This window comes from Elgaria multicarinata, chromosome 15, assembly GCF_023053635.1.
Source record: "Elgaria multicarinata webbii isolate HBS135686 ecotype San Diego chromosome 15, rElgMul1.1.pri, whole genome shotgun sequence".
Lineage (NCBI taxonomy): Eukaryota > Metazoa > Chordata > Lepidosauria > Squamata > Anguidae > Elgaria > Elgaria multicarinata.
The window spans coordinates 23,293,593-23,354,540 of NC_086185.1; the positions used below are offsets into that span (position 1 = coordinate 23,293,593).

Sequence of the window (60,948 nt, forward strand, 5' to 3'; positions counted from 1 at the left end):
CTACTGGCAGGGATGGTACTGCAAGTGAAGCCGTTGAAGCTACTAGTACGGAAGGTACTGGTGAGTGAAGCCATTGAAGCTACTGGCAAGGCAAGTACTGGCAAGTGAAGCCATTGAAGCTACTGGCAGCTGAAGTACTGGCAGGTAAAGCCATTGAAGCTACTGACAGCAAAGGTACTGGCAAGTGAAGCTGTTGAAGCTACTGGCAGGGAAGGTACTGGCAAGTGAAGCCATCGAAGCTACTGGCAAGGCAAGTACTTGCAAGTGAAGCCATTGAAGCTACTAGCAGCTTAAGTACTGGCAGGTAAAGCCTTTGAAGCTACTGACAGCGAAGGTACTGGCAAATGAAGCCATTGAAGCTACTGGTAGGGAAGGTACTGGCAGGTGAAGCCGTTGAAGCTACTGGCAGGGTTGGTACTGGCAAGTGAAGCCGTTGAAGCTACCTACAAGGAAAGTACTGGCAAGTGAAGCCGTTGAAGCTACTGGCAGGGATGGTACTGGCAAGTGAAGCCATTGAAGCTACTGGTAGGGAAGGTACTGGCGAGTGAAGCCGTTGAAGCTACTGGCAAGGCAAGTACTGGGAAGTGAAGCCGTTGAAGCTACCTACAAGGAAAGTACTGGCAAGTGAAGCCGTTGAAGCTACTGGTAGGGAAGGTACTGGCGAGTGAAGCCGTTGAAGCTACTGGCAAGGCAAGTACTGGGAAGTGAAGCCGTTGAAGCTACCTACAAGGAAAGTACTGGCAAATAAAGCCGTTGAAGCTACTGGCAGGGATGGTACTGGCAAGTGAAACTGTTGAAGCTACTGGCAGGTAAGGTACTTGCAAGTGAGGCCATTGAAGCTACTGGCATGGCTAGTAGTGGCAGGCCAAGCAAGGGGAGCTGTTGGCAGGTCATCATGGTGCTAAGTTTCCTAATTTTATATTTAAAAATGATGGCAATGAATGGATTTTTTGTAAACGGGGAGAGGAGTGGTTGAGGGGGGGAATTAAACATCAGGGGATGAACCGATGTGCTTCAAGCTTGGCATGCCTTAAGTCCTACATACGGACTAGAATTTTGCCAAGTTCCATGTCTTTCCATTTAAAAACGACAGCGTATTTGATTTTATTTTTTAAAAAAACACAAACGTTTTAAAAAAGCTCCTAAAAATAACGGATACAACCAATGTGCTTCAAACATTACCTACATAAAGCCCTACTTGTACTATGATACTGCCATATAAAGTAAACATCAGGGTATGAACCGATGTGCTTCAAACTTTGCCTACCTAAAGCCCTACTTGTGCTTTTATACTGACAAATTTCATGTCTTTACCTTAAAAAGTAATGGACGTTAATGGATTTCTTGCAAATTCCATCATGTAGTCCTTGAAAAAAATGTCTTAATTTCCAAATTGATCTGAATCGATTCGGAGTACTGGCAGGTAAAGCCATTGAAGCTACTGACAGCAAAGGTACTGGCAAGTGAAGCTGTTGAAGCTACTGGCAGGGATGGTACTGGCAAGTGAAGCCGTTGAAGCTACTGGCAGGGATAGTAACGGCAAGTGAAGCCATCGAAGCTACTGGCAGGGATGGTACTGCAAGTGAAGCCGTTGAAGCTACTGGTAAGGAAGGTGCTGGTGAGTGAAGCCGTTGAAGTTACTTGCAAGGCAAGTACTGGCAAGTGAAGCCATCGAAGCTACTGGCAAGGCAAGTACTGGCAAGTGAAGCCATTGAAGCTACTGGCAGCTTAAGTACTGGCAGGTAAAGCCATTGAAGCTACTGACAGCGAAGGTACTGGCAAGTGAAGCCATTGAAGCTACTGGCAGGGATGGTACTGTCAAGTGAAGCCGTTGAAGCTACTGGCAGGGATGGTACTGGCAAGTGAAGCCGTAGAAGCTTCTGGCAAGGCAGGTACTGGCAAGTGAAGCTGGTGAAGCTACTGGCACCTGAAGTACTGGCAGGTGAAGCCGTTGAAGCTACTGGCAGGGATGGTACTGGCAGGTGAAGCCGTTGAAGCTACTGGCAGTGATGGTACTGCAAGTGAAGCCGTTGAAGCTACTGGTAGGTCAGGTACTGGCGAGTGAAGCCATTGAAGCTACTGGCAAGACAAGTACTGGCAAGTGAAGCCATTGAAGCTACTGGCAGCTGAAGTACTGGCAGGTAAAGCCATTGAAGCTACTGATAGCAAAGGTACTGGCAAATGAAGCGATTGAAGCTTCTGGTAGGGAAGGTACTGGCAGGTGAAGCCGTTGAAGCTACTGGCAAGGCAGGTACTGGCAAGTGAAGCCGTTGAAGCTACCTACAAGGCAAGTACTGGCAAGTGAAGCCATCGAAGCTACTGGCAAGGCAAGTACTGGCAAGTGAAGCCATTGAAGCTACTGGCAGTTTAAGTACTGGCAGGTAAAGCCATTGAAGCTACTGACAGCGAAGGTACTGGCAAATGAAGCCATTGAAGCTACTGGTAGGGAAGGTACTGGCAGTTGAAGCCGTTGAAGCTACTGGCAGGGTTGGTACTGGCAAGAGAAGCCGTTGAAGCTATTGGCAGGGATGGTACTGCAAGTGAAGCCATTGAAGCTACTGGTAGGGAAGGTACTGGCGAGTGAAGCCGCTGACGCTACTGGCAAGGCAAGTACTGGCAAGTGAAGCCGTTGAAGCTACCTACAAGGAAAGTACTGGCAAGTGAAGCCGTTGAAGCTACTGGCAGGGATGGTACTGGCAAGTGAAGCAGTTGAAGCTACTGGCAGGGATGGTACTGGCAAGTGAAGCTGTTGAAGCTACTGGCAGGGAAGGTACTGGCAAGTGAAGCCGTTGAAGCTACTGGCAGGGATGGTACTGCAAGTGAAGCCGTTGAAGCTACTGGTACGGAAGGTACTGGTGAGTGAAGCCATTGAAGCTACTGGCAAGGCAAGTACTGGCAAGTGAAGCCATTGAAGCTACTGGCATTTGAAGTACTGGCAGGTAAAGCCATTGAAGCTACTGACAGCAAAGGTACTGGCAAATGAAGCGATTGAAGCTACTGCCAGGAATGGTACTGGCAAGTGAAGCTGTTGAAGCTACTGGCAGGGAAGGTACTGGCAAGTGAAGCCGTTGAAGCTACTGGCAGGGATGGTACTGCAAGTGAAGCCGTTGAAGCTACTGGTACGGAAGGTACTGGTGAGTGAAGCCATTGAAGCTACTGGCAAGGCAAGTACTGGCAAGTGAAGCCATTGAAGCTACTGGCAGCTGAAGTACTGGCAGGTAAAGCCATTGAAGCTACTGACAGCAAAGGTACTGGCAAGTGAAGCTGTTGAAGCTACTGGCAGGGAAGGTACTGGCAAATGAAGCCATTGAAGCTACTGGTAGGGATGGTACTGGCAGGTGAAGCCGTTGAAGCTACTGGCAGGGTTGGTACTGGCAAGAGAAGCCGTTGAAGCTATTGGCAGGGATGGTACTGCAAGTGAAGCCATTGAAGCTACTGGTAGGGAAGGTACTGGCGAGTGAAGCCGCTGACGCTACTGGTAGGGAAGGTACTGGCGAGTGAAGCCGCTGACGCTACTGGCAAGGCAAGTACTGGCAAGTGAAGCCGTTGAAGCTACCTACAAGGAAAGTACTGGCAAGTGAAGCCGTTGAAGCTACTGGCAGGGATGGTACTGGCAAGTGAAGCAGTTGAAGCTACTGGCAGGGATGGTACTGGCAAGTGAAGCTGTTGAAGCTACTGGCAGGGAAGGTACTGGCAAGTGAAGCCGTTGAAGCTACTGGCAGGGATGGTACTGCAAGTGAAGCCGTTGAAGCTACTGGTACGGAAGGTACTGGTGAGTGAAGCCATTGAAGCTACTGGCAAGGCAAGTACTGGCAAGTGAAGCCATTGAAGCTACTGGCATTTGAAGTACTGGCAGGTAAAGCCATTGAAGCTACTGACAGCAAAGGTACTGGCAAATGAAGCGATTGAAGCTACTGCCAGGAATGGTACTGGCAAGTGAAGCTGTTGAAGCTACTGGCAGGGAAGGTACTGGCAAGTGAAGCCGTTGAAGCTACTGGCAGGGATGGTACTGCAAGTGAAGCCGTTGAAGCTACTGGTACGGAAGGTACTGGTGAGTGAAGCCATTGAAGCTACTGGCAAGGCAAGTACTGGCAAGTGAAGCCATTGAAGCTACTGGCAGCTGAAGTACTGGCAGGTAAAGCCGTTGAAGCTACCTACAAGGCAAGTACTGGCAAGGACTTTTAGCAGACTTTTAACGGACTTTTAGCAGACTTTTAACGGACTTTTAGCAGACTTTTAGCAGACATTTAAAGGACTTTTAGCAGACTTTCAGCAGACTTTTAAAGGACTTTTAGCAGACTTTTAAAGGACTTTTAGCAGACTTTTAAAGGACTTTTAGCAGACTTTTAAAGGACTTTTAGCAGACTTTTAGCATACTTTTAGCAGGTGAAACCGTTGAAGCTTCTGGCAGGGATGGTACTGGCAAGTGAAGCCGTTGAAGCTACTGGCAGGGATAGTACTGGCAAGTGAAGCCATCGAAGCTACTGGCAGGGATGGTACTGCAAGTGAAGCCGTTGAAGCTACTGGTACGGAAGGTACTGGTGAGTGAAGCCGTTGAAGTTACTTGCAAGGCAAGTACTGGCAAGTGAAGCCATTGAAGCTACTGCAGCTGAAGTACTGGCAGGTTAAGCCATTGAAGCTACTGACAGCGAAGGTACAGGCAAATGAAGCCATTGAAGCTACTGGTAGGGAAGGTACTGGCAAATGAAGCCGTAGAAGCTACTGGCAATGCAAGTACTGGCAAGTAAAGCCATTCAAGCTACTGGCAGCTGAAGTACTGGCAGGTAAATCCATTGAAGCTACTGACAGCGAAGGTATTGGCAAATGAAGGCATTGAAGCTACTGGTAGGGAAGGTACTGGCGAGTGAAGCTGTTGAAGCTACTGGCAAGGCAGGTAATGGCAAGTGAAGCCGTTGAAGCTACTGGCAGGGATGGTACTGGCAAGTGAAGCCGTTGAAGCTACTGGCAGGGATGGTACTGGCAAGTGAAGCCGTTGAAGCTACTGGCAGGGATGGTACTGGCAAGTGAAACCGTAGAAGCTACTGGCAAGGCAGGTACTGGCAAGTGAAGCTGGTGAAGCTACTGGCACCTGAAGTACTGGCAGGTGAAGCCGTTGAAGCAACTGGCAGTGATGGTACTGCAAGTGAAGCCGTTGAAGCTACTGGTAGGTCAGGTACTGGCGAGTGAAGCCATTGAAGCTACTGGCAAGGCAAGTACTGGCAAGTGAAGCCATTGAAGCTACTGGCAGCTGAAGTACTGGCAGGTAAAGCCATTGAAGCTACTGACAGCGAAGGTACTGGGAAATGAAGCCATTGAAGCTACTGGTAGGGAAGGTACTGGCAGGTGAAGCCGTTGAAGCTACTGGCAGGGATGGTACTGGCAAGTTAAGCCGTTGAAGCTACTGGCAGGGATGGTACTGGCAAGTGAAGCCATTGAAGTTACTGGCAGGGATGGTACTGGCAAATGAAGCCATCGAAGCTACTGGCAGGGATGGTACTGCAAGTGCAGCCGTTGAAGCTACTGGTACGGAAGGTACTGGTGAGTGAAGCCGTTGAAGTTACTTGGAAGGCAAGTACTGGCAAGTGAAGCTATCGAAGCTACTGGCAAGGCAAGTACTGGCAAGTGAAGCCATTGAAGCTACTGGCAGCTTAAGTACTGGCAGGTAAAGCCATTGAAGCTACTGACAGCAAAGGTACTGGCAAATGAAGCCATTGAAGCTACTGGTAGGGAAGGTACTGGCAGGTGAAGCCGTTGAAGCTACTGGCAGGGATGGTACTGGCAAGTGAAGCCGTTGAAGCTACTGGCAGTGATGGTACTGGCAAGTGAAGCCGTTGAAGCTACTGGCAGGGATGGTACTGCAAGTGAAGCCGTTGAAGCTACTGGTACGGAAGGTACTGGTGAGTGAAGCCATTGAAGCTACTGGCAAGGCAAGTACTGGCAAGTGAAGCCATTGAAGCTACTGGCAGCTGAAGTACTGGCAGGTAAAGCCATTGAAGCTACTGACAGCGATGGTACTGGCAAATGAAGCCATTGAAGCTACTGGTAGGGAAGGTACTGGCATGTGAAGCCGTTGAAGCTACTGGCAGGGTTGGTACTGGCAAGTGAAGCCGTTGAAGCTATTGGCAGGGATGCTACTGCAAGTGAAGCCGTTGAAGCTACTGGTAGGGAAGGTACTGGCGAGTGAAGCCGTTGAAGCTACCTACAAGGCAAGTACTGGCAAGGACTTTTAAAGGACTTTTAGCAGACTTTTAAAGGACTTTTAGCAGACTTTGAAAGGACTTTTAGCAGACTTTTAGCAGACTTTTAGCAGACTTTTAGTAGACTTTTAAAGGACTTTTAAAGGACTTTTAGCAGACTTTTAAAGGACTTTTTGCAGACTTTTAAAGGACTTTTTGCAGACTTTTAAAGGACTTTCAGCAGACTTTTAAAGGACTTTTACTGGAGTTTTAGCAGACTTTTAGCAAACTTTTAAAGGACTTTTAGCACACTTTTAAATGACTTTTAGCACACTTTTAAAGGACTTTTACCAGGTGAAGCCGTTGAAGCTACTGGCAGGGATGGTACTGGCAAGTGAAGCCGTAGAAGCTACTGGCAAGGCAAGTACTGGCAAATGAAGCCATTGAAGCTACTGGCAGCTGAAGTACTGGCAGGTAAAACCATTGAAGCTACTGACAGCAAAGGTACTGGCAAATGAAGCGATTGAAGCTACTGGTAGGGATGGTACTGGCAAGTGAAGCCGTTGAAGCTATCGGCAGGGATGGTACTGCAATTGAAGCCGTTGAAGCTACTTGTAGGGAAGGTACTGGCGAGTGAAGCCGTTGAAGCTACTGGCAAGGTAGGTACTGGCAAGTGAAGCCGTTGAAGCTACCTACAAGGCAAGTACTTGCAAGTGAAGCCGTTGAAGCTACTGGCAGGAATGGTACTGGCAAGTGAAGCTGTTGAAGCTACTGGAAGGGATGGTACTGGCAAGTGAAGCTGGTGAAGCTACTGGCAGGGATGGTACTGGCAAGTGAAGCCGTAGAAGCTACTGGCAAGGCAGGTACTGGCAAGTGAAGCTGGTGAAGCTACTGGCACCTGAAGTACTGGCAGGTGAAGCCGTTGAAGCTACTGGCAGCTGAAGTACTGGCAGGTGAAGCCGTTGAAGCTACTGGCAGTGATGGTACTGCAAGTGAAGCCGTTGAAGCTACTGGTAGGTCAGGTACTGGCGATTGAAGCCATTGAAGCTACTGGCAAGGCAAGTACTGGCAAGTGAAGCCATTGAAGCTACTGGCAGCTGAAGTACTGGCAGGTAAAGCCATTGAAGCTACTGATAGCAAAGGTACTGGCAAATGAAGCGATTGAAACTACTGGTAGGGAAGGTACTGGCAGGTGAAGCCGTTGAAGCTACTGGCAAGGCAGGTACTGGCAAGTGAAGCCGTTGAAGCTACCTACAAGGCAAGTACTGGCAAGGACTTTTAGCAGACTCTTAAAGGAGTTTTAGCAGACTTTTAAAGGACTTTTAGCAGACTTTTAGCAGACATTTAAAGGACTTTTAGCAGACTTTCAGCAGACTTTTAAAGGACTTTTAGCAGACTTTCAGCAGACTTTTAGCAGACTTTTAAAGGACTTGTAGCAGACTTTTAGCAGACTTTTAGCACACTTTTAAAGGACTTTTAGCAGGTGAAGCCGTTGAAGCTACTGGCAGGGATGGTACTGGCAAGTGAAGCCGTTGAAGCTACCGGCAGGGATAGTACTGGCAAGTGAAGCCATCGAAGCTACTGGCAGGGATGGTACTGCAAGTGAAGCCGTTGAAGCTACTTGTACGGAAGGTACTGGTGAGTGAAGCCGTTGAAGTTACTTGCAAGGCAAGTACTGGCAAGTGAAGCCATCGAAGCTACTGGCAAGGCAAGTACTGGCAAGTGAAGCCATTGAAGCTACTGGCAGTTTAAGTACTGGCAGGTAAAGCCATTGAAGCTACTGACAGGGAAGGTACTGGCAAATGAAGCCATTGAAGCTACTGGTAGGGAAGGTACTGGCAGGTGAAGCCGTTGAAGCTACTGGCAGGGTTGGTACTGGCAAGAGAAGCCGTTGAAGCTATTGGCAGGGATGGTACTGGCAAGTGAAGCTGTTGAAGCTACTGGCAGGGATGGTACTGGCAAGTGAAGCTGTTGAAGCTACTGGCAGGGAAGGTACTGGCAAGTGAAGCCGTTAAAGCTACTGGCAGGGATGGTACTGCAAGTGAAGCCGTTGAAGCTACTGGTACGGAAGGTACTGGTGAGTGAAGCCGTTGAAGTTACTTGCAAGGCAAGTACTGGCAAGTGAAGCCGTTGAAGCTACCTACAAGGCAAGTACTGGCAAGGACTTTTAGCAGACTCTTAAAGGAGTTTTAGCAGACTTTTAAAGGACTTTTAGCAGACTTTTAGCAGACATTTAAAGGACTTTTAGCAGACTTTCAGCAGACTTTTAAAGGACTTTTAGCAGACTTTTAGCAGACTTTTAGCAGACTTTTAAAGGACTTTTAGCACACTTTTAAAGGACTTTTAGAGCACTTTTAAAGGACTTTTAACAGGTGAAGCTGTTGAAGCTACTGGCAGGGATGGTACTGGCAAGTGAAGCCGTTGAAGCTACTGGCAGGGATAGTACTGGCAAGTGAAGCCATCGAAGCTACTGGCAGGGATGGTATTGCAAGTGAAGCCATTGAAGCTACTGGTAGGGAAGGTACTGGCGAGTGAAGCCGTTGACGCTACTGGCAAGGCAAGTACTGGCAAGTGAAGCCGTTGAAGCTACCTACAAGGCAAGTACTGGCAAGTGAAGCCGTTGAAGCTACTGGCATGAATGGTACTGGCAAGTGAAGCTGTTGAAGCTACTGGCAGGGATGGTACTGGCAAGTGAAGCTGTTGAAGCTACTGGCAGGGAAGGTACTAGCAAGTGAAGCCGTTGAAGCTACTGGCAGGGATGGTACTGCAAGTGAAGCCGTTGAAGCTACTGGTACGTAAGGTACTGGTGAGTGAAGCCATTGAAGCTACTGGCAAGGCAAGTACTGGCAAGTGAAGCCATTGTAGCTACTGGCAGGTAAAGCCATTGAAGCTACTGACAGCAAAGGTACTGGCAAATGAAGCGATTGAAGCTACTGCCAGGAATGGTACTGGCAAGTGAAGCTGTTGAAGCTACTGGCAGTGAAGGTACTGGCAAGTGAAGCCTTTGAAGCTACTGGCAGGGATGGTACTGCAAGTGAAGCCGTTGAAGCTACTGGTACGGAAGGTACTGGTGAGTGAATCCATTGAAGCTACTGGCAAGGCAAGTACTGGCAAGTGAAGCCATTGAAGCTACTGGCAGCTGAAGCACTGGCAGGTAAAGCCATTGAAGCTACTGACAGCAAAGGTACTGGCAAGTGAAGCTGTTGAAGCTACTGGCAGGGAAGGTACTGGCAAGTGAAGCCGTTGAAGCTACTGGCAGGGATGGTACTGCAAGTGAAGCCGTTGAAGCTACTGGCAAGGCAGGTACTGGCAAGTGAAGCCGTTGAAGCTACCTACAAGGCAAGTACTGGCAAGGACTTTTAGCAGACTTTTAAAGGACTTTTAGCAGACTTTTAGCAGACATTTAAAGGACTTTTAGCAGACTTTCAGCAGACTTTTAAAGGACTTTTAGCAGACTTTTAAAGGACTTTTAGCAGACTTTTAAAGGACTTTTAGCAGACTTTTAAAGGACTTTTAGCACACTTTTAAAGGACTTTTAGCAGACTTTTAGCATACTTTTAGCAGGTGAAGCCGTTGAAGCTACTGGCAGGGATGGTACTGGCAAGTGAAGCCGTTGAAGCTACTGGCAGGGATAGTACTGGCAAGTGAAGCCATCGAAGCTACTGGCAGGGATGGTACTGCAAGTGAAGCCGTTGAAGCTACAGGTACGGAAGGTACTGGTGAGTGAAGCCGTTGAAGTTACTTGCAAGGCAAGTACTTGAAAGTGAAGCCATCGAAGCTACTGGCAAGGCAAGTACTGGCAAGTGAAGCCATTGAAGCTACTGGCAGTTTAAGTACTGGCAGGTAAAGCCATTGAAGCTAATGACAGCGAAGGTACTGGCAAATGAAGCCATTGAAGCTACTGGCAGGGATGGTACTGGCAAGTGAAGCCGTTGAAGCTACTGGCAGGGATGGTACTGGCAAGTGAAGCCGTAGAAGATACTGGCAAGGCAGGTACTGGCAAGTGAAGCTGGTGAAGCTACTGGCACCTGAAGTACTGGCAGGTGAAGCCGTTGAAGCTACTGGCAGCTGAAGTACTGGCAGGTGAAGCCGTTGAAGCTACTGGCAGTGATGGTACTGCAAGTAAAGCCGTTGAAGCTACTGGTAGATCAGGTACTGGCGAGTGAAGGCATTGAAAAGGCAAGTACTGGCAAGTGAAGCCATTGAAGCTACTGGCAGCTGAAGTACTGGCAGGTAAAGCCATTGAAGCTACTGATAGCAAAGGTACTGGCAAATGAAGCGATTGAAGCTTCTGGTAGGGAAGGTACTGGCAGGTGAAGCCGTTGAAGCTACTGGCAGGGATGGTACTGGCAGGTGAAGCCGTTGAAGCTACTGGCAGTGATGGTACTGCAAGTGAAGCCGTTGAAGCTACTGGTAGGTCAGGTACTGGCGAGTGAAGCCATTGAAGCTACTAGCAAGGCAAGTACTGGCAAGTGAAGCCATTGAAGCTACTGGCAGCTGAAGTACTGGCAGGTAAAGCCATTGAAGCTACTGATAGCAAAGGTACTGGCAAATGAAGCGATTGAAGCTTCTGGTAGGGAAGGTACTGGCAGGTGAAGCCGTTGAAGCTACTGGCAAGGCAGGTACTGGCAAGTGAAGCCGTTGAAGCTACCTACAAGGCAAGTACTGGCAAGGACTTTTAGCAGACTTTTAAAGGAGTTTTAGAAGACTTTTAAAGGACTTTTAGAAGACTTTTAAAGGACTTTTAGCAGACTTTTAGCAGACATTTAAAGGACTTTTAGCAGACTTTCAGCAGACTTTTAAAGGACTTTTAGCAGACTTTTAGCAGACTTTTAAAGGACTTTTAGCAGACTTTTAAAGGACTTTTAGCAGACTTTTAGCAGACTTTTAAAGGACTTTTAGCAGACTTTTAGCAGACTTTTAGCAGACTTTTAGCAGACTTTTAGCAGACTTTTAGCAGACTTTTAAAGGTCTTTTAGCAGACTTTTAAAGGACTTTTAAAGGACTTTTAGCAGGTGAAGCCGTTGAAGCTACTGGCAGGGATGGTACTGGCAAGTGAAGCCATCGAAGCTACTGGCAGGGATGGTACTGCAAGTGAAGCCGTTGAAGCTATTGTTACGGAAGGTACTGGTGAGTGAAGCCGTTGAAGTTACTTGCAAGGCAAGTACTGGCAAGTGAAGCCATCGAAGCTACTGGCAGTGATGGTACTGCAAGTGAAGCCGTTGAAGCTACTGGTAGGTCAGGTACTGGCGAGTGAAGCCATTGAAAAGGCAAGTACTGGCAGTGAAGCTATTGAAGCTACTGGCAGCTGAAGTACTGGCAGGTAAAGCCATTGAAGCTATGTAACAAAGGTACTGGCAGGTAAAGCCATTGAAGCTACTGACAGCGAAGGTACTGGCAAATGATGCCATTGAAGCTACTGGTAGGGAAGGTACTGGCAGGTGAAGCCGTTGAAGCTACTGGCAGGATTGGTACTGGCAAGTGAAGCCGTTGAAGCTATTGGCAGGGATGGTACTGCAAGTGAAGCCATTGAAGCTACTGGTAGGGAAGGTACTGGCGAGTGAAGCCGTTGATGCTACTGGCAAGGCAAGTACTGGCAAGTGAAGCCGTTGAAGCTACCTACAAGGAAAGTACTGGCAAGTGAAGCCGTTGAAACTACTGGCAGGGATGGTACTGGCAAGTGAAGCCGTTGAAGCTACTGGCAGGGATGGTACTGGCAAGTGAAGCTGTTGAAGCTACTGGCAGGGAAGGTACTGGCAAGAGAAGCCGTGGAAGCTACTGGCAGGGATGGTACTGCAAGTGAAGCCGTTGAAGCTACTGGTACGGAAGGTACTGGTGCGTGAAGCCATTGAAGCTACTGGCAAGGCAAGCACTGGCAAGTGAAGCCATAGAAGCTACTGGCAGCTGAAGTACTGGCAGGTAAAGCCATTGAAGCTACTGACAGCAAAGGTACTGGCAAATGAAGCGATTGAAGCTACTGGTAGGGAAGGTACTGGCAGTTGAAGCCGTTGAAGCTTCTGGCAAGGCAGGTACTGGCAAGTGAAGCCGTTGAAGCTACCTACAAGGCAAGTACTGGCAAGGACTTTTAGCAGACTTTTAAAGGACTTTTAGCAGACTTTTAAAGGACTTTTAGCAGACTTTTAAAGGACTTTTAAAGGACTTTTAGCACACTTTTAAAGGACTTTTAGCAGGTGAAGCCGTTGAAGCTACTGGCAGGGATGGTACTGGCAAGTGAAGCCGTTGAAGCTACTGGCAGTGATGGTACTGCAAGTAAAGCCGTTGAAGCTACTGGTAGGTCAGGTACTGGCGAGTGAAGCCATTGAAAAGGCAAGTACTGGCAAGTGAAGCCATTGAAGCTACTGGCAGCTGAAGCACTGGCAGGTAAAGCCATTGAAGCTACTGATAGCAAAGGTACTGGCAAATGAAGCGATTGAAGCTTCTGGTAGGGAAGGTACTGGCAGGTGAAGCCGTTGAAGCTACTGGCAGGGATGGTACTGGCAGGTGAAGCCGTTGAAGCTACTGGCAGTGATGGTACTGCAAGTGAAGCCGTTGAAGCTACTGGTAGGTCAGGTACTGGCGAGTGAAGCCATTGAAGCTACTGGCAAGGCAATTACTGGCAAGTGAAGCCATTGAAGCTACTGGCAGCTGAAGTACTGGCAGGTAAAGCCATTGAAGCTACTGATAGCAAAGGTACTGGCAAATGAAGCGATTGAAGCTTCTGGTAGGGAAGGTACTGGCAGGTGAAGCCGTTGAAGCTACTGGCAAGGCAGGTACTGGCAAGTGAAGCCGTTGAAGCTACCTACAAGGCAAGTACTGGCAAGGACTTTTAGCAGACTTTTAAAGGAGTTTTAGCAGACTTTTAAAGGACTTTTAGCAGACTTTTAGCAGACATTTAAAGGACTTTTAGCAGACTTTCAGCAGACTTTTAAAGGACTTTTAGCAGACTTTTAAAGGACTTTTAGCAGACTTTTAAAGGACTTTTAGCAGACTTTTAGCAGACTTTTAAAGGACTTTTAGCAGACTTTTAGCAGACTTTTAAAGGACTTTTAGCAGACTTTTAGCAGACTTTTAGCATACTTTTAGGAGACTTTTAAAGGACTTTTAGCATACTTTTAGCAGACTTTTAAAGGACTTTTAGCATACTTTTAGCAGACTTTTAAAGGACTTTTAGCAGACTTTTAAAGGACTTTTAAAGGACTTTTAGCAGGTGAAGCCGTTGAAGCTACTGGCAGGGATGGTACTGGCAAGTGAAGCCATCGAAGCTACTGGCAGGGATGGTACTGCAAGTGAAGCCGTTGAAGCTACTGTTACGGAAGGTACTGGTGAGTGAAGCCGTTGAAGTTACTTGCAAGGCAAGTACTGGCAAGTGAAGCCATCGAAGCTACTGGCAGTGATGGTACTGCAAGTGAAGCCGTTGAAGCTACTGGTAGGTCAGGTACTGGCGAGTGAAGCCATTGAAAAGGCAAGTACTGGCAGTGAAGCTATTGAAGCTACTGGCAGCTGAAGTACTGGCAGGTAAAGCCATTGAAGCTACTGATAGCAAAGGTACTGGCAGGTAAAGCCATTGAAGCTACTGACAGCGAAGGTACTGGCAAATGATGCCATTGAAGCTACTGGTAGGGAAGGTACTGGCAGGCGAAGCCGTTGAAGCTACTGGCAGGATTGGTACTGGCAAGTGAAGCCGTTGAAGCTATTGGCAGGGATGGTACTGCAAGTGAAGCCATTGAAGCTACTGGTAGGGAAGGTACTGGCGAGTGAAGCCGTTGACGCTACTGGCAAGGCAAGTACTGGCAAGTGAAGCCGTTGAAGCTACCTACAAGTAAAGTACTGGCAAGTGAAGCCGTTGAAACTACTGGCAGGGATGGTACTGGCAAGTGAAGCCGTTGAAGCTACTGGCAGGGATGGTACTGGCAAGTGAAGCTGTTGAAGCTACTGGCAGGGAAGGTACTGGCAAGAGAAGCCGTGGAAGCTACTGGCAGGGATGGTACTGCAAGTGAAGCCGTTGAAGCTACTGGTACGGAAGGTACTGGTGAGTGAAGCCATTGAAGCTACTGGCAAGGCAAGCACTGGCAAGTGAAGCCATTGAAGCTACTGGCAGCTTAAGTACTGGCAGGTAAAGCCATTGAAGCTACTGACAGCAAAGGTACTGGCAAATGAAGCGATTGAAGCTACTGGTAGGGAAGGTACTGGCAGTTGAAGCCGTTGAAGCTTCTGGCAAGGCAGGTACTGGCAAGTGAAGCCGTTGAAGCTACCTACAAGGCAAGTACTGGCAAGGACTTTTAGCAGACTTTTAAAGGACTTTAAAGGACTTTTAGCAGACTTTTAAAGGACTTTTAAAGGACTTTTAGCACACTTTTAAAGGACTTTTAGCAGGTGAAGCCGTTGAAGCTACTGGCAGGGATGGTACTGGCAAGTGAAGCCGTTGAAGCTACTGGCATGGATAGTACTGGCAAGTGAAGCCATCGAAGCTACTGGCAGGGATGGTACTGCAAGTGAAGCTATTGAAGCTACTGGCAAGGCAAGACTTTTAGCAGACTTTTAAAGGACTTTTAGCAGACTTTTAGCAGACTTTTAGCAGACTTTTAGCAGACTTTTAAAGGACTTTTAGCACACTTTTAAAGGACTTTTAGCAGGTGAAGCCGTTGAAGCTACTGGCAGGGATGGTACTGGCAAGTGAAGCCGTTGAAGCTACTGGCAGGGAAGGTACTGGCAAGAGAAGCCGTGGAAGCTACTGGCAGGGATGGTACTGCAAGTGAAGCCGTTGAAGCTACTGGTACGGAAGGTACTGGTGAGTGAAGCCATTGAAGCTACTGGCAAGGCAAGCACTGGCAAGTGAAGCCATTGAAGCTACTGGCAGCTTAAGTACTGGCAGGTAAAGCCATTGAAGCTACTGACAGCAAAGGTACTGGCAAATGAAGCGATTGAAGCTACTGGTAGGGAAGGTACTGGCAGTTGAAGCCGTTGAAGCTTCTGGCAAGGCAGGTACTGGCAAGTGAAGCCGTTGAAGCTACCTACAAGGCAAGTACTGGCAAGGACTTTTAGCAGACTTTTAAAGGACTTTTAGCAGACTTTTAAAGGACTTTTAGCAGACTTTTAAAGGACTTTTAAAGGACTTTTAGCACACTTTTAAAGGACTTTTAGCAGGTGAAGCCGTTGAAGCTACTGGCAGGGATGGTACTGGCAAGTGAAGCCGTTGAAGCTACTGGCATGGATAGTACTGGCAAGTGAAGCCATCGAAGCTACTGGCAGGGATGGTACTGCAAGTGAAGCTATTGAAGCTACTGGCAAGGCAAGACTTTTAGCAGACTTTTAAAGGACTTTTAGCAGACTTTTAGCAGACTTTTAGCAGACTTTTAGCAGACTTTTAAAGGACTTTTAGCACACTTTTAAAGGACTTTTAGCAGGTGAAGCCGTTGAAGCTACTGGCAGGGATGGTACTGGCAAGTGAAGCCGTTGAAGCTACTGGCAGGGATAGTACTGGCAAGTGAAGCCATCGAAGCTACTGGCAGGGATGGTACTGCAAGTGAAGCCGTTGAAGCTACTGGTACGGAAGATACTGGTGAGTGAAGCCGTTGAAGTTACTTGCAAGGCAAGTACTGGCAAGTGAAGCCATCGAAGCTACTGGCAAGGCAAGTACTGGCAAGTGAAGCCATTGAAGCTACTGGCAGCTTAAGTACTGGCAGGTAAAGCCATTGAAGCTACTGACAGCGAAGGTACTGGTAAATGAAGCCATTGAAGCTACTGGCAGGGATGGTACTGGCAAGTGAAGCCGTTGAAGCTACTGGCAGGGATGGTACTGGCAAGTGAAGCCGTAGAAGCTACTGGCAAGGCAGGTACTGGCAAGTGAAGCTGGTGAAGCTACTGGCACCTGAAGTACTGGCAGGTGAAGCCGTTGAAGCTACTGGCAGCTGAAGTACTGGCAGGTGAAGCTGTTGAAGCTACTGGCAGTGATGGTACTGCAAGTGAAGCCGTTGAAGCTACTGGTAGGTCAGGTACTGGCGAGTGAAGCCATTGAAGCTACTGGCAAGGCAAGTACTGGCAAGTGAAGCCATTGAAGCTACTGGCAGCTGAAGTACTGGCAGGTAAAGCCATTGAAGCTACTGATAGCAAAGGTACTGGCAAATGAAGCGATTGAAGCTACTGGTAGGGAAGGTACTGGCAAGTGCAGCCGTTGAAGCTACCTACAAGGCAAGTACTGGCAAGGACTTTTAGCAGACTTTTAAAGGAGTTTTAGCAGACTTTTAAAGGACTTTTAGCAGAATTTTAGCAGACATTTAAAGGACTTCTAGCAGACTTTCAGCAGACTTTTAAAGGACTTTTAGCAGACTTTTAGCAGACTTTTAGCAGACTTTTAGCAGACTTTTAGCAGACTTTTAGCAGACTTTTAAAGGACTTTTAGCAGACTTTTAAAGGACTTTTAGCAGACTTTTAAAGGACTTTTAGCAGACTTTTAGCAGACTTTTAGCAGACTTTTAGCAGACTTTTAAAGGACTTTTAAAGGACTTTTAAAGGACTTTTAGCTGGTGAAGCCGTTGAAGCTACTGGCAGGGATGGTACTGGCAAGTGAAGCCGTTGAAGCTACTGGCAGGGATAGTAATGGCAAGTGAAGCCATCGAAGCTGCTGGCAGGGATGTTACTGCAAGTGAAGCCGTTGAAGCTACTGGTACGGAAGGTACTGGTGAGTGAAGCCGTTGAAGTTACTTGCAAGGCAAGTACTGGCAAGTGAAGCCATCGAAGCAACTGGCAAGGCAAGTACTGGCAAGTGAAACCATTGAAGCTACTGGCAGTTTAAGTACTGGCAGGTAAAGCCATTGAAGCTACTGACAGCGAAGGTACTGGCAAATGAAGCCATTGAAGCTACTGGTAGGGAAGGTACTGGCAGGTGAAGCCATTGAAGCTACTTGCAGGGATGGTACTGGCAAGTGAAGCCGTTGAAGCTATTGGCAGGGATGGTACTGCAAGTGAAGCCATTGAAGCTACTGGCAGGGATGGTACTGGCAAGTGAAGCTGTTGAAGCTACTGACAGTGAAGGTACTGGCAAATGAAGCCATTGAAGCTACTGGCAGGGATGGTACTGGCAAGTGAAGCCATTGAACCTACTGGCAGGAATGGTACTGGCAAGTGAAGCCGTTGAAGCTACTGGCAGGGATGGTACTGGCAAGTGAAGCCGTAGAAGCTACTGGCAGGGATGGTACTGCAAGTGAAGCCGTTGAAGCTACTGGTACGGAAGGTACTGGTGAGTGAAGCCATTGAAGCTACTGGCAAGGCAAGTACTGGCAAGTGAAGCCATTGAAGCTACTGGCAGCTGAAGTACTGGCAGGTAAAGCCATTGAAGCTACTGACAGCGAAGGTACTGGCAAATGAAGCCATTGAAGCTACTGGTAGGGAAGGTACTGGCAGGTGAAGCCGTTGAAGCTACTGGCAGGGTTGGTACTGGCAAGTGAAGCCGTTGAAGCTATTGGCAGGGATGGTACTGCAAGTGAAGCCATTGAAGCTACTGGTAGGGAAGGTACTGGCGAGTGAAGCCGTTGAAGCTACCTACAAGGCAAGTACTGGCAAGGACTTTTAAAGGACTTTTAGCAGACTTTCAAAGGACTTTTAGAAGACTTTTAAAGGACTTTTAGCAGACTTTTAAAGGACTTTTAGCAGACTTTTAAGGGACTTTTAGCAGACTTTTAGTAGACTTTTAAAGGACTTTTAAAGGACTTTTAGCAGACTTTTAAAGGACTTTTTGCAGACTTTTAAAGGACTTTCAGCAGACTTTTAAAGGACTTTTACTGGAGTTTTAGCAGACTTTTAGCAGACTTTTAAAGGACTTTTAGCACACTTTTAAATGACTTTTAGCACACTTTTAAAGGACTTTTACCAGGTGAAGCCGTTGAAGCAACTGGCAGGGATGGTACTGGCAAGTGAAGCCGTAGAAGCTACTGGCAAGGCAGGTACTGGCAAGTGAAGCCATCGAAGCTACTGGCAGTTTAAGTACTGGCAGGTAAAGCCATTGAAGCTACTGACAGCGAAGGTAATGGCAAATGAAGCTGTTGAAGCTACTGGCAGGGAAGGTACTGGCAAGTGAAGCCGTTGAAGCTACTGGCAGGGATGGTACTGCAAGTGAAGCCGTTGAAGCTACTGGCAAGGCAGGTACTGGCAAGTGAAGCCGTTGAAGCTACCTACAAGGCAAGTACTGGCAAGGACTTTTAGCAGACTTTTAAAGGACTTTTAGCAGACTTTTAAAGGACTTTTAGCAGATTTTAGCAGACATTTAAAGGACTTTTAGCAGACTTTCAGCAGACTTTTAAAGGACTTTTAGCAGACTTTTAAAGGACTTTTAGCAGACTTTTAGCATACTTTTAGCAGGTGAAGCCGTTGAAGCTTCTGGCAGGGATGGTACTGGCAAGTGAAGCCGTTGAAGCTACTGGCAGGGATAGTACTGGCAAGTGAAGCCGTCGAAGCTACTGGCAGGGATGGTACTGCAAGTGAAGCCGTTGAAGCTACTGGTACGGAAGGTACTGGTGAGTGAAGCCGTTGAAGTTACTTGCAAGGCAAGTACTGGCAAGTGAAGCCATTGAAGCTACTGGCAGCTGAAGTACTGGCAGGTTAAGCCATTGAAGCTACTGACAGCGAAGGTACAGGCAAATGAAGCCATTGAAGCTACTGGTAGGGAAGGTACTGGCAAATGAAGCCGTAGAAGCTACTGGCAATGCAAGTACTGGCAAGTAAAGCCATTCAAGCTACTGGCAGCTGAAGTACTGGCAGGTAAATCCATTGAAGCTACTGACAGCGAAGGTACTGGCAAATGAAGGCATTGAAGCTACTGGTAGGGAAGGTACTGGCGAGTGAAGCTGTTGAAGCTACTGGCAAGGCAGGTACTGGCAAGTGAAGCCGTTGAAGCTACTGGCAGGGATGGTACTGGCAAGTGAAGCCGTTGAAGCTACTGGCAGGGATGGTACTGGCAAGTGAAGCCGTTGAAGCTAATGGTAGGGATGGTACTGGCAAGTGAAACCGTAGAAGCTACTGGCAAGGCAGGTACTGGCAAGTGAAGCTGGTGAAGCTACTGGCACATGAAGTACTGGCAGGTGAAGCCGTTGAAGCTACTGGCAGCTGAAGTACTGGCAGGTGAAGCCTTTGAAGCTACTGGCAGTGATGGTACTGCAAGTGAAGCCGTTGAAGCTACTTGTAGGGAAGGTACTGGCGAGTGAAGCCATTGAAGCTACTGGCAAGGCAAGTACTGGCAAGTGAAGCCATTGAAGCTACTGGCAGCTGAAGTACTGGCATGTAAAGCCATTGAAGCTACTGACAGCGAAGGTACTGGCAAATGAAGCCATTGAAGCTACTTGTAGGGAAGGTACTGGCAGGTGAAGCCGTTGAATCTACTGGCAGGGATGGTACTGGCAAGTGAAGCCGTTGAAGCTACTGGCAGGGATGGTACTGGCAAGTGAAGCCGTTGAAGTTACTGGCAGGGATGGTACTGGCAAGTGAAGCCATCGAAGCTACTGGCAGGGATGGTACTGCAAGTGAAGCCGTTGAAGCTACTGGTACGGAAGGTACTGGTGAGTGAAGCCGTTGAAGTTACTTGGAAGGCAAGTACTGGCAAGTGAAGCCATCAAAGCTACTGGCAAGGCAAGTACTGGCAAGTGAAGCCATTGAAGCTACTGGCAGCTTAAGTACTGGCAGGTAAAGCCATTGAAGCTACTGACAGCGAAGGTACTGGCAATTGAAGCCATTGAAGCTACTGGTAGGGAAGGTACTGGCAGGTGAAGCCGTTGAAGCTACTGGCAGGGATGGTACTGGCAAGTAAAGCCGTTGAAACTACTGGCAGTGATGGTACTGGCAAGTGAAGCCGTTGAAGGTACTGGCAGGGATGGTACTGCAAGTGAAGCCGTTGAAGCTACTGGTACGGAAGGTACTGGTGAGTGAAGCCATTGAAGCTACTGGCAAGGCAAGTACTGGCAAGTGAAGCCATTGAAGCTACTGGCAGCTGAAGTACTGGCAGGTAAAGCCATTGAAGCTACTGACAGCGAAGGTACTGGCAAATGAAGCCATTGAAGCTACTGGTAGGGAAGGTACTGGCAGGTGAAGCCGTTGAAGCTCCTGGCAGGGTTGGTACTGGCAAGTGAAGCCGTTGAAGCTATTGGCAGGGATGGTACTGCAAGTGAAGCCATTGAAGCTACTGGTAGGGAAGGTACTGGCGAGTGAAGCCGTTGAAGCTACCTACAAGGCAAGTACTGGCAAGGACTTTTAAAGGACTTTTAGCAGACTTTTAAAGGACTTTTAGCAGACTTTTAAAGGACTTTTAGCAGACTTTTAAAGGACTTTTAGCAGACTTTTAAGGGACTTTTAGCAGACTTTTAAGGGACTTTTAGCAGACTTTTAAAGTACTTTTAAAGGACTTTTTGCAGACTTTTAAAGGACTTTTTGCAGACTTTTAAAGGACTTTCAGCAGAATTTTAAAGGACTTTTACTGGAGTTTTAGCAGACTTTTAGCAGACTTTTAAAGGACTTTTAGCACACTTTTAAAGGACTTTTAGCACACTTTTAAAGGACTTTTACCAGGTGAAGCCGTTGAAGCTACTGGCAGGGATGGTTCTGGCAAGTGAAGCCGTAGAAGCTACTGGCAAGGCAGGTACTGGCAAGTGAAGCTGGTGAAGCTACTGGCACCTGAAGTACTGGCAGGTGAAGCCGTTGAAGCTACTGGCAAGGCAAGTACTGGGAAGTGAAGCCGTTGAAGCTACCTACAAGGAAAGTACTGGCAAGTGAAGCCGTTGAAGCTACTGGCAGGGATGGTACTGGCAAGTGAAGCTGTTGAAGCTACTGGCAGGTAAGGTACTTGCAAGTGAGGCCATTGAAGCTACTGGCATGGCTAGTAGTGGCAGGCCAAGCAAGGGGAGCTGTTGGCAGGTCATCATGGTGCTAAGTTTCCTAATTTTATATTTAAAAATGATGGCAATGAATGGATTTTTTGTAAACGGGGAGAGGAGTGGTTGAGGGGGGGAATTAAACATCAGGGGATGAACCGATGTGCTTCAAGCTTGGCATGCCTTAAGTCCTACATACGGACTAGAATTTTGCCAAGTTCCATGTCTTTCCATTTAAAAACGACAGCGTATTTGATTTTATTTTTTTAAAAAACACAAACGTTTTAAAAAAGCTCCTAAAAATCACGGATACAACCAATGTGCTTCAAACATTACCTACATAAAGCCCTACTTGTACTATGATACTGCCATATAAAGTAAACATCAGGGTATGAACAGATGTGCTTCAAACTTTGCCTACCTAAAGCCCTACTTGTGCTTTTATACTGACAAATTTCATGTCTTTACCTTAAAAAGTAATGGACGTTAATGGATTTCTTGCAAATTCCTTCATGTAGTCCTTGAAAAAAATGTCTTAATTTCCAAATTGATCTGAATCGATTCGGAGTACTGGCAAGTGAAGCCGTTGAAGCTACTGGCAGGGATGGTACTGGCAAGTGAAGCCGTAGAAGCTACTGGCAAGGCAGGTACTGGCAAGTGAAGCTGGTGAAGCTACTGGCACCTGAAGTACTGGCAGGTGAAGCCGTTGAAGCTACTGGCAGCTGAAGTACTGGCAGGTGAAGCCGTTGAAGCTACTGGCAGTGATGGTACTGGCAAGTGAAGCCGTTGAAGCTACTGGCAGTGATGGTACTGGCAAGTGAAGCCGTTGAAGCTACTGGCAGGGATGGTACTGCAAGTGAAGCCGTTGAAGCTACTGGTAGGTCAGGTACTGGTGAGTGAAGCCATTGAAGCTACTGGCAAGGCAAGTACTGGCAAATGAAGCCATTGAAGCTACTGGCAGCTGAAGTACTGGCAGGTAAAGCCATTGAAGCTACTGACAGCAAAGGTACTGGCAAATGAAGCGATTGAAGCTACTGGTAGGGATGGTACTGGCAAGTGAAGCCGTTGAAGCTATCGGCAGGGATGGTACTGCAATTGAAGCCGTTGAAGCTACTTGTAGGGAAGGTACTGGCGAGTGAAGCCGTTGAAGCTACTGGCAAGGCAGGTACTGGCAAGTGAAGCCGTTGAAGCTACCTACAAGGCAAGTACTGGCAAGTGAAGCCATTGAAGCTACTGGCAGGAATGGTACTGGCAAGTGAAGCTGTTGAAGCTACTGGAAGGGATGGTACTGGCAAGTGAAGCTGGTGAAGCTACTGGCAGGGATGGTACTGGCAAGTGAAGCCGTAGAAGCTACTGGCAAGGCAGGTACTGGCAAGTGAAGCTGGTGAAGCTACTGGCACCTGAAGTACTGGCAGGTGAAGCCGTTGAAGCTACTGGCAGCTGAAATACTGGCAGGTGAAGCCGTTGAAGCTACTGGCAGTGATGGTACTGCAAGTGAAGCCGTTGAAGCTACTGGTAGGTCAGGTACTGGCGATTGAAGCCATTGAAGCTACTGGCAGGGATGGTACTGGCAAGTGAAGCTGTTGAAGCTACTGGCAGGGAAGGTACTGGCAAGTGAAGCCGTTGAAGCTACTGGCAGGGATGGTACTGCAAGTGAAGCCGTTGAAGCTACTGGTACGGAAGGTACTGGTGAGTGAAGCCATTGAAGCTACTGGCAAGGCAAGTACTGGCAAGTGAAGCCATTGAAGCTACTGGCATTTGAAGTACTGGCAGGTAAAGCCATTGAAGCTACTGACAGCAAAGGTACTGGCAAATGAAGCGATTGAAGCTACTGCCAGGAATGGTACTGGCAAGTGAAGCTGTTGAAGCTACTGGCAGGGAAGGTACTGGCAAGTGAAGCCGTTGAAGCTACTGGCAGGGATGGTACTGCAAGTGAAGCCATTGAAGCTACTGGTACGGAAGGTACTGGTTAGTGAAGCCATTGAAGCTACTGGCAAGGCAAGTACTGGCAAGTGAAGCCATTCAAGCTACTGGCAGCTGAAGTACTGGCAGGTAAAGCCATTGAAGCTACTGACAGCAAAGGTACTGGCAAGTGAAGCTGTTGAAGCTACTGGCAGGGAAGGTACTGGCAAGTGAAGCCGTTGAAGCTACTGGCAGGGATGGTACTGCAAGTGAAGCCGTTGAAGCTACTGGCAAGGCAGGTACTGGCATGTGAAGCCGTTGAAGCTACCTACAAGGCAAGTACTGGCAAGGACTTTTAGCAGACTTTTAAAGGACTTTTAGCAGACTTTTAAAGGACTTTTAGCAGACTTTTAGCAGACTTTTAAAGGACTTTTAGCAGACTTTCAGCAGACTTTTAAAGGACTTTTAGCAGACTTTTAAAGGACTTTTAAAGGACTTTTAGCAGACTTTTAAAGGACTTTTAGCAGACTTTTAAAGGACTTTTAGCAGACTTTTAAAGGAGTTTTAGCAGACTTTTAAAGGACTTTTAGCAGACTTTTAAAGGACTTTTAGCAGACTTTTAAAGGACTTTTAAAGGACTTTTAGCACACTTTTAAAGGACTTTTAGCACACTTTTAAAGGACTTTTAGCAGACTTTTAGCATACTTTTAGCAGGTGAAGCCTTTGAAGCTTCTGGCAGGGATGGTACTGGCAAGTGAAGCCGTTGAAGCTACTGGCAGGGATTGTACTGGCAAGTGAAGCCGCTGAAGCTACTAGCAAGGCAGGTACTGGCAAGTGAAGCTGGTGAAGCTACTGGCAGTTGAAGTACTGGCAGGTGAAGCCCTTGAAGCTACTGGCAGCTGAAGTACTGGCAGGTGAAGCCGTTGAAGCTACTGGCAGGGACGGTACTGGCAAGTGAAGCCGTTGAAGCTACTGGCAGGGATGGTACTGGCAAATGAAGCCATTGAAGCTACTGGTAGGGAAGGTACTGGCAAGTGAAGCTGTTGAAGCTACTGGCATGACAAGTAGTGGCAGGCCAAGCAAGGGGAGCTGTTGGCAGGTCATCATGGTGCTAAGTTTCCTAATTTTATATTTAAAAATGATGGCAATGAATGGATTTTTTGTAAACGGGGAGAGGAGTGGTTGAGGGGGGGAATTAAACATCAGGGGATGAATCGATGTGCTTCAAGCTTGGCATGCCTTAAGTCCTACGTAGGGACTAGAATGTTGCCAAGTTACATGTCTTTCCATTTAAAAATGACCGTGTATTTGATTTTATTTTTTAAAAAAACTCAAACGTTTTAAAAAAGCTCCTAAAAATCACGGATACAACCAATGTGCTTCAAACTTTGCCTACATAAAGCCCTACTTGTACTATGATACTGCCATCTAAAGTAAACATCAGGGTATGAACCGATGTGTTTCAAACTTTGCCTACCTAAAGCCCTACTTGTGCTTTTATACTGACAAATTTCATGTCTTTACTTAAAAAGTAATGGACGTTAATGGATTTCTTGCAAATTCCTTCATGTAGTCCTTGAAAAAAACGTCTGAATTTCCGAATTGATCTGAATCGATTCGGAGTACTGGCAAGTGAAGCTGTTGAAGCTACTGGCAGGGATGGTACTGGCAAGTGAAGCCGTTGAAGCTACTGGCAGGGATGGTACTGGCAAGTGAAGCTGTAGAAGCTACTGGCAAGGCAAGTACTGGCAAGTGAAGCCATTGAAGCTACTGGCAGCTGAAGTACTGGCAGGTGAAGCCGTTCAAGCTACTGGCAGGGATGGTACTGGCAAGTGAAGCCGTTGAAGCTACTGGCAGGGATGGTACTGGCAAGTGAAGCCGTTGAAGCTACTGGCAGTGATGGTACTGCAAGTGAAGCCGTTCAAGCTACTGGTAGGGAAGGTACTGGCGAGTGAAGCCGTTGAAGCTACTGGGAAGGCAAGTACTGGCAAGTAAAGCCGTTGAAGCTACTGGCAGGGATGGTACTGGCAAGTGAAGCTGTTGAAGCTACTGGCAAGGAAGGTACTGGCAGATGAAGCCGTTGAAGCTACTGGCATGGCAAGTAGTTGCAGGCCAAGCAAGTGGAGCTGTTGGCAGGTCATCATGGTGCTAAGTTTCCTAATTTTATATTTAAAAATGATGGCAACTTTTTGTAAACGGGGAGAGGAGTGGTTGAGGGGGGAATTAAACATCAGGGGATGAACCGATGTGCTTCAAGCTTGGCAAGCCTTAAGTCCTATGTAGGGACTAGAATTTTGCCAAGTTCCATGTCTTTCCATTTAAAAATGACAGCGTATTTGATTTTATTTTTTAAAAAAACATAAACGTTTTTAAAAAGCTCCTAAAAATCACGGATACAACCAATGTGCTTCAAACTTTGCCTACCTAAAGCCCTACTTGTGCTTTTATACTGACAAATTTCATGTCTTTACCTTAAAAAGTAATGGACGTTAATGGATTTCTTGCAAATTCCTTCATGTAGTCCTTGAAAAAAATGTCTGAATTTCCGAATTGATCTGAATCGATTCGGAGTACTGGCAGGTGAAGCCGTTGAAGCTACTGGCAGGGATGGTACTGGAAGTGAAACCGTTGAAGCAACTGGCAGGGATGGTACTGGCAAGTGAAGCCGTTTAAGCTACTGGTAGGGAAGGTCCTGGCAGGTGAAGCCGTTGAAGCTACTGGTTAGGATGGTATTGGCAAGTGAAGCCGTTGAAGCTACTGGCAGGGATGGTACTGGCAAGTGAAGCCGTTGAAGCTACTGGCAGGGATGGTACTGGCAAGTGAAGCCGTAGAAGCTACTGGCAAGGCAAGTACTGGCAAGTGAAGCCATTGAAGCTACTGGCAGCTGAAGTTCTGGCAGGTGAAGACCTTGAAGCAACTGGCAGCTGAAGTACTGGCAGGTGAAGCCGTTCAAGCTACTGGCAGGGATGGTACTGGTAAGTGAACCCGTTGAAGCTACTGGCAGGGATGGTACTGGCAAGTGAAGCCGTTGAAGCTACTGGCAGTGATGGTACTGCAAGTGAAGCCGTTCAAGCTACTGGTAGGGAAGGTACTGGCGAGTGAATTCGTTTAAGCTACTGGCATGGCAAGTACTGGCAAGTGAAGCCATTGAAGCTACTGGCAGCTGAAGTACTGGCAGGTAAAGACATTGAAGCTAGTGACAGCGAAGGTACTCGCAAATGAAGCCATTGAAGCTACTGGTTGGGAAGGTACTGGCAGGTGAAGCCATTGAAGCTACTGGCAAGGCAGGTACTGGCAAGTGAAGCCATTGAAGCTACTGGCAGCTGAAGTACTGGCAGGTAAAGCCATTGAAGCTACTGACAGCGAAGGTACTGGCAAATGAAGCCATTGAAGTTACTGGTAGGGATGGTACTGGCAGGTGAAGCCGTTGAAGCTACTGGCAAGGCAAGTACTGGCAAGTGAAGCCATTGAAGCTACCTACAAGGCAAGTACTGGCAAGTGAAGCCGTTGAAGCTACTGGCAAGGCAAGTACTGGCAAGTGAAGCCATTGAAGCTACCTACAAGGCAAGTGCTGGCAAGTGAAGCCGTTGAAGCTACTGGCAAGGCAGGTACTGGCAAGTGAAGCCGTTGAAGCTACCTACAAGGCAAGTACTGGCAAGTGAAGCCGTTGAAGCTACTGGCAGGGATGGTACTGGCAAGTGAAGCTGTTGAAGCTACTGGCAGGGAAGGTACTGGCAAGTGAAGCTGTTGAAGCTACTGGCATGGCAAGTAGTGGCAGGCCAAGCAAGGGGAGCTGTTGGCAGGTCATCATGGTGCTAAGTTTCCTAATTTTATATTTAAAAATGATGGCAATGAATGCATTTTTTGTAAACGGGGAGAGGAGTGGTTGAGGGGGGGAATTAAACATCAGGGGATGAACCGATGTGCTTCAAGCTTGGCATGCCTTAAGTCCTACGTAGGGACTAGAATGTTGCCAAGTTACATGTCTTTCCATTTAAAAATGACAGTGTATTTGATTTTATTTTTTAAAAAAACTCAAACGTTTTAAAAAAGCTCCTAAAAATCACGGATACAACCAATGTGCTTCAAACTTTGCCTACATAAAGCCCTACTTGTGCTATGATACTGCCATCTAAAGTAAACATCAGGGTATGAACCGATGTGCTTCAAACTTTGCCTACCTAAAGCCCTACTTGTGCTTTTATACTTACAAATTTCATGTCTTTACCGTAAAAAGTAATGGACGTTAATGGATTTCTTGCAAATTCCTTCATGTAGTCCTTGAAAAAAACGTCTGAATTTCCGAATTGATCTGAATCGATTCAGAGTACTGGCAGGTGAAGCCGTTGAAGCTACTGTCAGGGATGGTACTGGCAAGTGAAGCCGTTGAAGCTACTGGCAGGGATGGTACTGGCAAGTGAAGCCGTTGAAGCTATAAGCAGGGATAGTACTGCAAGTGAAGCCGTTTAAGCTGTTGGCAGGGATGGTACTGGCAAGTGAAGACGTTGAAGCTACTGGTAGGGAAGGTACTGGCGAGTGAAGCCGTTGAAGCTACTGGCAAGGCAAGTACTGGCAAGTGAAGCCGTAGAAGCTACCTACAAGGCAAGTACTGGCAAGTGAAGCCGTTGAAGCTACTGGCAGGGATGGTACTGGCAAGTGGAGCTGTTGAAGCTACTGGCAGGGAAGGTACTGGCAGATGAAGCCGTTGAAGCTACTGGCATGGCAAGTAGTGGCAGGCCAAGCAAGGGGAGCTGTTGGCAGGTCATCATGGTGCTAAGTTTCCTAATTTTATATTTAAAAATGATGGCAATGAATGCATTTTTTGTAAACGGGGAGAGGAGTGGTTGAGGGTGGGAATTAAACTTCAGGGGATGAACCAATGTGCTTCAAGCTTGGCATGCCTTAAGTCCTACGTAGGGACTAGAATGTTGCCAAGTTACATGTCTTTCCATTTAAAAATGACAGCGTATTTGATTTTATTTTTTAAAAAAACTCAAACGTTTTAAAAAAGCTCCTAAAAATCACGGATACAACCAATGTTCTTCAAACTTTGCCTACCTAAAGCCCTACTTGTGCTTTTATACTGACAAATTTCATGTCTTTACCTTAAAAAGTAATAGACGTTAATGGATTTCTTGCAAATTCCTTCATGTAGTCCTTCAAAAAAATGTCTGAATTTCCGAATTCATCTGAATCGATTCGGAGTACTGGCAGGTGAAGCTGTTGAAGGTACTGGCAGGGATGGTACTGGCAAGTGAAGCCGTTGAAGCTACTTGTAGGGATGGTACTGGCAAGTGAAGCCGTTGAAGCTACTGGCAGGGATGGTACTGGCAAGTGAAGCCGTTGAAGCTACTGGTAGGGAAGGTACTGGCAAGTGAAGCCGTTGAAGCTACTAGAAAGGCAGGTACTGGCAAGTGAAGCTGGTGAAGCTACTGGCAGCTGAAGTACTGGCAGGTGAAGCCGTTGAAGCTACTGGCAGGGATGGTACTGGCAAGTGAAGCCGTTGAAGCTACTGGCAGGGATGGTACTGACAAGTGAAGCCGTTGAAGCTACTGGACTCACTGAAAAGATACGACTAGCCAGAGGAACAAGACAAGGATGTCCGCTCTCGCCGGTCCTGTTTGTAATGGTTATGGAAGTTTTGGCGAAGGCAATAAGGGAGGATGAAGAGTTAGAAGGAATTGGAGAGATAAGGGAAATAAAGTTAACATGTTCGCAGATGATACTTTATTGACCATTAAGAACCCTTTAAGAAAATTAGAAAGAATTAAATATCAGTTGAGGGAATTTGAGGAAATTACAGGGTTAAAAATAAATTGGTCTAAATCAGAGATGATGTTGTTTAACTATACTAAGAAGGAAGAAAAGGATTGGGAACATAAGGGAATAGAATTGAAAGTTAAGGAGAAGATTAAATATTTGGGAATTAAAATTACAAAAAATTTAGAGAATCTTGAAAGGGAAAATTTAACGAGGTTAAAGAAGGAGGTATTAGAGAAATTGGAGAAATATAAAAGATTAAATTTATCTTGGTTTGGGAGAATAGCTTTAATAAAAATGAAGATATTAGCTAAAATTAATTTTGTGTTTAGGATGTTACCAATAAAAATATCAGAAACCGAGATAAAAAGTTGGCAAAATATTATTAATAAATATTGTAATGGAGAAAAGAGGGCAAGGGTGAATAAAAATAATTGGTATCTAAGCCAAAAAAAGGGTGGATTGGGTCTCCCAAATATAAAATTATACTATACTCTTCGTCTGGGACTCAAATGCAAACTCAGTGTTGCAGTGACCCCTTGATCCCACTGTTTTGCCCCTTGGTCAACCTGAGAGGGGATGGCTTTATACCCAGGGGGGAAAATCCCTTCAGCCATCAAACTAAGCCATCAGGCCCCCAGTCTCTCTTCCTTTAACCCAAGCACAAATTCTGCCCTGTTTGGCTAGTGGCAGAATTGCCACAGGACCGGAACCCAAACCAGTCTTGATGGTGCTTCTCGTATCATTCAAGGGAGGTGGTGGACATCCAGAAGCCTGGGAGGAGCTGAGCCTGCAAAATGGCAGCATGTTCAAGCACAGCATGTCCTGTTCTGTAGAGATGGCCATCGGAGAAGGAAGAGAGACCTCATCTCAACGCATGGAGCTGCTTTCTACAGAGGACAAACCACTGGTCCGTCTCACCTGCTGGAAATTTTCGCCCCCCAGGGCCTGCCTTAGCTCTGCTACTTAGGCATGCAGGCAATTCAGCCTGGGACCTTTTGCATCTTCTTACACACCTGCCCTGATCCTGTTTCTGCTTAAACAGGATCAGAAAATTCTGTTTCTCCTCCCTTGTTCACTCCATGACAGGTGGTCTTGGGCAGCCCCTATCTGGATGACAGGATGCTGCTGTCACACAGAGGAGGGCCAGGATCTCTTCCTGATCCTTCCAGAGTGCAGGACACAGAATAATGGGCTCAAGTTACAGGAAGCCAGATTCCGGCTGGACATCAGGAAAAACTTCCTGACCATTAGAGCAGTACGACAATGGAACCAGTTACCTAGGGAGGTAGTGGGCTCTCCCACCCTAGAGGCCTTCAAGAGGCAGCTGGACAACCATCTGTCAGGGATGCTTTAGGGTGGCTTCCTGCATTGAGCAGGGGATTGGACTCGATGGCCTTACAAGCCCCTTCCAACTCTACTATTCTATGATTCTATGTTCTCCCTTTGCTTTTTTGCTGGTCTGTGTCCCCCCAAGGAAACCCGTTAACTCACTCTTAAAACCCTTTGCCTTCCACACACTCCTTGGGCACTGATGTGGCAAACCCTGACCTCCCCCGACACCCAGGGATGAGTCAGGAAGCGGCCTGCTCTGGCAACAGGAGTGCAGGCTTGTTTACGTGGCTCGCTCCCAATTCTTAGCCAGTCCAAACACCCACATGGCCCTTTCAGGGTAGAGAGAGAATGCTTGTGGTGTGTGGGAGAGCTCTTGGACAATGGGCTTCATTGAGGCGCTCGAGAGATGGACCCGTGTGTCCCCACGAGTGTGGGTGCTTAGAATGGAGATCTGGCTACGAAGGTGGGGGCGGGACAGAAGGGGGCATAGTAGCATGCCTTTGCTTGGAGAGGGACTTCTGATCATGCAGGCATGTGATAATGAGCTTGGGAATGATTGCTCACCCACCTGTGGGCTGGGAAGCAGTGCTCTTGAGTCTTGACGCAATGGAAACGTTGAGGAAAGGCGTGTGGCCATTTCACACTCCTGTTGATGGTGGGCACATTTTTGCATCGCCCAAATGGCAATATTTTGTTGCCACAAACTGATTCTTCCACTTAATGTTTCCATGGTACATTGCTGGGCTGAGGCTGCATGCACCTATTGGCTAGTGCCCATGACCTGGTGGCTGGTGAGAAGCCACACACCTCAACCCTGCTGCACCAATCGACGAAGAAGTGGACTGAAAACATCTGCCATCCTAAGGGTCTTGGTCTTCATGGAACCACAGGGCTCATTCTGGTCCCTGATCATTTCTAGTGGTTGTATGTTTACAAAGGAACATAGGAAGCTTCCTTATGCAGAGTCAGGGCTGGATGAACCTTCACACTTGGTTCATCCAGCCCAATATTGCTTACACTGACTGGCAGCAGCAGCTCTCCAGGATTTCAGACAGGAGTTTTCTCAGCCCCACCTGGAGATGTTGCTGAGGCCTGAACTGGGACCTTCCGCAGGCAAAGCAGAGCAATACCCATGAGCTGCAGCTCTTCCCTGCTATTTTCTAACTTTTTTAAAATAATATTTTCATTTCATTCTCTGAAGGCGGTGCTCTGGTTTTGCAGCGTGCATCTCCCTTGGGGGCATGGAGCAGTGTACTTCTTAATTTATGAATGGGAATACAACTTTCCCAGGTAGCATAACAAACTCTATACATTATGAGCTGACATGGGGTGGGTGTGTGTGTGTTGCACTGACCATTTACATCAGCCGCGTTAACCATACTCTAATAATCGTCAGTAGTACTTGTACTACTATCGTCGTACTAATGGACGCTGATCTACTGCAAGGAAACATCTGGTGGTTTTAGCATCTGGAAAGACCCTGATTAGTGTTGCCATTCTGCAGAGAGCTGGGGATTGTGGTGGGAACTCTCTGGTTCACCTCCAAACCCTGTTTCAGTCTACACCTGGCTCAATCAGGTTGCCAATAGTTCTTCGCAGACTCTGCAACGTGTGGCACGAAAGAGGGGAGCCTGTGATAAAAAGCCAGACCACGTACATGTGTTCAGAACATTCTTAACTTTTATTTTCTTTAATTTTATAAAATACATCTTGTAAGGTAAGTCTTTGAAAACATAATCCTTTATGCTTTGTTAAAAAGTTGAAATTCAAGATCAGAAGTGAACACTTTCAGCTTATTAACTATTTTTTTCCCTGTATTTATTTTTTGGGGGTTGGGAAGGGCATGGAGATGGGAACCTGTTACGTGTTATTTAAATCAAAGGAAAACATAAGGTACCGATGACTTCCACGTGTCCCAGATATCAGCTGGCATCTTATTTTCCCACCCACCCCATTCCCCACCCCTGTGTGCGTTGATAGCCAACCTAATTCATTTCCGCTGTCTGGGCCAGGCCAGGCCTGCTCAGCAGGACTGCCTTGGCTTATCCCCCTCCCACCAGGACCAACATTAATATCCCTACGTTTGACACTGTGGCCTTGGTTCTTTCAGGAAATAAACACCCAACCAAAGAATCTCTCTGCTGCTTGTGGTCATGAAATTAAGGCTGAGACTGGAGCTGAGATGCTCCATGGGATATTTGCTTCATGATGTTGTCTTTGCATGAGTGGAAAGCTGTGAGCCTTCTCGGTGTGGTTCCAACTGTCTGGTCCTCTTGTCATATTGCAGTATTGAAGTCCCAATCCTAAACTGGTGTCTCCAGTCAAAAGAGAGAGAGAAAATTCCAGTTGCATTTTTCACCTGTGCGTTCTTATTATTTGGCATAGCTGCAAGAGACCTAGAGGGGACTTGCTTTCCACATGCACCAACACATTTTTTTTTTAAAAAAAATCCGCAAATGAAATGGCCCAGAGCGTTCTATGCAATTCTACTCTTTTACTTCTCTATTCCGGATAGTTTGGGCTGTACAATAAACCAAGAGGGAGGCTCCAAATAACTGGGACAGGTTTATGGCGAACAGTTATGGCTTTGCAGGAGGCAGCAAAATAGTAATGAGAAGAAAAAGAGCAAAAGGTTATATTCTGCAAAAGATCCTCACGGTATCGCATATGTGAAGGAGGCAAATGTCACTGGGAGAGGAAGAAGAGGAGGAGGAGGAGGAGGAGAGCACCATTGTGAAGGTTGGAGAAAGTGCAGTTCCGCAGTGACTCGCAAAGGGAAAGGCACGTCACGGCCCAGGTGGGCAGTCCAAAGGGGTTATCCTACATGTAGCGAAGGCGCATCTAGCGTTAACACACTCAAGCGGTTGGTTACGGATGCCCTTCGGATAAGACTGAATCCTGTCCAACTGATTAGACATGTGCGATGGCAGCACGGTGGACGGGGGAAGAACGGGTTGGCTCTTCTCCATCCCAGTATGAAGACAAGAGCCCCCTTACTTTGGGGGCACCAAGCTCCTTAATTGGCTGGGTTATGGAAAAGGGGAGTTTGTCGGCATTGGGGTTCAGCGCTCTCCTCCCGTTTGGGGAAGATCCTTGCTCTAAACCCCCTTTGCCCGGGCAGTGGCAGGCAGGTTCACATCAACACAGTTTTTGTTTCTCTTTCGACGGTCCTCCATCTCTTGCACGAAGACAGGAGGACGTTCCGTTTCCGGTGGTGTGGAGGAGACTCTTGAACAAGCGTAGCAAAGTCCCACATGCTGTCTTCTCTCTTCCCACCCCCTCTCTGTAGCAGGGACCGCTTCAATAGTGAACAAGCGTGATTTCGCTGTTGTCGTTTTCTTCTTCGGAGCAGGAAAGCTGGAGTAAACCTGCCACCTTTCTCGCTGTAAACGCGAGGCAACCCATGTTAGGTGAGCTTGGCGGAGACCCAATACCAGCTACAGGTGTACCCAGAGAGACAAGGGCATGAAGAGCTGTCTGTTGCTGGAGGGGAGTGGCCTCTCTCTCTCTCTCTCTCTCTCCCTCCCTTGCCACACACCTTTGCTTCAAGCAGCATCAAGGAAAAGGAAGGGAAATAGGCAGTGAGGGCAGAGTTAAAGGAGGAGAACCTGGTGCAGTGTGACTGCATGGTCGTGTTAAAGCCGTGTAGTTAGAGGAGAAAGAGCGTCTTGTAAAGGCAGCGTGTCTTCCTCACGGTCTAGAACTTTGTGCCTCGCCCCATCAGCTTGAGAACAGCAAAGTTGTAGGTGGCTGCAATGATGAACGTGAGCTGTGAGGGCAGAAAGCAGGAAGAAGGCAATGAGACAAGGCAACGCAAAGGCTTCTTCTAAGCTGAAAAGCAACATAGGTGTCACACAGTGTGAATGTACCATGTAGAACGTAAGAGGAGCCATGCTGGATCCTTTGCAGTACTACTTTGTGTGAATTAGCTTGAGAGACGTTTCATGGACCACAACCCTTATAAATTAATTCTTGATGCCCAGAACATTCAGGTAAATTCAAAAATCTGATCAGTGAGTGGTAAAGCTCAGTTTTCCTTTAGAGCCATTGTATTCTCTCTTGATCTGGTGAATCTCAGATGCTCCCATTCAAATTTGAGAAACGGCCGGATCTATACTACTGCTTTAAAGCGCTTTATAACAGTTTTATAGCGCATTAAAGCAGTTAAAGCGCTTTATAACTGTTATAAAGCGCTTTAAAGCAGTAGTGTAGATCCTGCCCTAGTCAGATGGAGCAGGAGAAAGTTACCTGTCTCAAAGATACAACTTTTGTTTTAAATCCTGCTGCTCCTAAATGTCCTGCCATCATCATCATCATCATCATCATCATCATCATCATCATCATCATTTTATTTCTTGTCCTCTGCTCTGCTGGGGAAGCTTTCTTGGCATCTCACCCACCCACTGCCAAAGTCAAGGGCCCATGAGGCAAAGGAGCAAGATTCTTCAGTCAGAGGGGTCACGCACAGAAGCACTGTGCCTGTTATTTTTGCAACTGATGAAATGTTGCTCTTAATGTTGTGCTGTTTTGTTCTTTGGTTTTTAGCATGTTGCCATTTTAAGCTTTGTTGCAACATGTTGAGCCTTTGGTGGTATAAAATGCAAAACTTCATGATAGTAATGTGCACAGCTGGATGTTTGCAGAAGAAGTGCCTGAGTATGCTACCTTTCCACCCCAATGTCACGCAGCAGCTCCTTCATGGTTTTCTCAAGTTGTGCCATAGAATCATAGAATAGTAGAGTTGGAAGAAACCTATAAGGCCATCAAGTCCAACCCTCTGCTCAATGCAGGAATCCACCCTAAAGCATACCTGACAGATGGCTGTCCAGCTGCCTCTTGAATGCCTCTAGGGTGGGAGAGCCCACCACCTCCCTAGGTAACTGATTCCACCGTCGCACTGCTCTAACAGTCAGGAAGTTTTTCCTGATGTCCAGCTGGAATCTGGCTTCCTGTAACTTGAGTCCATTATTCCGTGTCCTGCACTCTGGGAGGATCGAGAAGAGATCCTGGCCCTCCTCTGTGTGACAACCTTTTAAGTATTGGAAGAGTGCTATCATGTCTCCCCTCAATCTTCTCTTCTCCAGGCTAAACATGCCCAGTTCTTTCAGTCTCTCTTCATAGGGTTTTGTTTCCAGAGCCCTGATCATCCTGGTTGCCCTCCTCTGAACACGCTCCAGCTTGTCTGCGTCCTTCTTGAATTGTGGAGCCCAGAACTGGACACAATACTCTAGATGAGGCCTAACCAGGGCTGAATAGACAGGAACCAGTACCTCACACGATTTGGAAGCTATAGTTCTATTAATGCAGCCCAAAATAGCATTTGCCTTTCTTGCAGCCATATCGCACTGTTGGCTCCTATTCAGCTTGCGATCTACAACAATTCCAAGATCCTTCTCATTTTTAGTATTGCTGACCCAAGTATCCCCCATCTTGTAACTGTGCCTTTGGTTTCTATTTCCTAGATGTAGAACTTGGCATTTATCCCTATTAAATTTCATTCTGTTGTTTTCAGCCCAACACTCCAGCCTATCAAGATCACTTTGAAGTTTGTTTCTGTCTTCCCGGGTGTTAGCTATCCCACCCAATTTTGTGTCATCTGCAAATTTGAGAAGCGTTCTCTGTACCTCCTCGTCCAAATCATTAATAAAAACGTTGAAGAGCACCCTTTGGCTTCTGCACATTGACACACCTAGGCCATAGCTAGACCTAAGGTTTCTCCCTGGATCGTCCAGGGGTCAAACCTGATCATCTAGGTGACACACAGGGGATCCAGTGCTCAGGCAGGGGCAAACCCTGGATGATCCCTGGATAAACCTTAGGTCTAGCTGTGGCCCTACTCTTCCTGAATCCACCACCCTGTCTCTGGCCTTGTACTTCCAGGCCAGACTCTTCTTCCTCCCCACCTAGGTGCACCAGGAAGAACTTCTATTTGCAAATCTGGAAGCTTATCATTCCCAGGCAGAGTAAAAATTCAGGCAAGAGATTAAAACACATCCTTACCAATGCCACCAGTGTGACCGCAGCGCCAACAAATGCAGCAATAAAGAGATGGAAGGTCATCTGGAACTGTAAGGAAATGACACAAGCAACTTGGATCAGTCATATGGACTCTCCTTTGAGATGGAGGAGTCATCTGGACTGAGCCCAGCCCGTGGGAGGCCCAGCCAGCAGCACTAGTAAAACCTTAGTGTGACGTTTTTACCACTTGCTTGTAACCTGGCTGAAGTTGCATCTTGGCTCACGTAGCCCAAAAGAAATGTTTGCTATGCAAGCCAAATTGCTGCTGGTGCCTCTCTCCTGGACTAAGGTCCTGACTGTTGGATCCTGGAATGGATCCTGGTTATGTTTTCCATTGATTTGTTAATTGCTGAGGATCTGGAGGAACAGAAGACTCAGCAGAAACTGAAAGGTCAACTCTACACCCGGACATTGAGTGTCATAATTGAATAATTGTCTAACTGATTGTCTTCAATTAAGGGTTGCAAGGAGTTGCATCATTGTACAGGTTGTCTATAAAAGTAAATGTGTTTTCATGTTCATTATCCTGTATAACTTCCATGTCCCTCATGTGAGCTGTATTGACTGACCGTTTGTAAGTATTTGTATCTGTACTGCCATAACTAAATTATATATTTATTTGCCAGTAAAAAGGTTTGTTTTAACCTACATAAATCTCTGTCTTAATTCACGTCTTTGCTGACTTGGCTGAGAACCGCTGTAATCTCTGCTAGTCTCTGTAGGGCCCAGAAAGAGACTTAACACAAAAGGTTATGTGCCAGAAACCCAGTCTGTGCAATAACTAAACAGCTTCTAAAGCCATAACTCAACACTGACCTGGGATCCTCAAATGAATTAAATCTAATCTGTATTTGCAGGAATAGGACAGTCCAATAAAATAATTAGGGATCTCTAAAACTGTCAGTGGCAAGCAACCTCCTAAGACGGAACACCCTCCCTTTTCTCTCTCACACAGGGAGGAGTTGCTTCTTCCAGTGTGGTGCCCCTGCTATCACATCCCCCTTTCTATATGTGCTGAGCTAGCACCCCACTGGGGAGCTCTTAATTTATGTTAATGTGATTTTGTATTTTTAAATTCTTTTATTTTTGTCTACTATTTTTATTTTATTTTAAACTATTTTTATTCCATTTTCTTTAGCTCATCTTTTTTACTTGTATTTTATTCTAACTATGTCAAATTGTGATGCCTTATCGCTTTTTGCAACAAAGAGTTATTCATCCCCCTGTCTCATCTAAAGACAAAGAAAAAAATATGCCTTTTGCTACACCATGGTTGTTTTTACTAATATGCCAATTTACGCTGGCTTGAGTAATCAACTAAACCACATACGATGAATCAAACAGGATTCCTAAAATCTGGTGACAGCCCTGAAAAATAGTGTAATCCTGTATTTCATATCACATCCCAAACACAACTGAATGATGAGTAAATTAAGAACTGTTGAACGGCCAAATGAATGCCCAGAATCTTCAGAAGGAATTGGGTCCCCTCTAACAGAGGGATAATTAGTGAGCATCTAAAACAATGTAAGGGCTGATCACCTTCTTGTGATATTTTCTGTAAGATTCATGCAAAACCATGTTAGTTCAGGCCCCCATCCGTAGTTAGTTTTCTGACACTGAAAGTCCCCAGAATTAAACCTCCTTTCTCCATAGGATGTCCCCTCCCCAGCTGTTTTTCTGAAATTGCTTTGAACATCTGGTTTAGCTGGTGTGTTTCTGCCTCTGCTTCTCCTGTGTGGGAAGTCCAGGCATGATGGCTAGGTACTTGCCTCAGATGTCTTGCAGATGGAAAGGAGACTTTGGCCACACACTCTTCCTGGGGAGGCGTTCCACGGCAGGACACCTGTGCGGGGAACAAGACATCCTGGGTGAGCTGAAGCTGGCGTGAGGTGGCTTGCCTGCACAGGGCAAACTCTCCTGCTGCAGGTAAGGATGTTTTGTGGCCAAGGGAAGCAACTCTGCAGAAAACTTCGGCCTGCCGGCTGAGTCAAGCTTGGCTATCGGCCATGCTGGGTCACTTTTTCCCTTCAGAGGAGTTTTGCTCAGGTCAGGTGACCTCACACCCTTGCTGTATAGGTTGCAGGGGAGAGAGGTTCTAGGGCAGGCCTGGCGGACAAATTAATCCCTCCTGGGGTCCCAATCCAGCCCCCTGGGGTTCCCCAGAGGGCCACTCCCCTTCCTGAAAGAACTGGGCATGTTTAGCCTGGAGAAGAGAAGATTGAGGGGAGACATGAGAGCACTCTTCAAATACTTAAAAGGTTCTCACACAGAGGAGGGCCAGGATCTCTTCTCGATCCCCCCAGAATGCAGGACACGGAATAACGGACTCAAGTTAAAGGAAGCCAGATTCCAGCTGGACATCAGGAAAAACCTCCTGACTGTTAGAGCAGTGCGACAATGGAATCAGTTACCTAGGGAGGTTGTGGGCTCTCCCACACTAGAGGCCTTCAAGAGGCAGCTGGACAAGCATCTGTTGGGGATGCTTTAGGGTGGATTCCTGCATTGAGCAGGGGGTTGGACTCGATGGCCTTGTAGGCTCCTTCCAACTCTGCTATTCTATGATTCTATGATTCCTTTGGTTCCACTCCTATCCCACAGTGGCAAATCCTTTGGGGGCCCTCTGGCTTTTGTGCAGCTCCCCCCTCCCCCATTCTGAAAGGTTGGAAGGCGCTCCGAAGGCTTTGTTGCTGGCAGATAGAAGAGCTTCAAGCTGCCCCTGCTGCCTTAGGCCCTGCCCGTCACTGGAATGCCACTCTCCAAAGCTTCCTCCAGTTTGGCTTTCAGGATGGAAAAGATTCTGCCCCCCTGCTTTGGGAAATCCCTTGGGACCATTCCTTGGGAGAGGGACACACTGAAAGAACAGCACTGCTGGCTGTCCATCTGGGGAAGAGGGGGAAATCCATGGCACAGGTGGCTTACGAGGAAACAAATGGAGAGTGTGTTCCCCCTCCCCAGGATAGCTGCCTGTCTATCCTATCTGTTCCACCAAGGCTCATGCCTCTCTCTCTCTTTGACAAGGAGCTCAGCCCTCCTCTCCAGAGCAAGGATGACTTCCACATCACGGAGAGGACTCAGTGGGCTCCTTCAGATTCCACTGGATGCCGTGGGCTGGATTTGGGTCCTGATTCAGACATCTCCTGGAAAAGGCTTCCATTTACTAGCTGGAAGGCCTGTCCGTGCCACTCACCGTACATCCTGGCATCAGTGCACAGGTTGCCAATGCTGGCTGAGGTCTTGGTGGGGTTAGCAATGGAGTTGCACGTTGTCCAGGTGTTGAAGTAGACATAGACGGGAACTGCAGAGCAGGCCAAGACAAGGAGCCAGATGACGGCCAAGACGTAGGTAATGCCCACAAACTGAAACAAGGGGGAGAAGCGAGGGCCGTGAATGGTCAGCCAAGGCCCTCCGGGCACAAGAGCATGAGACTGCAGACTGAAATGACTTCGGAAGGCCTCTTCCAACGGGAGAGGAGCAGGGAGCACCTCCAGCCAATGGGGCTGCAGCAGGGCCGAGCCCCAAGCCCATGTGTGCACATGGGTGCTGCATAAAGCTCTCATCCACATCCACAACCATGGCCTTTCCGCACAATCAGCTCAGAGTGTGTGTCTGTGCAACACCCCATTTGCTGTGCATGCTCTGCACATCTTCCCTCAAAGGTTTGCATGTAGGATACCTGTCTCCCCTCATTCAGGGAGGAGAAGGTTATCAACGGCTACCAGTCAGGATGGCTATATGCTACCTCCCATCTCAGAGCAGTCTGCTTCTGCACCCCAGTTTCTGGGGAGCAGGAATGGGAGGGTGCTATTGCACCCACGTCCTACTTGCAGGTTTCCTGTTGGGGTATCCGTTCAGCCACTGTGTGAACAGAACACTGGGTCAGATAGGGCTATTCTTCTTATGTTCCTCCGTACTCAAGTGCAAGATTCCATACCTGGGGAAATGGTCAATGGCTGTACAACTGCAGTTTGCAAAAGAGGTTCAATTCTGGCTGCGGTGTGGAATGTCATTGGCCCGCCTGCATTGGCTGCCTATACATTTCCGAGCCCAATTCAAGGTGCTGGTTTTGACCTATATAAAGCTTTGCATGGCTTGGAACTACAATAACTGATGAAACGCCTCTCCCGACAGGAACCTACCCACTTACTGCACTCTACATCTAAGGCCCTCCTCCACGTGCCTACTCCGAGGGAAGCTCGGAGGATGGCTCAGAGAGGGCCTTTTCAGTGGTGGCCCCCCAATTATGGAATGATTTCCCCGACAAGGCTCACCTGGCACCAACACTGTTTTCTTTTCAGTGCCAGGCTAAGACCTTTCTCTTCTCCAAGGCATTTAACAGCATTTAACAATTTAACAATTAGAATGTAAGCCTAAGCGGCAGGGTCTTGCTATTTACTGTTTTACTCTGTACAGCACCATGTACATTGATGGTGCTATATAAATAAATAATAATAATAATAACAACATATGCTGAGTTTGTTTGTTTTTAACAGACCCCAGAATAGCTGTTTTTATAAGGATACTATTGTTTTTATGCTTTTTACGTTTTTTAAACTTTTTATGTTTGTTTTTAATGTTTACTGTCTTTAACTTCTGTAAACCGCCCAGAGAGCTTTGGCTATGGGGCGGTATATAAATGCAATAAATAAATAAAATAAATAATAAAATAAATGAATAAATTGCAAGAGCAGTGTGACCGCCTACAGTGGCCTGCATGCGGGCATCGGGCATGCAGTGGTGTGAGCATCATGCATAGTGTGATATGAGAAACCCGGTGTGATGTGTTCAGTTACACACATGCCTGTATTGTGAACCAATCTTGTTGATTTCATGAACGAGGTGCATTCCCCCACCGTGCATCTCTAGTGCAAAGATGCTCTCCCAGCGATACATTTTTAAAAGTAGAGGAAACGTGCAAGGATAACCCGGCCTTTTGCCTCTCTGCTGCTGCCACCGCCATGCCTCCCATTTCAGAAACATTATTATTAGACCGGTTGCGTTTCTTCAGCACTCACAACTTCCCAGATCTTTTTAAAAGGGGGAGCGAGAGTTATCGTTCCCACCCATGACATATTACGTCTGTCGCAAACGAACAGGATGTTGAGCCATCGCTGCTTGGCTTGAACAAAGACTAATATGTGTCTGAGGAGCATGCTTTGATTGTGCAGAAAGGGGCCCCAAGGTGCAAGCAATGGTTTCCGAATGGGCCAGATGGTCAAGAACAGGCACACTCAATTATGCATGTGTACAACAGATGTGGCTGCTTCTGCACCTCTTTGGGGCTGAGCATTTACTCCTGGCCCCCACTGAGCACGTTTGTAGTGCCTGATGTGCCCTCCCCAAGGTGTGAGTCAGTGTGACCTCCGTGGCCTGGAGGTGAGGGATGTGTGTGTCATTTAGATGCATGAGAGAAGGAATTGTGTGGACCTGGTATGGAGCATCTGGCCCGAGAGGTGCACAAAAACACACACACACACCCTGATCTTGAAAGAAAACAGCACTACTTCTGCTCAGTTTCCCCTGGTTTGAGCCCATCTTGCTTTGTAAGTTGCAGATTTGCATTCTGATTAAAATGGGCATTTCTGAAACAAGCATTTCCTTCCGTTGAAGGGAAGAGTTTTGTTCCCACCAGTTCCAAGTATTGCCTGTTGCAACGTGAGTTGGCATCCTTACGTCTGTCCGCCTGATGCGGAGGAGCCAAAGGGACAGTGCGTAGCCCCCTTGGGGTACGGAAGGATTTGTATTTCATCCCCTGTGAGTCATGGAGGGACAACACACATTGCGCCACTTCTCTGAGGTGCAGCCATGGGCTTCATCACTGCTCCTTTCCAAAAATCCAGGACATCTTTGTGATGCTGGACCAAAGCTGGAGGCTCAGTATGGATTTGTCATTTTGATAGCCCAGCACCCTTCAAAGACTGACGCTCTCCAGTCATTAGGCATAAGCCAGCTGGGCATTCAAGAAGAGCGGCTAATTTTCAGCAAGAGACTCAGAAATGCCCATTTGAATACCATAAAAAGAAGACCCTTCCCCATGGCCCAATCCATCACTTGTAAACTGCACCCCCTTTCCCCATCCACTTCCTTATGGACTAGCAGCCTCACACGCCCAATAGCCTTGAGGATGGAGCTGGTTTTGCAGGACAGGCACACATAATCCTGCCTATTATTTAGATTAAAAGGATGGCTACATTTTTTTTTCCTGGCAGGCCATTAAAAAAACACCATGAAAACAACTTCCTGCTGGACTTCTTAATAGCCCACACCCCAGAATTCTTGGCCAGTGGGGGTGAGGGGGGGGTTCCTGTTTCAAGGAGCGTCTGTTGCTCAGCTCTGGCTGGGCTCTGCAGGAACACTTGGCCACAATTCTTTGTGTCTTCCTTTAAACATTGCCATTAAAAAGCGGAGGAACATCAAAGCGGGGGAAGGGGGGAGGGTGTCTGATGGGTGCATGTGAAGGAAAATAAGTGGGGCGGGGGGGGGCAGAGAAGGGAATGAGTTAGCACTGACAAAGGCTGCATCAAGGGAACCGTTTGGAGAGGGGTGGAGGAAGAGGCCAGACGGTGAGGATGAGCCATGAGGTGGACCTGCTGCTGGGGGAAGGTGTAGGGGGAGCAGTCGTGGTGCAGTTTTCTCTCTAAGATGCCATCAGTTCAGTGCAGCTGCTCCCGCCCGTGCCTGGTGGGGCCACCACGGCACCAGCCACGGGCTTGAACAGGGCTGCAGTCTCATGCCCATCGGTCAACGGCGGAGCCGGTCAAGGAGAAGCGAACTGCGGAGAAGATCACCTTGTCAGGATGTCCTAGCCATTTTCCCAAACAGTGACACACCAGCTCCCAAGAGTGAGCTTGACGGTGTCCTCTGGAACCCCTCCCCTTGTGGCCCCCTGTTACCGTAGCGCTCAGGCCCTTGCCACAGATGGTGGTCTTGTAGTCGCCAAAGATCTGCCTGACAGCGCCGGTGGTGTAAAAGCCTTCGGCCAGCAGGAGGGCTCCAAAGAGGAAGAAGAAGCCAGCGATCCCGTAAATGGCGTACTGGAAGTCGTGGATCCTGGAGAGGAATAGAAAGGGAGACGTGGCGTGGGGGGTGGTGAAGGTGTGGAAAGGCTCTGAATTCAGGCCACTGCTCGCTTCCTGAATGCGGCGTGGGCTGAGCCATGCAAAGAAATGCGCTGGAGTGAGAGAGGGAGCCGGATCCGCCAAAGAACATGTCCTCCCAGGCGTGGCAGGGCTGTGATGCTCACGAACCGAATCCTGTCAAGGAACTACGTTAGAATCTGTTAACTGTGGATCTCGGTTGGGAGGACAAAGGCTAACAGCTAATTAGTAGAATAACTGCAATGAAAAGGTTCAACAAAGGCCTTAGCTAGACCTAAGGTTTATCCTGGGGTCGTCCTGGGGTCATCCCTGTGCATCTAAATGACACACAGGGGATCTCGGGAGTAGGCAGGGATGACCCCGGGTCGATCCCGGGATAAACCTTAGGTTTAACTAAGGGCTGAGATGTGTCTCGGCTGAAGGAAGTCAAGTTCAGGCCAGGGCCTGGCCAGAGGGCCAAGAAGAGGGCTTTGGTCTTGACTAGCGGAGGAGTCAGGAAGAGAGAGAAGGTGGAAGTGACAGCCTGGTTTGGTCATTGGGAGGCTTCCCCTGGGGTGAGGAGAGGAGACCTCCAGGAGGTGGGGGGGGACTAGCTGAGCAGCAGACCACGTACTTGGCCTGCAGCCTCTCGCAGGAAGCAGGTGATGCACCTCAGCCTCAGACCCACCTGAGCTGCTGCCAGCCAAACCCAGACCATGATGCTGGATCAGACCAAGGGTCCATCTAGACCAGCACTCTGTTCACACAGTGGCTGACCAGCCATCAGTCAGGGACCAACAAGGCAGGACATGGTGCAACAGCACCCTCCCACCCATGCTCCCCAGCAACTGGTGCACACAAGCTTACTGGGCTCAATGGGCAAATCACCTGACCTGATACAAGGCATCTTCCTGCATGCCTAAGTTGGGCTCATGCCTGGGCCGTAAAAACCCACTTTCTGATCTCAGCTCCCTGTTCACCAGTCAGTTGACAAGGAATTCTGTCTGTTGACTTATCTCCTTCTCTGACTTCAATGGAGCAGCTGGATGGGCCCTGGTGAGTCCTGTGTGGAGGATGTTATGTGTCCTGGGCTCTCTGCCTTGACAGGAAGGCCCCCTCTTCCTCACACTGGCCCACCACCCAGCCTCCTGGACAAGACATGGATAACTCAGCAATGCCCGAAGCATCTGTGCCCGTTGGAGAAAATCAGGCCCAGCGGTGGCATAAAGGAATGCCAGCCTTCAGAAGGTACTGGTCATCACTGCTTGATAAGTCGGAAACCCTTAGCACCATTGTTCTGAGGCATTCAGAGCAGGGGGGTGTCCAACTACAAGCCAGCCTTGGAGTAGAAATATCAGGGTGTGCTGTGGAGAAAGACTGCAAGCCAGTGTGGTGTAGCGGCTAAAGTGTTGGACTGGGAGTCGGGCGATCTGGGTTCTAGTCCCCGCTTAGCCATGGAAGCTCACTGGGTGACTTTAGGCCAGTCACAGACTCTCAGCTCAACCTACCTCACAGGGTGGTTGTGAGGATAAAATGGAGAGGATGAGGAGGATTATGTACACCACCTTGGGTTCCTCGGAGGAAAAAAGGTGGGATATAAATGTTATAAATTCATTAATTAATTAAATACAGTTGCCTGGGTGGGGAAAGGGGTCTGACAGCACAGAGGGGGATGTCTGTGGGGGATGGAAGTGAGCGAAGCTTAGCTCTATTTCCTAAAGAAGGCTGGGGAGGTCCGGAGCTTTACCACTAGGAGGATACTTACACATCAACCAGGTACTCATAATCTTGATAGTTTTTGGAGAAGTAGGTCTCGATCAGATGCTCTGTGCCAGTGAGTGCTTCATGTCCGCAGCCACAAAAGAGTGCTACCCCCAAGAAACACAAGCCAGTGGCCACCAGTGAGGCAAAGGGTGCCCCGACAAGACATCTTGCACAGCACTCTAACAAACCTGCAGGGAGAGAGAGAGAGAGAGAGAGATGTCCCATCAACAGGGGCCAATAAATACTCTGTCATGTCGAGAGATAACAAAGATTGGAAGAGGGAGAGCTTTAATAGGAAATGCAATCATCAAAGGGAAACTGAGAGAGGGAGGGGCTGAGTCAAATGGGGCTGAAATTCCATGGCCTTAATCCTGATCCTCCTTATTATGACTTTGCACGTCTGGAGGTCTAAACAAAAAACGTCTTTGGGGAAGAAAAAAGTGCAGAGCCAGGCTGCTCAAAGAAGGCAGAAAAGGGTCTGTGCAATTATTTGCATCCTGCCTTTCCTCTTAATGGTGCTCGGGGCGGCCAATAGCAATAGTAAAGACAAAAAACCCGCAATAAAATAGAAAGTAAGAAACAACAAATGTCGTAGGCAATTCATTCAATACAAACAACCAGTTAAAACCAATTCCAGCGTATTTACAAGTCAGCTTAATGGCCGATGACATGTCTAAGTAAAAATGTCTTTGCCCGCTGGCGGAAAGCGACCAGGTTTGGGGGCTGGCCAGGCCTCCCTTGGCAAGGAGTTCCATAGACAGTAGAGCAGCTACTGAGAAAGGCCCGAGGTGTGGCTGAACTCAGATCAGGAAGATGAGTTGGTACCTCCTAGCATTTCATTATAGGGGTTGGGGGACGAACCCAAGAACACCTCAGCATCACCAAACCAGTCCTGGTTGGAGGGAGTTGCCTGACATTTATCATTACTGTGTTATTTTGACGGGTGAGTTTTAATGAATTTGCTTGGAGTTTTCTTTTCTTTTTGCATTTTGCTCTTCTGCCTCTGCGTTTTTCTTGCTGTTGGCTTGTTATTTGATGATATTGTTATTGTCTTTATCTGGTGTATTGTAAACTGTCTTGAGTAACTATTTTGCCTAGAAAGGGGGAATATAAATTCTAATATCAACAAGCAAATGATAAACAAATCTCTTTCAGGCATTGGATTACGATGATGGGGCGGGGAGAAATGCAAATACATGCCTTTAAAGCCAATCTCAGAATTTAAAGCGCCACTTCAAGAGGTACATGGCCATTTCGTGTTGATCCCAGAAGAAACGTAGAACTGGGATTTTTGGAGCTCACCCATCATCTCTGTGGCTTAGGCTATCCCCAGCCATGCAAACCTTTTCTTAATTAAGGATTTAGTGGAAGCTGAACCAGTCTGTGTGGAATTCTGTGGACAGGGCAGCAGAGTGGGGCTGAAATGCCACAGGTGAGGGAAGACAAAGCTTTTAAAGTGACCGAACGGCCCAGGTTCCATGATATCTTGGCAGAGTTTAAATCAATCCCCCAAAAGGGGGATTCTCTCTTACACACATGCGTACGCCCAGACAGAGCAATGCAAAATATCAATGCATTGTGGAGTAGACAGGATCCAGAAGATTTTTAAAATGTGTGCCAGATTTAGAGCGCCCAGCTGAAAAGTCATGTAGAAGGATGTCATTGCTACTTCAGAAGTGTTGCTTTGATTTTAGAGGTGCTTGATTTAACCTCATGAGCATGATCCCACAGGGAGAGCTCAACGCTGTGGGCAGGCACATAAACCTAAGCGCCCAGGTGTGCTTGCACTCTCTCTGCCTGACTGAAGTAACCCACACATGTGAGCCATGTCTTGATACCAGCTGGCTGGCCTTGCGCTCTTGGCTCACTACCCTTTGAGACCTATTTGGGTAGGGGAGCAAAAATACCAAATAATTACTCAGGGACAGACCATAGCCAGGGGCCAAGCACTCCCCACCCCAAAGCAGCAGACCTCGTGATGCTTTGCCTTCCTGCAGATTGGGCCTTCAGAGGGTTTTTCATCTGTTGCTTCGAATTTGGGGGAAATGGGAACTGAAGCCATCTGGGAGGGGAGTCTCGTTCCCCCCCCCCGCCCTCATTGTTGGATTGAACTCCTTCCCTTCCTAGCAGTGGGGCACATTATACTGCCCTGGTAATTATTGCAGGGGAGAGGAAGAGACTGAGCTGAGCTGGATTGCGCTGAGCTCACCGAGGAGCAAACGGCGGTGTTTGGCTGTCGAATTTCAAAGGTTCAGACTGAGACAAGGGCGGCTACCTGGAGAACTCGCTTGTGGAACTGGATCCAGGTTTGGATTCTGAGGACCCGAAGTTTGTGGAGGAGTTTGGCTCTGGGGTTTTGGTTCAGGCGCATCACTAACATTATCTATATTATAAAAAATACAACAGTAAACCGGAGAATGCTCAACACAGTGCAGTAGACCCGAGTCCCCTCTGTCCCCCACACTTGCCTGCAGGAGGAGAAGGCCACTGCCATGCCCTGGCTGGGCTTCTGCACATAGAGCTGCGGCTACAACAACCAGCCCTGCCTGCCTCCCTGGGCCTGGGCGCTTGGGCTTGCTTAGAAACATCAGAAGAGCCCTGCTGGATCAGACCAAGGCTCCATCTTTTCCAGCATACAGTGGCCAACCAGCTGTTGACAAGGGACCCACAAGCAGGACACAGTGCAACAGCACCCTCCTGCCCATGTACCCCAGCAACTGGTGTATATAAGTGTTGGGTGAGGCCCTGTCCATACTGTGTTCTTCTCCCCTCCTTGACCCTCTTGTGGTTCTTCCCCCCTCCTTGTCCCCGGAGTGTTTTCCTCACCCCTGAAGAATGAGCCCATCAGAAACTGGAGGGATCAAAGGGTCAAAGTGACAGCCTGTACTGATCTCTCAGTGGCACAAAAGACAACGAGGGGTTTGTTCTTTCCCACCAAGCTTGGATAAGCTCATTGGTATTCTCTCTGCTCTGGGGAGGGCTGGATGGACCAGAGGCAAGAGAACAATGGGAGGACTCTTCTTCCAGCCCTCTTGGGGAATTGTCCCTCTCCCCTCCACGCCTCCTGCAGGGTGTGGAACTAGCTGCTTCAAGGCCTGGAGCTGGGCATCGATCCCTCCCCTACTATGCATCTATCGCATCTAATGAGGCTTCAGGAGGCCACAAAATGGATGGTCGGTGGGCTGTGATGAGCTCCTAGGTCATCCTTGTCCTGGTCTGGGAACCAAAACAGTCCCAAAGGACCTCGGTCCTTGCCCTCCTCACAGCCCTATATGAGCAACAACATGGAGCAACATCATGGATCTCTCCTGCTGGGACAGGAGTGATGGCTGTGAGGTCCACGTTTGCAGGGGACATCTGAACAGAGGAAGCCGCCTGAAGCTGCATCAGGGCTGACCAGTGGTAGATCGAGCAGCAGGGTGATCAACTGGCAGTGTGTCAGGAAGAGAAAGTCCTTTGCTAGCCCTGCTGCTGGGATCCTTTAGCAGGAGATGCCAGGGCTGACTGTAGCACCTTCTGGTAAGCGTGGCCTCCTCTGCCACAGAGATATGGGGCTTCCCCAGACAATCAGGAGAGTGCTTCAGTTTTGACCTCAACATCCCACCACCACCACACACACACACACACACTGTGTAGATATACCTGCAGCAGTGCCATAAGACTTTTCCTCTCTGCCAATTTGTCTCCCAGACTCTAGTCAGCCTCATAGCTGTGCTCTGAATCCCTCCCAACCCATCAAGTACCATCTCAGCCTGCACTGGTGTCCATATGGAATCTTACAGTGCTACACAATGCACTGAAATCATCATCATCATCATCATCATCATCATCATCATCATCATCACTTCCACCACCACGACTCCATGTGCACCTTAATGTCCTGCTTGTGAGCACAACCCACCTTACCAAAGTTTGCAGCACACCCACATCCAAGCTGATGTGGAATGATGCATTTCAAAGAATGGATTGCCACGAAGAGCCCTGTGCAATTGAGGTTCATAAAAGGAGCACACAGGGATGGTGCCAACTGAACACCACAGGCTGTGAGTGACAGCATGGCCTCTCATTTCAACCTCTTTCTTCATTGGATAGGTTCTCCCTTTCCGTGTACACAGCTGAAACTCCCTACTCATCTTTTCTTTGGCTAAAACATGACCTGCTCCCTTGGCCTTTTGTCACCCTTGCAGCTCTCCCCCAAAATACATTCCCCCTTGTTTCTTCTTCTAGTGCCTAGGTCTGAACTCCACATTCCAAACAGTATCTGGTCAGTGCCAAACCGAGTTTCACTCAGCTGCCCAGCTCTTGAGAACCACGTCTTGGAGGTTCCTTCCTTCTGATCCTTCTCCCAGAACCTTCAACAGAAGTGTTTGTTTGTGACGTCCTCACGGATTCGACAGATGTAACCGAGGATAACGCGTCATGCATGCTGTCCTGACCACTACTTAATCCAAGCACTTAAGAACAATACTGGTTTAAAGGTGTGCAAAGTTATCATTTTGCTGAAGTGGGGCACGTTCAGGTTTGGTCTGAGCTGGAATGAGTGACACCCATTGGGAAACTTAAGCTACATAGGAACTCAGAAGCTGCCTTAGACTGAGCCAGATCAATGGTCCATCTAGGGTTTCATGCAGGATTCCTTTCTAGCCCTACCTGTAGGTGCTGGGGATTGAACTAGGGGGCTTTACCACTGAGCTACAGCTAAGGTTTGGACACAGGGGACATTTTAGCTTAGGGGGGGAAAGGTGAGTAAGGAAGGGGCATGATAAATTTGCTCCACAATTCAAGAAGGACGCAGGCAAGCTGGAGCGTGTTCAGAGGAGGGCAACCAGGATGATCAGGGGTCTGGAAACAAAGCCCTATGAAGAGAGACTGAAAGAACTGGGCATGTTTAGCCTGGAGAAGAGAAGATTGAGGGGAGACATGATAGCACTCTTCAAATACTTAAAAGGTTGTCACACAGAGGAGGGCCAGGATCTCTTCTCGATCCTCCCAGAGTGCAGGACATGGAATAACGGGCTCAAGTTAAAGGAAGCCAGATTCCAGCTGGACATCAGGAAAAACCTCCTGACTGTTAGAGCAGTACGACAATGGAATCAGTTACCTAGGAAGGTTGTGGGCTCTGCCACACTAGAGGCCTTCAAGAGGCAGCTGGACAACCATCTGTCAGGGATGCTTTAGGGTGGATTCCTGCATTGAGCAGGGGGTTGGACTCGATGGCTTTGTAGGCCCCTTCCAACTCTGCTATTCTATGATTCGATGATAGGCTGTATAATTGTGGAGGAAGTGGCTAGGGAGAAGTATTTCTCTCTCTCTCTCCCTCATAATACTAAATTCATATCCCACCTTTTTTCCTCCAAGGAACCCAAGGCGATGTACATAACCCTCCTCCTCTCCATTTTATCCTCATAACAACAACCCTGTGAGGTAGGTTGGGCTGAGAGTCTGTGACTGGCCCAAAGTCACCCAGTGGGTTTCCATGGCCGAGTGGGGACTAGAACCCGGATCTCCTGACTCCCAGTCCGACACCTTAGCCACTACACCACACTGGCTCTCATAGGATTATCCCATGAAACTGAATGGTGGGAGATTCGGGACAGATAAAAGGAGGAGTTCTTCGCACAGCACTTATGGAATTCACTAACACAAGACGGAGTGATGGCTACTGTATGGCTTTAAAAGAGGATTGGACCAATTCATGGCAAATCAGGCTACCAGTGCCTACTAGTCACAATGGCTACATATTATCCCTAGTATTAGGGGCAGAATGCCTCTGTATGCCAGTTGCTGGGGAACATGAGTGGGAGAGGGGGGTCGTGTCTTATTTGTGGGCTTCCCAGAGGCCTTTGGCCCCTGTGGGAAACAGAACGCTGGTCCAATTGGGCCCTTGGGCTGATCCACCTGCAGGACTCTCCTTAAGTCCTTATGATCGTAACCTTCCTTGTGATCCACTATGGAAGGAAAGTGGGTTATAAGTATAATAAATACTCAAATATTATCCTGCCTCCAAGAAAGCTCTGCAGAGCCCTGTGTGGCGCATTCCCAGTTTGATGCTGTCCTGCTTATTTCTGGGAATCCCTGTGTTCTTCCCACACACACACTGCTGGATATGAGGGAGGGTCATGTCCTCGGCTTCTTTGTAGCGCCCCACTCAAGGGCACGTTGTTGACCCTGCTGTAGATTGGCACAGCCTGTGCCATGTTGCAGTTCATAGCACACCCACCGAATATGCCTCCCCAATGAGCAGGCATCAGCCTCTCTTGGCATCAGCCTCTCCTCTCCTCCCCTTGCTGGCCGCCCGGGCCCTGGGACAGAGCTCAAGGCTGCACACTCCAGAGCTGAGCAGTGGGATCTGGGGTGCAGGAGGAGGAGAGGAGGGGGAAAAGATATTTGGAGGAGGAGATGGAAGAAAGAGCGGCTTGTCTGGGCACAATAGGCAGCCTTGTGCTCGGAGGCAGAACAATGGGCACAAGACAACCAAGATGACCCTCCAAGCCGAGCCTGGCTCCCAGCCTCTCCGAGGCACAAGCCCAACCCTGCTGCTCTGGCTCCCTCCCACCAACACAGTGCTCCCGTTGATGAGGCCGGGGAGCTGTGGGGGGAGACTGTCAGCAGCTCTGGCTGGTACAGGACAGGAGGAGGGCTGCACCGAAGTGACAGAGACTGCCAGAAGTTGGGAGCGGGGCTGGGAAGACCCTGAAAATGCCTTTTTTTTCTATGGCACATCATATGGGGGGCATTTCAGGCCTCTTCCTTAGGAGCAGGGACAGAAAGAACAGAAAGAAATGCTTCTTCATGCACAGAACCCCCCTCACCTACAGGGGTGCTAAGAAGGTCTCTGGACTGGGCTTGCTCCCAATGATCTCCTTGTGCCAGACTGAAAAGGCAACTGAGAGCATCCACCCCAGGGAGGATGAGATGCCTGCTTGCTCTCACATGAGATCCATTACCTATCAAGCAGGACTTCTCCAGAAAGGGCAGGGTGGGAACAGCATTTGGAGAGCTCCTTTAGGCCTGTCTTGGGAGAGGACACGGCCTGTAGAAGAACCCCAAGGAAGCCTCTCCTGATATCCACCAAAAGCTGGTTCAGCCTTCATTTACAGCAGCAGCTACTCTCTCTCTCTCTCTCTCTCTCTCTCTCTTTCTGATGGATCTGAGTGGGGAATGGAAGCATATCTTTTTCTACTAGCTGTCAGAGGTTCACGGTATTCCCTAAAAGCCATTGTATACAGTTGCAGGAAAGGAATACACCCCATAAGAAGCAGCTTCCCTAGGGTAGCTTTAAAGTGACTTCCCAATCAGGAACACCCCTCCCTAGATGGGGGGCATTGTGTACATTGGTAAGACCTTGGCATGCAGCCTGTCTTATGTAGCTCCACACTTTTCCTCCAGAGTGGAGCCAGCCCACGTAATTGACCCAAGATAGGAAGCAGAGCTCCCCAGGTTTTTCTGGAAGGCAGATGGCAGCCCATCTAAGGGGGCTTCCTTTTAGGGCTGTATACGGACCCCCCCAATTCACTTTGGATCTGTTTTAGGGATGTCCGAATCACCCCGATTCGCTTCGGATTTGGGATTCGGATCTGAAGCGGTGCACAGCCCTACTTGCTTCTTTCTCAGGAATTCTGAGCAGTGAATTTACTGGAGGTTTCCAACAGATCCCTGGACAGCCTGCACAAGTAGTGGCTGTGGACCCTTGGGACAGCCCTACACCAGAGCCAGCCCATGAGTCTGTGGATCTAACTCTCAGGCAACCTAGCTAACATTTAAAAAGACCCTTCTGTCCACCAGTCCATCTGGGGGATGTGGAGGAAAGTCCTGGCTTATTTGACATTGGTCAGTGCTGAGATCCGTCTCCCTGATCTCCCTAAAGAGGTGCAGAAAGGACTGGAAGCCAGGGAAGCCCAACAGGTGGCTCCTTGTGGCAACCCTTCAGGGCTACTGGCTACTGAGCAAAGCCCTCTCCCAACCCCATCCCTCTCACACACACACACACACACACAACCCGGGATTCATACAAACAATATTTCTACATAGATATGAAGAGTATTTTTTAATAGCCGGCAGGAGATGCCCACTGGCCTGGCATCCTTAGGTGCGAATGCAGCCCTGGGCAGCTGAGCTGTTCAGATCAGACAGGTTTGGGTCATGTCTGCTGGGCATACCTTTGTACCTCTCATGCCACTCTCCACCCCCTGCCCCCGGCCATCTCATGCACATCCCACGCATTCAACACCCCGGGAATAAATCTGAGCATCCTCTCCGAGTGAAGCTCCACTGTCTGGTTGCCAAGGAAACAGTAATTGTTCTCCAGCTCAGCTTTGGACTTCACTTTCACTAGTGGGAATGGGAGGAGGAGAGAAGGCTTGAACATCTCACAGGCTCTCTTTACAGAGGCTGGGAGGAGAAGGGGATTAGGAAGGAAAATGAAAACACATCCTGCCTCCCCCCGCGCCTCCCCATCTAGGCCCTGAGCGGTTAGCGTTGCTGTGAACTGTTTGCCTGCAGCTGTGTTCCTTCTCAGAGCCAGCTGCATTTCTGGGGCACAGAAAATCAAGGCCTCTTTCTTTCTTAAATCTCCTCTGCCCCACCTTCTCTTTTCTGTATTGTCCCATTTGTATTTATAGTAGAAGCTACCCTGTGAATGTTTTTTGAAGAGCGGAGTGTAAATACTTAATAATTTAAAACATGCCTTTTTTTAGCTCTTGTAGTAACAGAGAAAAAATAACAAGGAAAGAAAATGAATGAAACCGGGGGTGTAACACACACACACACACACACACACACACACACACACACACACACACGGGGCAAAGCATCTGGTTGAATGTGCTTGCCCACCCACCCTGATATCCTGGTTACACCACATATAGGTTAAACAAAAATTATCCAACCCTGGCTCCAGTCCAGGGGGAGGAAGGGGAGCTCCTGGCTCCAGAGCAGCATCTCTTCTCCACTGTTGGTTTTTGTAACATTTGGCCTGATGAAGAGCTCTGCGGATTTCAAAAGCTTGCACATTGACCTTTTGGTCAGTCTTATAAAGGCATTGCACTAATATGGGTTTTTGAATTTTTCTTACAGTCAACATAGCTACATTAGATTATTTATTTATTTTTAAAAAAGAAATCTTTAATAAGTTCTCGAGCACTTAGGACCCACATGTGGGTTGCATCCCATGTGCCACACCAGCAGGACTGGTGCAAATTGCCCTCCTCTTTCTGTTCTTGGCTTGGCTTCTATTTTTGAAGTGAAAGAAAAGGCTGGTCAGAATGGGGGGGACATAGAATCCTAGAATTGTTGATTTGGAAGAGACCACAAGGATCATTTAGTCCAAAAAATTGGGGGAGATGTAAATACAATAAAATGGGTCTCATGTAGTAGGATGGGGTTGAAGGGCACAGCCTAAAGACATTTCCACCTTCCACTTGCCTGTAAGAGGCCATCTGACACCAGCTCCTAGGTCCCCAACCTGCTTCTCCTTGGTTCTTAGAGCTTTATCACATTGTGATAACGTTGTGAAGTACTCCCATGCATCCTGCCTTAAGTGTGCAATAAAGCAAAAAGATTTGCTGTATTTAGCCCCTACTTTTTGAGCATATCTTCCGAGCCACCGCTGGGGAGCAGGAGCAGGATTTTAAACAAATGCTTACATCTGCGTAAGCTTTAAGGATAAAGACACCAAAATTGGCATGGTAATAGATATTAGGGAGAGCTTTAAGCATACCAAATTTGAATTCAATTGGGTCATCCATTGATTTTTTACATTTCCCCCCTTAGATTCACTTCCTGGTATGTAAAGGATCACTGTCGCCCAGTAGCAAAAACAACAAAAACTGCGAAAGCTTAGCACTCCGGGGATAATCCGAGGGAAGCAGGTACGTGGGATGAAGCTTTTAGATTCTGCCCATGGCAGAGCTTCCTCACCCAGGATGCAACCACAGCCAGACAAAAGGCCATCTTTAAGGTGGGGTGTGAGGTGCTCAATGCTGCCTGTGGCAGAGGTGCACGTGCTTGGCTAACTATGGGCAGCGAGATGGTGTATGTAGGATTTTCAAGTGAGTTTTGGTGGCTGTGCACTGACAGGTGTGTGAATCATGAGCCCAGGGTCATGAATCCACTTGTCGAAAGCCACAGAGCTGCTCTCTGGCAGGAAGGAGATTAGAAACCAGAGTTCCCATCCCCTGCACCAACCCTGAATAAAAAACACGATAGCTAGGAAATGCTGTCTCTAAGGGCTCCTGCAAGTTACCTGTGCATTAAAATGCACATTCTGTGAGATGCTTTAACACCTGTGTCTGCTCACGTGAAAGATGCATGTGGGCAAAACAAATGGTTTGCAGTGAACTTGCCTAATTGTTAAGATCAGGCCCTGAGGCCCTGCTCTGGGTCCTTCTACTTTCTGAAGTGAGGAGGGTCGTGGAGGGGAGTAGCGACTTTTCGGTGGTGGCACCCTCCCTGTCTCTTGAATCTGGCCCCTCCCTCCCTGAGACATTCCTGCTGCCATCTGTGTTTTATTTTTGGTGCCAGATGAAAGCCTTTTCATCTGCCCAAGTAATTGCGATATTGTGAGTGACATTTAATTTTAATAACCATATTATTGTGATTTAATGTTTGTTTGTTTATGTCATCTCTATACTGCCCAATAACCAAAGCTCTCTGGGTGGTTCACAAAAATGTTTCCTTGTTTTCTTTGTAATTTGCTGTTTTGTTGTTAGCCTCGCTGACAGCATTTGCTGAAGAGCAGCCCGTACATACATGCATACACACATACATACATACATACATACATACATGCATGCAGCCCTAGGAGTGGCTGAGCATCTCTGTGCCTGGGAAATAATGATATTTCCCATGATACAACTTGAGATGCCAAATTGACTTACTGGCCCCTTTGATAATGGAACACGGGAAATGGCAACCCTTAGCTACTGACACCAGTGTGGTTCCTTCTGATTCGCTCTGGTAATGGAAGATGTTTCGGGGGTGGCATCACTAATGAAACTTCCTCCCAGGGATGCAGAAGAAGTGTAGCACTTGTGACTGCTGCTAATCTGAAGAATACAGTGGCAAGGCATTATCCTGTCTTGCTGCCCTTCTGGGACTAAGGAAAGGAAAGGAACCTCTTGTGCAAGCACTTGAGTCATTGCCTGCTTTCGCTGACATTTTCTTGGCAGACTTTGTAGCGGGGTGGTTTGCCATTCCTTCCCCAGTCGCAGTTACCTTTCCCCCAGCTAGCTGGGTGCTCATTTTACCGGCCTCAGAAGGATGGAAGGCTGAGTTGACCTGAGCCGGCTGCCTGAGAACCAGCTTCCGCTGGGCTCGAACTCAGGCCGTGGTGAGAGTTTCGGCTGCAGTAACTGCCACTTACCACTCTCCGCCACATGAGGCTAAACCCAAGAAGTAGATGAGACTGGAATTCTGGAATTCCAGAAGAAAATGCAGTTGCTCCTGCTAGGATAGTTCACACCAGTGGGTAATGTACATGAACCTAAAGATATCTCTGGATCTTGTTTGGACTAACCACTATTTTTTCTGGGGACTCAGGGGCTGCCTACCCCGCTGCCTTTGTCTCAGTTCAGAAGCACTTTCTGCCACCTGGCCCAGAGAGACCAAAGTAGTGGAGCTGCATTTGAGCTAAATGGGATCTCAGAGAAACCCAGAATGAAAAGTCGTCCAGAACAAAAAGTCTACTAAGAAAACCTGTGGATGGCATAAGAGAGGACAGAGCTGGGTGTTAGCAAGGAGGTAAAGTCCTGGGAGGATGGTGGCAGCATGGGATGGTTGCCGTGGGGCTGACCCATCTAGTCCTAGGCTAGAAGGTTTACGTGGCTCTCAGCTGGCCACTTTTCTAGGCAAAAGGCAGAGGCGCTGCCTCCCTCATGAGCCTCTCAGGGCATTGTGTGCCGTTCCTTAACAGCTCTTAAGATAAGAAAGTTTGACTAATGTTTAAACTAAATCTACTATACTGAATGTTAACTCTTAGTAGATATGACGGACAGACAGACGGGCAGACAGACAGAAGGACGGATGCACACCCACCCACACCCCTTTCTCCACCGAACCATAGTCACAATAAATTACTTTAAAAAATAAATTAAAACGTCAAACGTCTCAATTCTCCTCTCCTCCCTCCAACAGTTACACCCATTTGGGGGCACGTGCCTTCTGGGATGTCAGATTCAAAACTGGAATGGAACTGCAGCAGCATTCTTGATCCCCGGGTCCCTTGTGTCAGCACCAGGTGCCCAGCACTTCCTAGCCCCTATGCCAGCATGGAGCTCCAGGGTGGAGGGACCCATTCACAAGCCACACCATAATTTTGGCAGCAGTTCAGGACCAGGAACCTTTTGCCGAAAAGTTCCGGGGGTGAGGGCACCACACCAGACCCACCTGCTGCCAGCAAGACACAGAACTACTCTGCAAATAACTCCAGCAGCTGAAAACAAATGGGCAGAAATGTCCTGGTCATCGGATGCCAAATGGGAGATTTACAGATTTCAAAGGTCTTTTGAATTTGTATTATGCCAAAATGGTATTCAATGTTCCCTTTGGTTTGTAAACTCACCCATTGCTTTGGGATGCAAGACAAGCTACTGGTGGTTCCTTCCCGGCCTCTCTTCAGTTAGAACAATCCTTGGTTGGTTGTTGCTGCCTCTGCGTCCCTCTGGATCTATCTGCCTTGTCCTGTCCGCCAGCAAAGAAAAGGGCTCTCGGGTGGACAGCCAGCCCCCTTAAAGGGACAGCCCCCCCTTTCTCCCGCTCCTCCTCCTTAGCCTGTCTCTTCCCTCTTAACCCTCCTCTGGACAGGGCTCGTGTGTCTGTGTGTGTGTGTGTGTGTGTGTGTGTGTGTGTGTGTGTGTGTGTGTGTGTACGCACACTGTTCGGCTTTGTTCTTCTGCCTTTACTTGCCAACTTTTCTCTCTCAAGAGTTGTGTGTGGGAAGGGAAAGGGTGGGTAACTTGCTTCAAGTTTGGTGTTTTTGGAAATGCCTGCCAGGCAGAAAGAGAAAGAAAGGGTAAGATGAGGAAGCGAACAGAACCTTTGCTTTGATATGGAAGGTACTGGCTGGCAGATCTATGGGACACAGCTTGGCTCACTTGCTTGAGCTCTCCCTGGTGGTCCACAGCCTCCTTGGCATCCAGTCCCTGGTATGTTCTTGCACTCTCTCTTGGCACAGCATCATCCAAGTGGCCTGATTTAATTCTAGTTCAGCTCAGCTCTTTTGATGCGGATGACCCTCAGCTATCAAGAGCCTCCTCCGCTCTTCTGGTTTCTACATCCACAGCTGCACCCACAGAAAGGGAGATTTCCTTTTTTGCTTTCTACCACAGACCATTTCACCACTAAGTCACTCCAGAAAGGCCAGCTGCACATCAGGTGGGCTGAGCACTAATGTGCATCCAAGATGCAGGCTCAGGAGATCATGAGTTGTCTCCCCCAGACTGGCTTCAGCATCCCTTTGAGAAGACCTTCAGGGAATGAAGCCACACACCCGCAGAGCTTGATAAAGTCATCTAAAAGGCCATGCAGAGCTTGATAAAGTCATCTAAAGAGTCTGGATGCCTCTGTGTTGTATTCTGGAGGAGCAGTACAGAGAAACAGTACACGGAGTCATTGGCTCGTGGTGACCATCGAGGTCACTTTGGAGTTTCCAGAGCTCCTCAGAAGCATGAATGGGGCTGAGACCAAGAGGAACCTACAAAGCTGCCTCAAACCTATCCAGACCTTTGGTCCATCTACCTCAGTATTGTTGACACTAACTGATTATCTCCAGGACATCTGAGAATGGTCTATCTCAGCTGTGCCTGGAGATGCCAAGAACTGAATCCAGGACCTTCTGCAGGCCAAGCAGGAGTTCTGCCCCAGGGCTGCAGCCTTTTCCCCCTTGGCACAGGGGTTGCATCAGCATTATTGCAGAGCAAGCACATATGGTAGAAGGAGACCAAGCAAGAGTAGGACACCTCATTCAGGGAAAAGAAGGAGGTTTAGAGGGGTGGAGTTCTAAAGACCTTCTGTGGAATCAGACTCTGGAGTGATGGATAGCTGTATGTTTCTCTCACTGGACACAGGCACTTAGCACACCGATTCTAATCCACTGACCCCACCTCCTTTTCAAAGCACAAAACCAAGGTAAAAAGATGGGAGACTCTGACAGTGGCTTCTGTGTCATTAGCCTCATTTATCAGGAGGCGTGGATCACCACACCTCCTCCAGGTAACAACACCTATTAAGATTTCAGTGGGAGGGGTGATTAGCAGCAAGGAAAAGGACATGGAGAAAGCCCTCCTTCCCCAGCCAAAACTCTAAAGGAGCTATCCAGGGTGCTGAACCTAGATTGAGGCCAGGCTTCAGCCCCTTGGATAGGTCATTTAGAGTTCTAGCAGGTTCCAATCGAACCCCAGAATGGATTCATGGCCCCACCAAAATCAGAGGCCATGGCTAGACCAGGCCTATATCCCAGGATCGTCCCAGGATCACCCTTGTGCATCCAAATGACACACAGGGGATCCTGGGAGCAGGCAGGACGATTTGCCTGGGATAATCCTGAGGTCTAGCTAAGGCCAGATCCTCCATTCAAACCCTTGCTGATTTCCCTGGTAAACTTATTAATCCATAGTTTTAGTCATTCATGCTTTTAAACACAGCTGAGCCTCCACAACAGTTAGAATTCTACTTATCATGGAAAGCCAAGGTCAAGAAGCACACGGGTGCTGTTCTACGTCTTGACCTCCCTCCACAAAACATCAGTACTGCTTCCATTCATCTCCTTCCCGTGTCGTCCCGGGCACAGAGTCCTTTCCAGCCCACATGAGCTGCTCTGAGGGCCCTTAAGTAGCCTGAAGAGGGCACTGTATCCCTTCCAGCCTGGGAGAAGCACTGAACAACAAAGCCAGGAATTGTCTGTCCCCCCACAACACCACCACCACTTTCTCCTGGGGTTTGATAGCACCGCTTACTGAGTACCAGGCTGGTTCGGGAGGTCTTGTTTGTTTGTTTGTTTGTGAGTTTAAGCTAGGAGTGATGCTAGAATAATTTGTTCAGCACCCTGAAGATGATTGCTGGGGGAATAGATGGTGCCAGTGTTGTGGGCGTGGAAACAGCCCTAGGAACCTCAGAAACTGCCTTATACCGAGTCACACCCAACGTGGTCCATCTAGCCAGTATTGCCTGCACTTATTTATTCACTCATTCATTTCATTTCATTTCTAGACCGCCCAATAGCTGAAGCTCTCTGGGTGGTTCACAAAAATTAAAACCACAAGGTACAGCATAAAATATAAAATAGTACAAAGTACAACCAAAATAAAACCGAGAAGCAATGCAGAGATTTAAAATGCAGATTTAAGATACAGATTTAAAACAGACTAGGATGCTGAAATGATAAAATACTGGGATTTTTTTTTTTAAAAAAAAAAAGTCTTCAAGGAGTACAATGTAGGTGCCAAGCAAACCTTTCTAGGGAGCTCATTCCACAACCACAGTGCCATAGCAGAAAAGACCCTCTTCCTGTGAGCTACCTGCCTCACTTCCTTTGGCAGGGGCTTATGGATGACCTCTGAAGATGATTTTAGGGTCTGGGCAGGTACATACAGGAGGAGGCTATCCTTCTGATAACCTGGCTCCAAGCCATTTAGAGCTTTGTTAATACCAGCACTTTGAAATCCAGCCCAGACATGGATAGGCAGTCAGTGCAGCTGAAAAAGTACTGTTGTAATGTGGACTCATTGGCCAGTCCCCATTAATTACCTTGCTGCCTTGTTTTGAACCAGCTGAAGTTTCCGGACCACTTTCAAAGGTAGCCCCACATATAATGCATTGCAGTAATCTGGATGAGAGGTTACTAGAGCTAGGCTACCTCTGTCCAGATAAGAGTTCAGTTGGTATATCAACCTAAGCTGATAGAAGGTGCTCTGTGCCATTGAGTCCACCTGTGCCTCAAGTAAGAGTTCTGGGTCCAAGAGCGCCTCCACACTACAAATCCAATCCGTTAGTGGGAGTGCAACCCTCTCCAGAACAGGTTGAACATCACCTAGCCGGGCAGATGAACCACCACTAACAGAAAATCTCCAT

The 60,948-nt window shown here is 48.0% G+C and overlaps 1 protein-coding gene across 2 annotated transcripts; it reads right to left on the reverse strand.

Annotated features, from left to right (window-relative positions):
• Positions 1 to 31,685: 31,685 nt before the first annotated feature.
• Positions 31,686 to 57,590, reverse strand: PLP1 (proteolipid protein 1). Of its 2 annotated transcripts, none has more exons than XM_063142024.1 (7): positions 57,443 to 57,590; positions 44,885 to 45,071; positions 42,937 to 43,093; positions 39,234 to 39,402; positions 37,816 to 37,889; positions 36,026 to 36,091; positions 31,686 to 33,794 (listed from the first exon to the last, which is right to left on the reverse strand). In XM_063142024.1, exons 1-7 carry the CDS (start codon positions 57,444 to 57,446, stop codon positions 33,723 to 33,725), a joined length of 729 nt encoding a protein of 242 aa, XP_062998094.1. In that variant the 5' UTR covers positions 57,447 to 57,590; the 3' UTR covers positions 31,686 to 33,722. The 2 variants fall into 2 exon arrangements, with proteins under 2 accessions (XP_062998094.1, XP_062998092.1); XM_063142022.1 differs by having other exon boundaries at positions 42,832 to 43,093.
• Between the last annotated feature and the right edge of the window lie 3,358 nt (positions 57,591 to 60,948).

Bases quoted from the DNA above. Each gene is read 5' to 3' on its own strand.
- PLP1 (XM_063142022.1), bottom strand. The intron at 39,403-42,831 runs GTGATCTTCTCC...CCCTTGTTTCAG, and splicing joins GGCTAGGACATCCTGACAAG to TTTGTGGGCATTACCTACGT. The intron at 37,890-39,233 runs GTGAGTGGCACG...TTCCCCGCACAG, and splicing joins CACTGATGCCAGGATGTACG to GTGTCCTGCCGTGGAACGCC.